Below are 71,735 nucleotides of genomic sequence, written 5' to 3'. Positions count from 1 at the left end.
GATTAATCTGACATAAGGTAAGGTCCGGTCACGTGAGACCTGTAACCAAACAGGTATCTCACAATTTTTGTGCTCCTCCAAATCACGCAAATGGTGCATGGCTTCAGATTTGATTAAGTTTTCTGTTCTCCACTTCATCTTAGGTACATAAATCTCTATACGATATTGAAATTAAAATTTATTTTTAAATCTATTTTTCATTTTATCATAAATCTATTTTAATTTTTTAATTTACCAATTTTTTCTTCTCTTGAAATTGTAAAATAGTAAAAAAATAATGGAACTCATCTCCTGTTGAAAAGAACACTAAACTTGTCGGGTAGATCCTTTAATTCCCCAAACAAAGAGGGGGGGGGGTGATGACGCTTCCGTATGAAATATAGATACTCACCCCCTATTGATGCCTATTCGAGTCCCCTTATTGGTCCATGTTAGTGTAAGCCTCTTAATGGCCATTCTTCCTAATTTTAGTTTCTCGAGTTTTCTATAGACTCGTGGATTTCCTCTTTCATCATGTGTTAAGGAAATTTGGGTCATTTTTTATGGCAAAAAGATTGCTATGCTTCCCTAGGACATATCCATTATACCTTCCTGACATAATAAATAATAGAGGAGGGGGCCATCTTGACACTCTCTTTCTTATCCTGATCATGTGGAACCATGTGGATCATATATGAATGATATTATTATCCAACCCCTCATTGGTGCAACATACAAATTCCTTCTTATATTGTTGTTCTAGGAAATTCCCACCCCCCTTCTCCTTTTTTTTTTTTTTTTTTTTTTTAAATTAGGGAAAAGTCTCAACCAACAATGGCCTATTAGCATGAAGTTTTCTATTGTTTTCCTCTCTAAAAAATGAATAAATAATGCATGTTATTGGTGCAGAAACCATTCCATGCCCATTTAATGGGGTTCAACTTGTCTGCAGTGAACGATAAGGTGCACTGAACATCCGACGGTTGAGATCATCCGGACACACAAACCAAGGGACTCCCAATCACTTAATACTCACTGCACCAGTGCAATGGCTGCAGACAATTTTCACATCATTTAGTGTCAGGGAAGAGAAATTAATATCATTAACTATCAAATATTAAATATTAAATATTAAATGCAGGGCACGCATCTGTCAAATGTTAAGACTTAAGAGCCCCTAAATAATTTTCACAAAAAAAAAAGCCCCCTAATTAATTATTAAATAAGAGGAGTGTCCAAGCAAAGCCTACTTTTTTTTTAAATTTATTTCAATAAGAAAATACTAACTATTAACACACCATACCAACCCATAGGTTCCATTTTGTTTCTAGACATTACAGTTGCTGGCTACCAGGCAAAACAGCTTGATCCACCTGTCATTATTTGGTAGCCCACCAGAAGGGACCACCATTTATATTCCAATTCTAAAAAGGTATCTAATGGTATTCCTAATTTTTAAATAACTAAAATAAAATAAAAAAATCTATTAAAAGTTAACAGTAGTAGTCTAGTACTGGTATGATCTAAGATATGAGAATCGGTTTAGGGATCGATTATTGATTAGGATTGATATTGATTTTTTTTATTTTTTTTATTCTTCATTCATACAGATTCAATGATATTCGTCTGTGGGTTGTTCAGATGGTTAAGGTGAATTAGGAATTATGTAGATAAGTGCGTGATCTCAAGTTCGATTTTTTAGCTGTGTATTTATGATTTAAGTGGAGACTGTAACGATGAATTACTGTTTTAATCTTTCCAAAGATTAGTCGAGGTGATCGTAAATTGACCCGAACACCTTAGTCAAAAAAAAAAAAATACAGATTAAACGATATGAAATCGATCAAGAATCAAAATTGAACAAGACAGATAATGATCTGATCTAGTCAACTCAAATCGATTCCTCAAACCATGAATACTGGTGGACTCTCTGGATTTTAGAGTCTGAAGTCTGATTCATGTCTTTCCAAGTGATTGAAAACCGGCTAATGACCCCAAGTGCCGAACCCACTACCCCAATAGGCGACCATTAAGTAGTGGTTCTTGTCCTGATTTTTTTTCTGTTACTTTGACTTGAGTCTTTTTCAAAATCTTGTGAGTCTCGGCTCACAATGAAGATCTCACTGAGCCTCTATTAAGATGGAACTGTATCTGAAGTGTCATGTAACTGAGTAAAACGTGTCTTACCATGTAAGGGAGGTTATATCATATATTAATGTTTTATAACACATTTTTGTGGTTTTATCATTCACTTGCTCATATAAAACCATGAGAATACATTAGATTACAATGTGTGTGTGTGTGAGAGAGAGAGAGAGAGAGAGAGAGAGAGAGGATTTCTAATGGAATCATGGTTTTGAGGTATCAATATCGTATCACTTGTATCAGGCGATACATATTGGTATAGTTAGTCAGCGATCTTGATACCATGTCGATACATTCTATCTCATAGTAGGGGTGGAAAGCCATGATGATTCCAAACAAGGACTGCAAAGCAACAAGACTAAAGCAGCAGGCAAAAGAGAGCACAAATCTGCATCCAATTTGACACCATTCCAAATGACATACGGAGAAAAATGCTAATCGAAATGGCATCATATGGATGAGCTTTTAGAAAACACCCTAGATTACAGGGGCAAATCGGGAAGACAGAAGCCAGCAAAGAAAACTAGAGGTTGCTTTGCCACCAACCTACCATATCTATGAACCACAATACACACAATTGGTAATAAGGAAAACCAAGGAAAAAGAGTTGCAAATTTTTTATTTTGACCAAAATACCCTTTTCAAAGGCTGGTTGTTTTTACTTTTATTTTTGCAAAAGGGTATTTGTGGTAAAATATTACATGGAAAAAGCCAAAAGATGATTTTTTTTTGGTAACAAAAATTAATAATATCTTAATAAACCAAAAGTTTTACATAAGGAAGGAGTCCCTTAAAACTCTCGGAATCAAAAGTAATAGATGCACTAAAACGGGACCCTCAACCAGGAAAAAAAAAAAAAAAAAAGGTAATTTGTTCTTTCCCTCTTTGTGTCTTCTTCTTCACGATTGCTTCATTACATTTTTTTTCTTTCTAATTAATCTATTTTTTTATATAATTTTTAGAACATATTATGAGGTATCAACATGTTGATTCAACTTAGTTTTGTTTCTAAGAAATGGGTTTTCGAACTGTCGCTTTTTTCTCTATTTTTTTAATCTATGGCTTCAACCTTACTCAACGCCATTTGAGCCCATCAATGATCAATCACGTTCTTTCTGAGTTTTTAAGTTTTCTTCTCTTTGCTTTTTACCAGAATGGGTTAAATTCTCGTGCCCTGTTTAAAATTAAAACCCTAATAATAATGCACTTAAAAGATTTCTCAGATACCTTTTTTGTTAATTTTTCTTTTCAATTTTGGAAATTTGATTGTTTTTATATTCTGAAAAATGGGTAGGATCTGATTTTCAATTTTCGACTTGGATTAAGTTTCTTAGTTTTTCTTCAAATATAAATTTTAAATTTTTTTTTCACAGTTTAGCTGAAGGGTTTCTGTGTTGTTAATCGTGGATCTAGGGTTCTAGTTTTTTATTTTTTTTATTTAGAATCTGGGTTCTGTTGGAGTCGTTGGTTTTTTTTTTTGGGGGGGGTGGGATGTGGGAATTTTCCTTATATATGACCTAATAAATTGGATTTTAAAAACGGATATAAAGCAGTGTTGAAAACGTGTTGAATATTCCAGTTCAGCGGTTAAATTTGACTTTGCTTGGTAGTAATAATCTGAGGAAGGCACCGGGGTAGATCTTAGATGGTGGGTTTTGGGTATTTAATGGTGCCCTTGATCTCTTTGTTTTCCTGTAGAAGAAACTGGGGTCTCTCTCTCTCTCATTAGAGATCTACTCCGTTTCCTTCGCCCTTTCTCTTCCATTCTCTTTGACTGTTATTACATCTTTAGAGATCTAACTTTTCAATCTTTCTCTTTTCTTCATTTCTCTTTTTTCGGATTCAAGGAAGGAGAGGAAGCGTTTTCAGTAGGTATGCTGATCTGAACTTAAGAATTTAAATTAACATTACAGTTCTTGAGTAGTTCTGCATTGCTGATATGGGTTGTGGCTTCTGCTATCTTTTTTATTTGTACTGTACAAGTTCCAGTTTTGGGAGAATTTTTCTGTTGGTGATTTTTTGGTGTTTTCGCTTTGCGTTGGTGGCTTTGTTTGGTCTCAATTATTGTTTTAGAGTTTCCCTTGTACTTGTTTTCCGTAGTCATTATATGATTTGAATTGGGGTTCTCTTGGAATGCTCAGATCGGTTTGTAGTACATTTTGTCGTAGATCTGAAAACTGCGACCAGTAATGGGAATTCTACATTTTTCATATGTGATCTATTAGGTTTCACAACTTGTAGCCCATTGAGGATTAAAACTATTTCTGCAGATTTGGTGCAAAAGCCATTATTTTTTTGCTTCTCCCTCTCTCCTGGCCCAATTTTCTTTTATGGATACTCTGCTTAAAATCAAATTCATTTTTTCGGTTGTTCTTGACAATTTTTTGGCAAATTATCTGTCGAATTTAACAATTTTCTCTTTTGGAGAAGGATTGTGTGTTTATTTACCAGTGTCAACAGCATTCCTGTTTAGGATCTATTACTGGTCTGATACTCTAACCAGAGAGTGACTATTTACCAACTTGATGGGCTCTAGTTCCTTTTTTTTTTTTTTTTTTAACTGTTACGGGGAGATCTGGAATGGTTTTTATTTCCAATGCTTTCTTTATTGTCAAGTATAAATTTTCAATCTTTCAGGTTACCCATAAGGAAAAATGGTGAAGATCTGCTGTATTGGAGCCGGGTATGTCGGTGGACCTACCATGGCTATGATTGCTCTCAAGTGTCCGGCAATTGAAGTGGCTGTTGTGGATATCTCTGTACCTCGCATCAATGCCTGGAACAGCGACCAGCTTCCCATCTACGAGCCAGGTCTTGATGAAGTAGTGAAGCAATGCAGAGGAAAGAACCTCTTCTTCAGCACTGACGTAGAGAAACATGTCTCAGAGGCTGATATAGTCTTTGTATCTGTCAACACCCCGACTAAAACTCGGGGCCTTGGAGCAGGCAAGGCTGCAGACTTGACTTACTGGGAGAGTGCAGCCCGCATGATCGCCGATGTATCGAAGTCGGACAAGATTGTTGTTGAGAAATCAACTGTTCCAGTGAAAACAGCAGAGGCAATTGAGAAGATTCTGACCCACAACAGCAAGGGCATCAACTTCCAAATTCTCTCAAACCCAGAGTTCCTCGCTGAGGGGACTGCAATCCAAGATCTTATCAAACCTGACAGGGTGCTTATCGGTGGCCGGGAAACTCCGGAGGGACAGAAGGCAATCCAAGCTTTGAAGGATGTGTATGCCCATTGGGTACCTGAAGACCGAATCATAGCCACCAACCTCTGGTCTGCAGAGCTGTCCAAGCTCGCTGCCAATGCTTTCTTGGCACAAAGGATTTCATCTGTCAATGCAATGTCAGCTCTTTGTGAGGCAACTGGAGCTGATGTTTCCCAGGTGTCTCATGCTGTTGGTAAGGATACAAGAATTGGGCCCAAGTTCCTCAATGCCAGTGTTGGTTTTGGTGGTTCTTGCTTCCAGAAGGATATCCTCAACCTGGTGTACATTTGTGAGTGCAATGGCCTCCCTGAGGTAGCGAATTACTGGAAACAGGTCATCAGCATGAATGATTACCAGAAGAACCGTTTTGTGAATCGGGTTGTTGCCTCCATGTTCAATACAGTCTCAGGTAAGAAGATTGCAGTGCTTGGGTTTGCATTCAAGAAGGACACTGGCGACACAAGGGAGACCCCTGCTATTGATGTTTGCAAGGGTCTTTTGGGTGATAAGGCCCGCTTGAGCATCTACGATCCCCAAGTGAACGAAGATCAGATCCAGAGGGATCTCTCGATGAACAAATTTGACTGGGATCACCCTCTTCACCTGCAGCCAATGAGCCCTACCTCTGTGAAGCAAGTTAGTGTGACTTGGGATGCCTACGAGGCAACAAAGGATGCCCACGGTATCTGTGTCTTGACAGAATGGGATGAGTTCAAGACACTCGATTACCAGAAGATCTATGATAACATGCAGAAGCCTGCCTTTGTGTTTGATGGGAGGAACGTTTTGAATGTGGCAAAGCTGAGGGAGATTGGTTTCATCGTCTACTCCATCGGTAAGCCTCTGGATCCATGGCTCAAGGACATGCCTGCTGTGGCATAGAAGGGATGCTTATGTGGGTTAGCCTGTGGTGGGAACATGTGGTCAAAGTTAGAAAGTTGATGTTGATTCTTTAAATTCTTTCCCTTTCTATTGCTTCAGTTGTGGGTTCGGATGTTTCTTTTGCCTAGTAGCCAGAGTTCCTATTCCTCCATCCTGGGGAGGTAAAAGACATGTTATGTTTTTTCCTTTACTGGGTATTCCATCTTATGATATTGTCTTAGTCTGTACTCTAGTGAATGCCTGGATCAATGTGTTTCTCTATTTTGTTTAATATAAATGGATTCAGGTAATTTATGAACCATTAGTATACTTAAAATTTTAAATCTCTTTGAAAAAGACTGAGTAGCTGTATATGTGCCATTTGTATGCTCCATGAGGTCTTTTACTTGTGAAATAATAATAATAACTAGAAAATAATGAATCAATGAATAAATGGTACTCCATGAGGTCACCTGGAAATCGTGTTTTCGGGCTAGTTGCTCTGCTTGTCCTTGTTTGGTTCTCCTGCCGACAATAGGAGGTGACTGAGAGGCATGCAACAAACGGGAGAGGTAGTTAGATAGCAAGATGTGTGTGGGTTCTGTGGGAGTAATCCTGTGGTTTAGTAGAATCCTACATTCTCTTCCCTATTTTGTGTCTCTCTGCTAACCTCAAACCCCTCTTAACCGTTTCTCGTACCGTTAAGTGTGGTGGTGTGTTAATCTATCTCAACTGTTGTGGTATTCTTGACATGGATTCAAATTTAGTGATATGATGAGTACTTGTTTGGATGTCTCTTGTGATTTGAGTGTGCTTTGATCATCATCTTGGTTGTATTGGTTGTATGCAGTAGAAGAGCCTTTTTTTTTTTTTTCTTCGGGGAGGGGTGTCAGGTTGATCTTCGGCAGCTATGAATTGGGGAAGTGGGATGGAAAGCTGTGAGCTGTGTTTGTTTGAGGAAAAGGAAATTTATTTTTACAAATAGCATAAGAGAAAGGGCTGGAGAACAGAAGCAAGGGGATTGAGGCCAGACTGGCAAGAAGAAAGAACAGAGCATGGGAGAGGAACAAAGCCATTTGGTTTGAGAGCCTTTGATTGATGGATTTCTATGATATCAGATTTAAGAGTTTCTTAGTGCTTCAGCAACCATCAGTTAGTGTTAGTGGTTGGGGCTCTCAGTGCAGATGAAAGATCAATTACAAATTAGTAACTTGCTACTTACAAATCCCTTCACCAGCCCTCAGACAATAACATAACTTACCACCAAAACTCCCAAATGATTCAAAGGAGTTGGGTATAGAGAATCCATCAATACTTTCATGTCATGTCTCTTTCTGACTGTTATATTTGACTCATTCTTCTGCCAAGACACAGTCTAAACCAAAATTTTGGGCTCTGTCACTATCATTGTTAAAATCTCACAATTAGAAAGGGCGGTTTGGCAGTTTCCCAACAACAATTGGGAAAAACCCAAATTGGGAGAAAGGAAAGAAATTTATCAAAAAGTCCAGTCATGAGTAAGGTTTATTAGTCTGTCAAAAATTCCATCTTGACTTGGATTCTAATCTGCCAAATGCAAGCTATTGGATGGAAGTACCATCACTACCACTCTCTGCTTGACTATAATATCCCAGACGCCCAAGTTGCATTGTTTGGCTGGAAAGAGTCAACCAAACTAATTTGTGTCTTTGTTTTCTCACAATTTCAGCATGGGAAGTCAGATAGGCGGCTATGTGTATGGCAGTTGGTGGTTTTGGACTGGCAGGTTTCATCAAACACTTATACCCAAATGGTGTTCAACCTGCCTTAGCTGCCCAACCCACCTCGCCATTTTTTCATAGTTGCTAGTGGGTACTGTAAAATTTTTTGTAATTCGGATTCTGTAATTACCTAAACGCTTACTGATTATGATTTTTAAGGGATAAAGAAGGCTCTGCCTGGCTGCATAGCCCCTGCATCCAGACACACGAGTATTCGAAATTACCATCCATCTCATTGGTTCTCGCACACAAATAGGAACGCACTCCTTCACAAGAAACTCTTCCCCATTTTCATTTTAGTTTAATTTTTCTCCTACCTTCCATTTCTTTCCCTTGCAACTAGATGGAGCATACATGATACAGGGCAGGGCATCATTTTGATTTGAGCATTTGCTTGCCATTGTGACAAGACTAGCCTGGGTTAGCCTGACCCCTTACTGAGGGTCCAAACGACCAAAGCAAACTTTGGACTTTGGTTGGGGCCTACTAACAATTGTGATAGTTAGGTTGCGTTTGGTATGCAATCTTGGAATGTATTCCAAGTTGATAGTGCATTCCAATAAATCATATCAAACTTACCCTTAATTTCAACAAGTCCGTCACATGATTCCAAACGCTTTCAAAATATGACTGTATAGTTAATTATCAACCACGGATTAGAATTGAAATTTTCAAGGGATGAGGTGCTCGACAGTCTGGATCCACAAAATGTTTAGAATGAAAAAATAAGATAACAAATATATGTTAAATAAGTAGCAGGTTCAAATATTAAAGATCATGGGTGAATAGAACTATGAAGTAAGAGTTACAAGTCGATATCTAGATCTACCCAGGTGAACTCATTCCATATGACTTCCCTCTCCCCTCAATCTTCCCTTCGGATTTATAGCGTGGGGGTGAGCCATATATCGTCTAGCTCACCACAGGAGCGTGACACCTGGATTTTATTGATCCTATGGTGGGAGTGGCTTAAACCTTAGGGAAAAATATACATCGGCAACACACCTTTTCATTCTTTCTCTAGAAGAGCCAAATCCCTCTTTTATTGCTCACTGTAGTATGAATTAAAACTGAAACCAATGCTGGAGGAGATACTGAATTTGATTAAGAAAAATTTATTCTTAAGCTTTAGATAGACAAAAAGTCTAATTCAAATCATGATCCAACAAAAACAGAGATAGAGAAGAACAGCTTTATTGGTAATACATGGATTAACACAAAATAAAAAATAAAAAAGACTTACAAACAGAGAAAGAGAAAAAAACACCCTCATTGGTTATAAAGAAAGACTTGGGGGACTCAATACAGTAAAAGAATAACCAGTAAATGAAAACTCCTCTTATTAGGTCTTGATCTATCTCTTGAGTTTGACCCACCAAATTGGGGGAAATCTTGTTCTCCATGCGTGGGGGTCCCATGGGCATCTGGATTTGCAGATATTAGAAGATTGATATCACTGCAGCCACCCTATTTTCCAATAACACAACTAAGATTCTGATTATCAAAAAGTTATATTCTAAGTAGAAGTCAAAATTCAAAGCGTCCAACACAAAATTACGAATGAACAGTTGCCAGAAAAATATTTTCTTTCCTATTTTCTGAACCCAATTGCATAATCAGCAGCGTTTTCAGAGAAAGAGTCGCCAGCATTGGCTATAGCAATGCCCCTGCGACTGCACTCGGCCAAATCGGTGTGGTTAAGATCGGCACTGGTAGTGACGATGCATCGAGGAGAATGAAGGCATCGAAGTTTATCGGCCGTGACAGGAGTATAGCCAGAACAGAGGGCTCCTCACCGACTGCGCATATGTGGTCAAGAAGAGGTCCAAAGCATCGAAGACTCCCAGGCTTTGAGAAATCTGAACTTCTTCAAGAATCGATCTTCAACAGAAGTGATTGAAAGAACGGGACAGCGTTTCAAAACCATCGTATCATGATTCATGAAATCTGAACTTTGCTCGTCTTTCTCTTTTATCTTTTTATTTTTGGTTTGGTAGGGGCAGGGTGTTAAAAGAGGGATTTGGCTCTTCTAGAGAAAGAATGGTAAAGTGTATCACCGATGTATATTTTTCCCTAAGGTTTAAGCCAGCCACACCATAACATCAATAAAATCCAGGTGTCATGCTCCTGTGGTAAGCTAGAAGATATATGACTCACCCCGCGCTATAGAAGAGCCATTCCATGAACCCATCAATGTCGGTCAGTGTGAGAATCACTGATAAGAACAATAACATTTCTGCTTGGGCTACTTACATGATTGATAATAATAATGTTATCTCATTCAATGCTAACTATATGATAATAGAAAACACCATTGAGGCAAATATTTGAGAGATGATCATAAGACTAAAGCACTCCATGAATGTGGATGGAGCCACGAGGAATTCTGGAGTTACTCTGCGGATCAATACCTCTACTGACTTCCCCTTTGTTTTTGGAAGTTCATAATTTTTTGTCTAACTTTGGTTTTTGTCTTAAAGCAACAAATAATGAAATTATACCCTTAAGACGCGTAGCTTTTTGGGTTCTCACTAAAGGACATCTTTCTGTAGCCTCAACATATTCACTCCTTACCTATCAATAGAGGTGTCAATTAGTGGCCTGACCCGAGTAAATCGATCGGGACCGACCGGCCCGGCCCGGACTGTTTATTAAACGTGTCGGGCTTGAGCCCGGCCCGTTTATAAATGGTCGGTCTCGATTTTGCTACTTGGACCGTCGAGCACCCGATCGAGACCGACCGAATAATGCCCGACCGAGACCGGCCTATTGTGCACCGACTTGACCCGACCCTTTAATGATTGTAAAATACCTATTTTACCCCCCAAATTAAAGAATAAAAACTAAAAAGTAAAGACATGTTCACATTTTAAATAATGGTTATATTTGGTATCATTTATTAATTTATTGTCATTTTTTTGGGCTTGCATGAGTGGGCCGGAATATAATAATACATTTCAAAGAGGGCCCGTTTAAAAACCGGTTAAAACCCGTTTAACATTAAACATCTCCGTAGCCCGGTTAAGGCCCGATTAAAGCCCGATTAAGGTAACCCGATTATAGACCGAGACCGACCGACCGAATATAAAGTGTACCATGCCCTCAATAACTAAGCCCGATTAGTTAAATGGACAGACACGGTGTAACCTTTGAAGGTCTTCAAGCCCGATTAAACCCGACCAAAACCGAACCGGCCCGACCGGTTGACACCCCTACCTATCAATGAATTTTCTTTCCTTGTGATGAAAAAAAAAAGAGAGTTACAGGTTGCTTATACAGAATAGGAGATGTGAAAGAGCCATGGTTGCGTCGGATTGCAAGGAAGCTATGGCCCTGGAACAAAAGGGGGTTCCTTCCATCGACAGTAGAGAGTAGAGACGATCCTTTCTCCAACTCCCGCATCACCCAACTCTTGCCCAACCCTACCTGTGTGTAGGACACGTGGAGAGCGGAGATCCAACGGGATTCCTTCCATCAAAAGAGTAGACACCCATCTCCATAGCAGAGTCAAGTATCAGAAAAGGGATGGGTTTCCTGTGGGAGAGTAGCACCCACAACGACCAATTACACGAATACAAATAAGCATCAACAGGGACATCATTTTTCGGGACAAACCAATCATTTCATACCCCTTGAGTTTGTGCATGCGGGCCACCGTGCCCCCACAGAAACCATTTTCCCATGAAAAAAAAAAAAAGCTACAGAGGTTTACTCAGAAACATGAACAGTTGATAAAAACAAGTACGAATGGAAAATCTCCTAGCCAGCAGTGTAGAATACTTTTGCGTTACAAGTTTGCTGCTGAAAACCATCTGTTTTCTGTTTGATCATATTTAAGGTAAACCTCCACTATCAATCAATTGCATAAATCCACAAACCAAAGCTAAACAGCACAAAAACTCGGTTGCGTTCTTACATTAATTCTTTGATCAATAATAAAAAGAGGTAATGAGGTTCCACTGACCAGAAACAATAATATTAAATTCAAACTAGAACTAAGTATTACCTTTCAAGAACTCAAATAAAATGGTACGGATTAAAATTGTCTTAAAAATATCTCCCACAGCCACATCCCTTGAAACAGCTAAATGAGAACCTCGAAAGACAAAAACTTCAAATTGCACTCAGGGAGCAACAACAATTATCCTCCCAGCAACTTGGTCAAGGTCACGTTGGCCACTGGATGTGATTCTCCTCCCACTGACACAAAAAATGGAAGAAAATATTTCAGTAATTTACATCATTTTACAACTGCTGAGAAAACCATTACGGTAAGGGAAGGGGGATATGCTTGGGGAAAATGAATGTGGTCAAAACTCCTAATACAGAATGACAATCTAAGAACTGACAAATTCATGGCATAGTTCTGAGCCAGATCATATTAAACATTATTCAAGATAGAATTCATAAAAGGGATCATGCTCGATCAAGATCAAATATATAAAAAGGGACCATGAGCTTGTTCAACTTCATGATTCACAAGATTGTAAAAACAAAACATTTAACATTGTTCCTAATATTCTTTATGAAGGTTTGACAATTAAAATGAAACAAGGTACTGCCATGATAAACATTATTCAAGATATATTCCATAAAAGGGGTCATGCTTGCTCGAGATAAAATATATAAATGGGACCATGAGCTTGTTCAACTTCATGATTTACAAGATTGTAACAACAAAACATTTAACATTGGTGAAGTATTCCTAATATTCTTTCTGAAGGTTTGACAATTATAATGAAACAAGGTACTGCCACGATAAAATCCAGACGTAAACAGAAGAAATTCCTTACCCCTTTGGGTCAATCTCGATGATATTCATATTTTCCAATTGCTGAAGGATATGGCGAGGAATCGAACCACTGCTCTTGCAGAAATGGGGTGGACGGCTACCATTCCTCTTACGGCCACCATAGATCTTCCGGAAGCCACCTACACCAATGCCCTGCCTCAAGTAAATCTTCCTTGCCATGGATGCTACAGTGAAGAAATAAAAGATTATTAGCTGTAAGGTAAAGTAGAATCTATCATGTCCAATTGGAAAATGCTTTCAGTGCATGTATCAGAAACAAATAGAACAGATGCAAACACACATAAATCTATGCCAATATACATAGAACAACGAAAATTAAAGAAACCAGCTACATACCAGCTCTTACATAGTACCAGTCAGGGTCATAAGGAGCAAGCTCCTTGAAAGTAGCGGTCTTCACAATATCAGTCCAGTGGGGAAGCTCCATCTGTTCAATCAAAAGGGAAAAAAGAACTGTGATGCATCATCCTTGGGGCAATATAAAAATATGATAAAGATCGGATTTTAAAAACAAGTGCCCGAAGCATAACTCTAACTGATAATGTCCAGTAAACACAGCCTTCTAGATCTAACCAATGAAAGAACAGGTTCACCCTACCATCTTCAATGTAAATCTTGACTGGTATAACTGAATGAAAATTGTGCAAACATCCTATATTAATCAAAAGAATTCAATCCAAAACTAAAAATTCTAAGCATCAAACGAGGAGGCAGAAATCGATCCCAATAGACAACAACGACTAAGAAATAAACCAATCTAAAACAAGAAACCAGAAAACTTACGATCTAAAAGAGGAAAACTCAGATATGGAGAACTGGAGATTAAAAAAAAAAAATGAATAGAATCGAAAAAATCCGAAAAGGACAATATCATACCTTGCCCGATCGTTTGAGATGTGCAGAATACGCTTTAACAAACTCATGAGGCGACACATCTTTCACGGTTCTGGCAGTCTCCATTGTTGCCCCAACACAGAGAAGGGCTCCGACGCTGTCTGGTAGCAGTGGAGCTAGGTTTTCTCAGCTTCTCGCCAGTAGGGTTTTCACTTGCAAGGCCGAAGTAGCCTTATATTGAGGGTAAAACCGTAAACGTGGTGTGTTTGAAAGACCAAAATGCCCTCTTATTTTTAGCGTGGAACGCTCGCACCGTGAAAAACCCTGCACACCTGCTGGATTGGAATCCAATCTAACGGTAAGAAATGTTCCCATTGGTATACCCATAGTTTTTGATGGACGGAGAAGATGTTTCCTGATCGATTATATTTGCAATAGAGATGGTCCCTAGAGCCGGCTAGGGGTGTCAATTACAGGCCCGACAGAGCCTGACACATTTATGGCTCGACCTAGATCAGTCCGATTAATAAACGTGTCAAGCTTAATATGATTATAAACAAGTAGTGCACGGTGCAGCCACCTAGCCCAATGGGTGCCCGACTTGAACCGATTCCTTTAAACCCGAACTTGTCCGACCCCTTTAATATTACTTATATTTTTTTATATTTTTGCATTTAGTTCTAAGATTGTAATTTGTACAGTTGAGATGGTGGTGATTGTTAGCTGAACATTCATATTTTTCAGGCATCATTTAATTAATTTGAGCTAGTTAAACTTGGCATGTGTAGGCATAGGTTAATTGATTTGAGTTCCGTGGGTTTAAAGACCAAGTACCATTGTAACTTAGTTGTTTTGCTCATCTTTGGTTTAATCTATTTTAACTATGGGATCTTTCTTTGCTATGCCCATATTTGCCTCATTAGTATTTCCTTTCAATCAATTTTTTTTTTCTTTTCAGATAACTCCTTTAAGCACATTTAAGAGACCAATTTTAAAGAAAGCTCATTTAAAGTTAAATAGGTCTATAACCTGGTTAAGACTCATTTATGGCAGCTCAATTAGAGCCTGAGACCGACCGACCCATTTATCAACCATAACATGTCTGTCCTAGCTAAGCCGTTTAGCTAAATGGGCATTCACATTGCAGCTCTAAATAATGGTTGAGCCCGACTAAGCCTGACAGAGACTAATCCGGATCGACCGCTTGACACCCCTAATGGTCCTTGTGGGTCCTACGCCTGTTTCTGGCATAGGGAACTCCAAATGGCAGGGTTATATTTCTTTTTTTCTTTTTTTTTTGAAGGTATTTTTTGTCCGAAGGCTCCCCTTGCGCCTCTAGGAGAGGCAAGGGTGGTCGTTTCACATCCCTATGTGGCGTAGGGGATACAAAATTTTGTCCCTTTTTTTTTTTTTTTTTTTTTTTGTAGAGGGGCTGGGTCTGTTGGGATCACTACCTGTTCGTGTGGCCACTGCATCAAACCAATCAGGGGAGACATATAGGCATCCAACTAGTGGGTAGGGTGGTGTGTTTCAGCATAAGGGCTTGCAAGTCGGTAGTGATTTTTTTCCTTCTCTTATGTTTTTTAGGGGAAAAATAAAATTGCCTGGTTGTGTGACCACTATACCAAACACAAGGGCACATGAAATTATCACTCTACCCCCTAAAAAAGAAACACATTTATGTTGATGCCCCTTTATGCTATCTCATTGGACTCCACACTGATGCAGGCTACGTGGCTAGATCAACAAATTAACCATGGCCACCAGTCTTCAAGTATGAGGCTATGACTGGGAAGCATTATTAACTGAGAATGTGAAGATGTTTCGATACACGTTTATTTAAAATGCATTCTCAAATTTAGAATACTCAGGGTGTCCAGGGGCATTGAATCCCCTAATATTCCATCTTATGAAATCCATAAACAATGTGATTAAGGCCCATTCCTTGATATAGTTCAAAATTCATCCATTTCTTGGGGTTTTTTTTTTTTTTTTTTGTTAAGCTTTGTGATAGGCATATAGGCTGGCCCATTCCTTGATATAGTTCAAAATTCATCCATTTCTTGGGGTTGTTTTTTGTTTTTGTTTTTGTTTTTTTTTTAAGCTTTGTGATAGGCATGTAGGCATCAGTCCAAGAAAGGTCGCTGATTTGACCCTCCTATCTTCCACCTTATAGAAATATAGTAGTAGCAGGTTAGTAATAAGTGTGACCAAGTAGCTCCTTTGTTGGCCCCTCATGGGTCCCATGTCTGCCTCAGTGTGACTCTTGCAGCAGAAAAAAAAAATCTATCCTTCCCAGTGTCAAAATGCTTGACATATGTAGACATGCTTATGAACCCATAACTGCCAAAATCAACCTCCAGCTACCTTATGAGTATTATCTCCCTCCCTATACTCAACTAAATGGGGTTTTGCTTAAATGAATTCTTTTTCAACTCTCTTCAAAGTCATACGTGTTATTAATCCTAAGCAATATATGTCTTTCTTCTTCACTCCTGTCAAAAGTTATTTTAAGCATGTCCCTCGTCATTTTAGCTCCTCCAATCTGAATCATATAATTTCTCTTTATTAGTGTCCTTTTTTTTTCTTTTTCAAATGTTTCTATTGCACATGTTCATAGATTAAGCAAATTTTGTCTTGTATTAGAGTTACTCCTAAATTAGTTCTAACATATTTTTATTTGATCTTTTTCAGTTTTACCACTCACCCATCTCAACATCTTCATTCAAACTATATTAAGTTTCTTTATGGTTGCCTTTTCACTACTCAACCTTCAACTCTATATATTATTGTTAGTCATATAACTGCCCTATAAAATTTCTTCTGAATTTTAATGGATACTTTGATCACACAATGCTCTAGAAACACATCTCCATTCCATCCTTCTTGCTTTGAGTATTGTGTAACACAGTCCTCTATTTCTCCTTCTTTACGGTTAAATTAATTAAAAAAAAAAAATTGTGTAAAATTATCACTATGAAATATCACCCTATCATCAATTTTCCCCCACCCCACATTCAATCCTATTTTTACTATAGCTATTCTCTGTATGCTCTGTTTTTATGTTACTAATCTAAAAACCTTTGAATTTAATCTCTCTTTTCTGAACTGTAAATCTGTAACTTCCCAAAACTCTACTACATAAATTGAGAAGATGCTGTTCCCTTATGTTTGTTCAAAGTTATGATAGGGGTATGCCAAGTATGGTTAGAAATTTCTATTCGTCACCTACTTGGCTAAAAACAGTCTGGACACCCATTTTTGTCATTTTTCTTTTAATTTTTTGGGAGGGTGGGGGAGCAGATACTCTTTTAGACAGTTCTCCAAGGAATTCATCAGTAATACTAAGCAAGCAGTACTGCAAATTGAAATAAGGATCTGGGTCCAGAATCAGAAGACATCATTGATGGGATCAAAATCACCGTGATACTTGAGCACATAATGTAAAATTCAATGATTAGTGAATAGCCGCATTTCATACATTTGATAAACTTTGTGTTACAGAGAAATCCCCCAATTGGGATGTTTACAGTATTGAGTTACCCCTCAACCCCCCCCCACCCCCTTTTTCTCCCCAGTCAATAGTACTTTAACAACCCGTAAATGATAAAAATGGTAAATCCCTAGTCCTCAAAAGAAAAAAAGAAAAGGTTAGTATACAAAAAGTATTTACATTCTTGGCCTCTTGGCAGCATTCCTAAGATCCTTGTCCTCTGAGATTCTATCGGTCAATCCCTCTCTGCACGTCCTTGTCCACGTGGCATTTTCTTTGATCCATCTGTATAAATAATTTTATTAAATAATTCATAAAGCACATTGAACTGGTAGAAGAATATTGAAAATGTGACTTATTTGCGTGTTCTTTCAGATGCATGGTATTGATGGAATGGTCCCTGATAACAACAATACCCCCACAGAACATAACCACAAGTTTCAGCCATCCGCTCTACATGCGTGTGTGTGTGTGTGTGTGTGTGTGTGTGTGTGTGTGAGAGAGAGAGAGAGAGAGAGAGAGAAAGAGAACATACAATCTTCCACATCCTTCAGCTGGTAATAATGAGGTGCGATTTCCACCAGCCACTCGGGTTTTAATTCAGTGACCTGCATCCAACCCCATATATAGTCATAATGTTCAGAAAAAGAAAAAGAAAAAGAAAAAGGAAACAAAAAAGTTAACTAGCAGGCATGATTAAACTTGATTTCCAGCAGAGGAAAAAAACCTGTCTCATGTATTCCTTTGTTGTAAGTACAAGCTCATGATAAACAACCCACCTAGGGAGCACCTGAAGAGACGAGGAAGCAAAATGAGAAGAAATGAGGGGAAAAAGTGACCACCAATAATTGTTAATCGCATTATGCACTTGGGAGTTCTTTTTTGAATAAAATCATCAGGACACCAATACAGAGGGCGGAACTTGGTTCAATGGCAATTGGCAAGGTTGCTCCATTGTGACTATAAGTGGTCACAGGTTCAAGTCAGGAAACAACCTCTCCACGAAGCGGGGGAAAGGCTATGTACATTATGACCCTCCCCAAACCCCACCGTGGCGGGAACCTCGAGCACAGGGTACGGCGGACTATGCGCATCAGGACACCAATACCTCAGCCTATATTTATTTGCTTTTTAGCCTTCTTATTTTAGAATACTGCTACCAGTAGGAAGCAAGAAATTTGAATTTTTTTTTCAATAGTTCTGGATATACGAAGCACTTGAGAAATTAAGACTCAGACAAGGTTCCTTCGAAAAGCAGATTAATTAACTTTTCTTATAATTTGAAAGTAACTTTTACTACATATTCATTAATATTTGATTGACAGATTGATCAATTGAAATTTTTCATTCAGTACATAGGCAGTTTAATGCAATTTGAAAATCCAGATTATGGATCTCAGACACACGTAGACCCCAATGATCAAAATTACGACCAGTTCTGAGATAAAGGAAGCAACTGCATTGTCAAGGAGAGAAATCAGATGGATGGAAGATGAGAGAAAAGTGATAAGAATGATCGGAGGAAGAAGAGAGAAGAAAAGAACAAATCAGGCATGGGAAACCAATCCCATATGCACTACTGCTCAACAGCACCAAAACTCTTAAAAAAATCATATTCTTAAATTAAATCATCTTTAATTGAGGGGGGAGTCACGTGTATTACATATACAAAGGCCTTCTAAAATTCCTAAATTGACTCATAAAAAGACTCCTAATCTAACTTTACTGAGCTTGTACACTCAATAAAGTAAATAAACTCAAAATAAAACTTTATCTAGTTATTAAGTACCCTAATCTAACTCAAACACTTACAACTACTCCCATGTACTAACTTTATCCCCACTTTATGGGGCTTATCAATTAGGCCAACTATAGTGACCTAAAAAATGAAAATATAAGAGGACCAGGCTATGATATAACTACACAAAGGTCAATTTCAGCCCAATGGACTACCAACTGCTCCTTAGGGACCTCCTAAACTTGCACATAGGCATCCATACAGGATTAATTCCTAATGCAACTGCATCAAATTTTGGTTTTTCAAAGAAAAATATTATGGACAATCAAACATGCTTTTAATTGTAGCTTACTAGCTTCCCACAATAAATCAGTCACTTCCCATAACACAGTTTTCACTGGATTATTATACATCCATGCTTTTCAGGCAACTTTTGCCCGAATGGTCTTCCCTCCTACCCTGAGTCCTATAAAGACTACCTCAACTTTGGACTCGCATTTTTAGGGTTTTGTTGCATTCATATCTGTCAGCCCCCACACTTTTCATCCGAACACCAACCTAAAATCTCATATCCCTTAGTTGCTATAATGGATCCTCAATCTCTAAGACATCATCAATAGAAGCCAAGGTTCAAAATTTTCAGATTTTTCCCTCTGCCGAAACTGAAATATTTCAATGAAATTTTGGCAACTTACGCATAAAAATGTCAATAGTCCTTTTTTTTTTTCCAGTTTTGCAAAATATATCAGTAATTTCAGCATGAAATTTCTAACCTTGAAAGAAGCTCAGAATTGGACATCACTTTTACTGCTCTTGAATTAGGGGGGGAAAAACACTAATAACTAAGCTGGTAAGGAAATTGTTATCATCCTTCTCCATCAGATAAATTGAAGCATCACTATATCAACAGGTAACTTCCAAATTGAAGATTCCAGTTTCTCTTCAAGAGTTTAGCTTAAAAGATAGAATCCTTTAGACATGAAGAAGTAGAAAAATTAGTAAAGATCATCTATAATAATTTGTCGGCAGAATATCTGCTAAGAAATGTGGCAGCGTATTGTTTCTCAAACTCCTTTGCCAAGGAAATACATCAAGGGAACCTTCTGCCCTGGTTGAATTAGAGGATTCTGTCATCTATGCCTGCCCTGCGCCAGGTGAGCATATGCTATTTGTTTGATACAATGCAGCAAGGCCTATCAGTTAACACGATAACTCAACTTCAGAGAGAATTTGGTCATTTACTAGAACTAAAAGAGTTGAAATTATTCAGTTTACCCACTGGGTTATGTATGATATTTGCTGATCCAATCCTTCTCATAACCATTAAAATCTATAGACAGTAGAATGTATAGAAATAACCACCCCACGCCTCTCATGAGAATAGCAACCAAACTCCAAAAGATTGTTTACCTGCGCAAGACCAGAACTTGGATGTATATGAACAGTCTGAGGATTTTTGACAGTGCGATAGGATCCATTCTTTTGCAACCTGGCCGAATGGTGGAAAAAGCCTGAGAAGAAAGTATGACCAACATTAATACTGAATAAAAATGGAATGAAGGCATCATGAGCTTGATGAAGAGCACTATAGACTAACCTGAAGTTATTGCCTTCTTTATGCCTTCTAAATCATTGGGATTTGATACCAGTTCAATCTCAACCCTCTCCAAAAGACCCTCCAACTGGTCCCTTATATCCCGAGCACGTTTCATACTCCTGACCTGGCATTGAATAAAGTATCTATAAGAATGCTTCGATTTAGGACTTGGCAATACAACGTTCAAAATTTGAGGAAAGGAATCCTTCTAGATGATGAAGCATATAAATTAGTCAATGGTTATTCCAACAGCTTGATCAAAAACCAAGTGATAAGTCATAAAGCTCATAGTTTGTCCGAGTGTTCCTCATGGACTTGAAAAATTGAGTAGTCAAATAACAGAACTATAGCATAGAGTCTAATGATGAAGTCATCTATCTGTTTAGAGCTTGAACTTTGGCTTTCTTATAAAAAAAAAACAAGTTATGTTTCTAAGTATACATCGGATCATCTAAATGAAAAAATACAAAGAAAAATTTTCAGAGTACAATGGATGCTACCTGAATATAGTTTTCATAGCACCACTGAGTTGCAAAATTAGTTTCTTTCCAAGAACTGTAAACCTGAAGAAAAATAATATGGGATAGGTTTAGTGAATCCATTTGAGATACAAACTTAAGAACAGAAGCAATCTCATCATTGAGTCTAAAGCAATATCAAATAAAGACAAACGGAGGACACTACCCAGTAAACATACTATTACTAACAGAACCACAGCTTCACTAGAGTATAATGCAATCTTAGCGGCATAGTATGAGCAATAATTGACTCATTTCTTGTATCGGTTGATCGGTTCTGTAAGTGCCTCAATCAGATAGAAATCTAGACTGGGCTATTTCGGAAACTCAGTAACACATTGTCAAAGCAAAATAATTTGAACAGTCTAGATCACTGAACCATTTGCACAATAGAGAACCTGTAGCACAAATGAAGAATCAATTAAATTACCTTAAGCAATGCAATATGGTCCCCAACATTCCCTGTATGAAAATTCATCCTTGCATTGTCAGCATGGACTTGCTTGTCCTTCGGACGGTAGAAGATTGAATTTCCAACTGAAAGCATAGCAGCAATTGATATCATCTCTTCCGAACACTCATACTTCTCTGAAGCAACAATCATTTTAGAAAGCATTGGATCAAGAGGAAACTCTGCCATTCTTCTGCCGACCTTTGTGAGCTCCCCTCGATTATTCAGTGCATTAAGTGCAAAAAGCAGCTCTAAGGCTTTTAGTAACGCTTCAGACGGAGGAGGGTCCATGAAATCAAAATTCAGCAAATCATGAATACCTAAGCTCTTAAGCGTAAGAACAACATTTGCAAGGTTAGTTCTTTGTATCTCTGGCACAGTATTATCTTCCAAATCATGATGATAATTGTAGGCAGTATACAAACGAAAGCACTTTCCTGGACCTGTTCGTCCAGATCGACCAGCCCTTTGCATTGCTGATGCTTTAGAAATGGGAGTGATTAGTAGTGATTCCAAACCGGTTCTTGGGTTATAAGACTTCATCTTACAAAATCCAGGATCAATGACGTATTTAATCCCGTCAATTGTCAATGAGGTTTCCGCTATGTTAGTTGCCAAGACAACCTTACGAGCATATTCAGGAGTGGGTTCAAAAATTTTAGCTTGCAACTCAGTAGGAAGGTTAGCATATATTGGGCAGATGATGAGTTCAGCAATCTTCGTTCCCAGGCCTCGGGTCCGGTGTCTCAGAATCTCTTCTGCTGTTTCAATTTCCTCCTGTCCTGTGAAGAACACCAGTATATCACCCGGTGGTTGAGTCACATGTATTTGAAGGACAGTGACAACAGCAGCATCCAGGTAGTCAGCTTCAGGCGCTTTCGTGTAGTGTATCTCGACGGGGAATCGTCTTCCAGGAATTTTAAATATCGGAGCTGAATCGAAGTAATCGCTGAATTTCTCAGCATCAAGAGTAGCACTAGAGATGAGCAACTTGAGATCACTTCGAAACCGGACAATGTCCTACAAAAACGTGACGTGCAAGTTAGATAATCAAAATCAGAAAAAATATCAAACTATCTGCCTGATATTCCCTAAGAACAGTTCACCAAGGGTATCCAGTACAAGGCCACAGCACACAGTCAGGGGTCGATATCTAACATTCAATGCATCCCACCTTTAGAAATGTTTAAAAATTAACTTGTCTATTTGTAGCTTTGTAGTATCTTCTATCATTGACATCCGAAAGTAAGTAATCATTTACATCCAAAAGTAAGTAACAGAAATAACAGTCAACATCCACAATACCTGACTCTGCTACACGAGATCACCTAGGTGGGGGAGCCATTGAACTTTGGGTCCCAAATGACAAACCCTGCTTGTGTGCCATGAGTGAAGGAATGACTCCGTATATTGGTCAATACCTAGGATATCTTCATAAAGTACAAGAAATAAACATAGTAATGCAAGTTGAAGGTGTTTTGGCTTGCCTTGACCAAACCAAATAAAATATCCGTTGAAATCGTCCTTTCATGAGCCTCATCTACCATCACCACACTGAGTAATTTGCAGAAGTAAACGTTAGCATGTTATAAATTCAAACAGCACAACTCAAATCAATTCATCTAAGTCTTTGATGGTATCAATTCATCGTTTAAGAAGGTCTCAGATTCCAACCCAACAGGCAGGAAGTAGATATGCACAACCAGGCAACCAGCAGAACCAAGTCTGTGATATCTCCCAAACTAGGTAAGGGAAGCAGATACAGCTGCACTTACCTGCTTGGACCAACATGACCGGCTCTGGAAGCCAAGGGCCAAGAAGAACCGGTCCAACCCAGGTTTTTGGTCCAACATGGGCTGGTAGTAGTTCAGTTTAATAATGTCTATTATTTTCACATGTTTGTTTTGGGATAGTATACGTAGGAGGTATAGAAGTAGGAGTCTGTTTTGGAGTCTAAGTAAGAGTCTTATTATTTCCCCTTATATACTTGCATACACTCATTGTTGAGAAGGTGAATCTATTTGAATAAAATATAGTTTGATTTGTGTTTGTGAACTGGTGCGTTTCCCCTTTCTCCCCCTGCTATTCTGATTTCCCCTCTCTTCCCTATGGCTACCTCCATCACTAAGTCTCCCTAGTGTTTTCAACTTCCCAAAGTCTGACTCCAATGCAATGGTTGGCCATGGAGATATAGTAAGCTCACTAAAATAGTAACTACGGTTTCACATTTAAAAACCAGGCTGTATCTTCATATCAACAATGCAGATCATCCTCAACAACCATACATAATACTCAACTTAATCCAATGGCCAGAGTGCATAAACCAACAACCTCATGAAAATAACTGTGGACAGAAATTGGTAACTACCAGCAACCATCAGACCACAGGTCAAAACAGTCCCATTTTAATATTGAAGGTTATGCATGGTTATCTCAGCATCAAGAGTAGCACTAGACAATATTTATTGTCAGGCTCCTATGCTCTGATACTCACTCTTTTATCACAAGCCACTTCTATCAACAGAAAAACTCCACTCTTCCAATAATTGGAGCATCAGAGCATAGAAGCCCAACAATCATTCAACAGCAAGTAGAAGAGCCTCTCACAATCTCACTCTACCTCGTTAGTCTCTCACCAGCACCACTAGCATCTCACTAGGATTACCTCTCTCACAAGGATCCTGCATCTCACAGAACAAAAAGCTGCAGAGAGCAATTCATGCAGCCAAGTTTTAGGCTGTAGTAGTGCCCTCCTTACTTATTTATTAACTTGATGAAATACAGCAACAATAGGACCTTTCTTGCATGTGAGGAGGTTCCTTGACAACTTAATATTGTCAAAATGGAAAGAACCACTAGGAAGTAACCAACCACTGCATAGTAAAGTAAAATCTAATAAAAATAGAAATATACAAAAACTTCTGAAGTCCTCGATGCAAGGACTAATTAAAAGACCTCTTTATGGGCCCAAACCTGGACCACAAAGGACCAAGCCCAACCACAAAGGCTGGCTTGATATAGGCTAGACTGGCTGGCCGCCTTCTCTTCGTCCTCCTTCTTCGATCTACGTCAGTCTTATCCTAACTATTTGGGGATCAAGCATCCAACATATTTATCATGGTTAAAACCTTAGCTTACCTGTAACTTGCCAGATCAGGTTCACTAAGGAATTCTCTCAGCAACATTCCATCTGTCATATACTTAAGAACTGTAGTCTCAGATGTACAATCTTCAAAGCGGATTGAGTACCCAACCTGAGAACCACAAAGATGATGGTTACTGAAACTTTAACTTGAAAGCGTAAACAAAAACCCTAAGAACCGAAAAATGTAATGACCACCTACAATAAATACTACATGTAAATTGCATGCTGTGATCAAACTACCATCAGTTTGGATCAACTAACAAAAACAGATAAAAGATCAGGGAAAGAAAGGGAGGCAACGGGATATACCTCATGACCAAGCTTAACTCCCATCTCCTCAGAAACTCGCTTAGCGACGCTCATGGCCGCAACACGTCGTGGCTGGGTACATCCTACCTACGTTAACGTAGAGGGAGAAATTGAAAACCAAGATAACCAGGCCAAAGACAAGAGAATAAGAACCATTTTCTATTCACACTACTCAAAATTACTAGTTCAGTAAACAAAAAGTGAGAACTAATACAAAATGGAGATTTTGAAAATAATAATATAAAGAACCAGTCCATTTAACAGTACATGGATGAAATTCATTCCTGCTATTCTATGAATATGGTAAACTCCTATAAACTACCAGAAAATTTATCTATAGTTCCATTTTCTTTTTCTTTAAAACTTAAAAGACCTAAGTATCAGAATATTTCAAATTATGGATCTGAGTTTCTGAGATTAGGGTATCACATCCCAAGTTTCAAACACTTCAGAGCTAATATTCCGTTCAAACATATCCTTCATAAGAGTTTGAGCCAGCATTCCTAAAAGAATCAAATTCATAAGATTGCCTGCTAGCCCACCAACCCCCCCCCCCCTTTTATCACCATTAAAAATCCAAACACAACAGCGTTAACCATGAACTATAAGATCAAGGAGTAGTAGGACCTTTAAGCAACAATGCCTCACATACCAAAAAAAAAACTCATCTGTTTTAGTCAATCAAGAGATGAACGTTTTTGCAACCAAAGTTGTTATACAAGAAGTTGTAACCTTTTTTTGAGTCGCATTTGTCTGACTTCCAAATGTTTAAGTCAGGGTAAAAAAGGGTTTTAAAAATAAAATAGAAAGAAATTAAACAAGGATTCAAATATGCAGCAGGAAAAGGCATCAAGTGCATAAAAATCTGGAGAGACTCCACTCAATTGGAATGATGGTTAAACATTGATAACATCAAGGAATGGCCATGGACAATGTTTACTTTGTTAACGGACATTCAGTTACTTTTCAAACATTTTTGGTAAGAAAGTCAGTAGAATGCATGTAAGTCTAGCTCATAGTATAGCTGGTTCCACTCAAACATCCAAAGGCTCAGATAGAAGACTAGAAATTATAAACAATATCTGTAACTCCTATAACAACAACTCAGCCTTTTCCCAATTAAATGAGGTAAGCTAATATCTGTAACTCCTGACCTCTTTTAATAAACTTTTTTCACCAAAAAAAAGTGACCTGCCATCAGCATCTCAAAACACAGAATCGGGTTCATCTCAAAACACGGAATCGGGGATCAAATTGGGATCGGTTACAGGCAATTCAACAATCTGTTTCCCGATTTTTGAAACCCAGCCTACCTTGTCATTCTCAAGAGCTAACATTGTATTGCAAGCTTTTTCGAGTAAACATGAAAAGCATTTCCATGTCATAAAGCTATATATATATGCCCTTACCTTCCCATGTTTTGTGTAGCCAGCTTCATGAAGATACTGGGGTATCTGAGTTGTCTTTCCAGATCCGGTCTCACCAACAATTACAAGAACCTAAGCATAACAAGGCAGAAGAGTCACAGTGTGAACTGTGTAAACATCATTCTTCATTCAAAAAGATGAAAGAGAAAAATAAACCAAAGGTTGAGATGGATAAATGGACCAAAAGCATTAACCGTAGTTTTATCTCATGCTCATAATGACATTTCAAGACATTAGATATCAATGAGAATGGAGAAAACCATAAGTTAAGTGCAGGAACTTCACAAACCTGATGTTCATTGACAGCCTGAAGTAGCTCTTCTCGATATGTATAGATAGGTAGAGTTTTTCTATCATCCTGAACAAGTGAATAGTTAAGGAAAAACATGGGCACGGCACCATTAAACCAAAAACAAGCAGACAATTCTAACAGTGCAAAATATATATATATATATATATATTGCAATTTGGCAACTAAAGAGAAATCAGAAAAATCTATGAGATGAGTCCACCACTAATCAGTAAATATGAAAAGTGTTTATAGCATGCAAAAGCATCAAATGGGGAACACCTAAGATTAAATTATGGAGTTTAGATCAGACTAAGCCAAACTAATTACGAGGGAAAATGTTATATTATTCAAGAAAAACAAGGGGAATGCCATCCGACCAAAATCTAGGACAAACTAGGAATGCACACCTGAAGCTTCTGTAACACTGATATCTCCATCTTCTGAAGCTGATCCTCAGGCAGCTCATCTTCAAACTGTCCACACACATTTTTTTATCTCACCATGGATCTTCATGAAAAAAGTGGGGGGGGGGGGGGGGGCGCGATGAATACTAAGTGCTTATGGCAGTCAGTTAACACACCTTGTCACCCTCTATCACAGTTGCTTTGATGAACTCAATCTGGTCCTCAAACACATACCTAAGAAAAGAGAGCAGTCCAGATATGATTAAGATATGTGTATTCATGCATCAATGAACAAAAACGGTACAAATAACTATATTTTTTTGTTTCCTTCATGCTGTAGATGACAAAGAACTTTAAACTGACTAGACACATTTACCATAGTAAATGGAAGTTCAGAAAATGACCAATCAGTAACAGGTCAGATATATTACAACACAAACATACAAAGTACGTACATCAACCATTAAAACTTACTGATAATCATCTGACTTTTGTTTTATATCTTTGGAACCATAATTCAAGGTTGCCTTTCCTGAAAGACAATGAAATCAAAACGATACAATGGCCATGACCCAGCTATTAAAAAAAAAAAAAAGCAAAAACAAAATAGAAAAAAACAAAACAAAACAAAAACAAAAACAAAAACAAAAACAGAAATAAAATAAAAGCTAGAAATGAGAAGTTACCAATCTGATGCTCCTCCCATGCCTCCTGCTCGGCAAATGGGTTCATCTTATCTCCTGAATTGAGGTCCCTATCACAGAAAATTGAGAAACAAAAGAGGGCAGTGTTAAACAAACAAAGGGTATCTTGCATAATATAAAGTTCTTAACCTCATTGTTCTGAAGAGGACTCTAGATGAACCAATGGAGTGCCTAGATAAGTGGGTTGATACAGTGTACTCCCAAGGCCAACTAACCTATAACGCTGCAGAGCTGCAGAAAACCTCTTCTCCTGATTTACACCCCCTTCTTGATCATAGGCTTCAGGCATCCGGTACTGCACTTCAAAAGTCATGTAAACGTACACCCAATTAATTCAAAAATTTGGTATAACCATGAGAACAGAATATATTAACTGACAAGAAAAACACAAACATAAAGGCAAAATAATCAATAAATACCATTTATATAATTTTGTATCCTTCCTCTCATTAAAGGACAATTCAATTTGATGCTTTTTTTTTCTTTTTAATTAGAAGGTTCAGATTTATTAAAAGTAGAGAAGCAGGGAGCTCACAACACAAAACAATTCCATGACACTCTTGAGGAACAATATACTAGGTTTACAAGTAAATATTCCTTTCTCATACACCACTTTAAGTTAGGGTTTGGTGCAAATTCTCGCTAAATTAACAAATGGAACCCCCAAATCAAAGATTAAGGCTGTGTTTGGTATGCATTCTCAAAATAGACTATGAGGTCTAAAACGCATTCTAAAGCATCAAAATAGAGAAGAATCGGGCTTCAGAACACATTGTTGACCCACAGCTTAAGTAGAAATAGATAAGCATGATTGACCACTCGTTCACTAGTTGAACCCCAAAAAGAACCACAATTTATGATTGTTATTTTTTCGTGTATCAGTTGGCCAGTGTCTCAATGGTAACATGTGCGATGGAGACTGGAATCACCCTCAGCAAAAAATAAATACTAGAACCATAACAAAAGCATGACCATTCACGAAATCCAAGCACAGACCAGGAATGACAACAGTAGACGTGAAAAATTGCAAAACTGTCAAATTTTGAAAGCAACTCACAAGATTGTCACGTAAGTAGGCCAGAAAAAGCCATAACCCAGTATGATAAATAGGAACTGTAAACTGGACTTGATCTTAACCTTTGGCTTTCTTTACTATGTAACCGCCCTCAAACTCAAAACCCTGTCTACACCAGCAGCCTGAACTTGTACCATCATCATACCAAGTCACTGCCCCTTAAGTATTAGTTTCCAATATTCTGAAAATGTTTGATTTCTTCACTTTGGTCTATAACTGAAGGTGTCAGCCATATCAAGCTGGTAAGTGTTGTAACCTGTTGTTGCAATATCCTGGGATCGAATCCTGCTTTTACTTTTTTTTTTTTTTTTTTTTTTTTTTTTTGGGAGGTTGTGGGGGAATGCTCAAACAACTAAAAAGAAAAAAAAATGTCTAGGTTTCCACACTTGAACCTGAGAGGCTAAGACAATAGCCAATGCTTTCTATTGTAGTTAGTCAATCAGTTCATTCGAGATCCCAAGCTGGAAATGCAGGAATAGGATGAAATTTAGGAAATGGGGTATATACAATTGTAAAGAATCGGGCCTTTTTTGTAGAGAGTTTGAGACGTGGACTGGTCACAATGGAGCACAAGCTGAGAGGCTGAGAGTACAGGCTGCTTTTTGCCATGAGTTAATCAAATTTCTGGCATTTCTTTGGAAAAAAAAAAAATCAGATTATGGAAACAATAAAAAAAGATGATGTGTCTGAAGGGGATAGAGAGTGAAGTGCAATCAAGAAATATGTGCATTAATTTGTGGTCCTATAGGTGTCATGGACCCCTATTGGATCCATTCTTGTCGTTGCTGGTAATGGAGTTGGGCAATAGTCACGATAGGGGGAGTGTCCCTTTAGTGAGAGACTTTTAGTTGCTTTTGGTTAGTAGGTGCAGATAGTTTCCTTTCCTGTTTTCGTTTCCTTATTTAATTGTAATTACAATTGATGTTAGCTACATTATAAATAAAGAATGAAAGACCATCAGTAGCACACACCAAATCTAATGCTGGTTCATCTCTTCTCTTCTTCTTCTCTTAACTTCTTATCGCTATTACTGGTTTTTAGGATTTAATATTATCCATAGTTGTCATGGCGACCCAAAGCGGTGGATGGGTGCTTAATTGATTTGGCGGTGAATCGTCTGCCATGGCGATCAAATCGTCCATCTGTTATTTTTAATAGCCCCTATTTTCTAAAGTTATTTTGTATGTTTTTATGACATAAAAAATCAATCAACATTAAGCAACATCAAGTCATAAAAAATCAAAATAATGACACTCACATCAAGTCATAAAAATCAACATTACTTATTGACATTTAGAGAAATGCTCTTATTCTATAATAAGTTTTATCGGTCAAATGATTTTATATTTATATGAGACTTTTTGTATTAAGTATAACACAAAACTAGCTTTCCAACAAATTTAAGATTACTTAAATCTGAGTTGTTATGACAAAGTTATGTTCCGGTCAAAATTATTTTAAAGTGCGCAAATGTTGTTAAATTGCCTGAATGGAAATAATTTTATGGACATTGAAACAAAAGATTGTTTTACCGGACTTTTGGTTTTTAGCAATGTTCTACCATGATAAAATTTATAAAATTTTCAGAATTGAGAAAAACCTTAGCATTCAAAAGTTGAAAATCGCCCTACAACCAAAAAACCAGTTTTTGTTCTTGGATCGGAGGTTGACTTTTTATCCTTTTGGAATTTGATTTTTAAACTATTTTTATTGGATTCAAATAAGGGATATTGGCTTATTTATGAATAATATCTTAAGTAAGCATAAATAAATGCAAAAAAATAAGGCCACATACAGTGCAATAAGGCGACAGTCACCTAGGCCCCAGGAAAACCGCATTGACGCCAAGGCGTGACAACTATGGTATTATCACAATGTGGTTGTAGAGATTGTCTCAAACTTATTTAAAAAAATAAATAAATAAAATTGTTGTAAACCCAAGGCACATTTAGATAGAAAACAAGAATAAAAAAGGAATACAATTGTACAAAAGGCCTAAAATACCTAGATGGCTAGATTTCCTCCTCACCCCTTTCCTTGACTAGTTCATCATTTCATCCACTATGGAATTATACTATCTACCATCCAATAATGAGATATACCAGAAGTGTCAAGGAATAGCATCATTATAAGGTGCCTATATCTTTGTGACACAGGGGAGCAAAGTCTGAATAATGCTTTAACGTAATTATCATTGCTCTCACAAGGCTATTCATAAAATAAAAGTGACGAGTTAATTTCGGATTTCATCCTCAAAGGGATTCTTTTTCCCTTTATTTTTTCCTTTTTTTCTTTTTTTTTTTAATATCATCAAAGGGAGAATTTCTTGAAAATAAACAAAAGGAAGAAGACTTACTATAACCCAAACACAAGCAGAACAAGATAAACAGAAGGAATACAATTGGTGTAGAATAATTTTTCCCCTCCAAGAGATTGGGAGCAGTTCCACGTTCCCTTCTCCTTGTAATGGTGAAAGTTATGTATATACCCTAACAAACATTGAATGAGAACTGATACCTTGATGGTTATGAACCCAAATCTTCCTGTCAGTGTTGGAAATTTGAGGCATCGTGAAAACCATGATATTATTATTTTTATTTTATTTATTAGTGTTTCTAGTCCAACCAACACTAGATCCAAATTCCTCCTAAAAAGGCTTAACTCTCTGGAAGTACATAATATTCTACTGAATGGCTATTTGAGAAAACACTAAACCATTAGAGGAATCTATAGTAAATCTACTCATATATGTGTGTCCTACGAGGCACCAACATTGGAGAATGTCCAATTGGAGTCTCTAGACGAGGGTATGAATGCAAGCACAGATTTGCACAGTTGTTTTTTGGACACTACACCATTAGAGGAATCTGCAGAAAATCCTTCTCATATAAGCATATTGTAGTCTCAGGCGCCAAAGTTAGAGAATGTCTTATTGGAGTTCTCTAAACCTTGTTATGGTTGCTGGCATGGATTAGCATGAGGTTCTTCCCCCTTCTTTTTAAATAGATAACAAAAGGATTTTATTGCAAAGAAACAAATAGCGTATAATATAAATCAAAGCGTACAACAATAATATCAAGACGTGTAAGCCAAAAACCCTACAAGGGATTAATCAGTGGGAAAAGAACCCAAACATGGAGATTCTACATATGGCTGTTTTTTTCTGTTTGATTGGTATGACTAATGGGGCCTTTGAAGACAAAGCAAGAAACAATCCTAGAATTGGTTCTGATATTAGTTCACTTCTTCTCAACTGGTCAATGACTTTTCAAGTCTCAACTCAGCCTTATCCCAACTAAACGGAGACGGCTGTACATGGATATTTTTTTCTCCAATCAACTCTACTCAAAACCAAACTTGTTACTATTACTAAGTTATGCAAGTGTTCCCTCCTCTCTTTTTTTTGGGGGGGTTGTGGGGTGGGGGGGTATAGAAATAAATATGCAAGTTGTTGAGTTTAGCGCCTAGCACTAAACTCTAAAACCGATAGGGGACGATAAGGGTATTTTGGGTCCCATCGGCCCCCATATTTCTGTGATGTGGCTTTTCTTGTAATTGGGCAATGGGAGTACCATTGTCTTTTACTTTCAGCGTTATTTTAATATAAGTAAAGGACTAAAACCTGCGATCAACCTATTCTGGACTGATCGCAGGTCTCTCCTTTCTTTTGGGAGTACCATCGATTGCACCTCTATCTCTCTTCTCTCCTCTCTTCTCTTCTTCTCTTCTTCTTCTCTTCTCTTCTCTTCTCTTCTTCTCTTTTCTTTGGTTTGGTTACAGATCTCTGGGATTGTAACATGGTATCAGAGCCTCTATAATCCAATCAAAGTCGTTTTTTAGATCCCTCTCTACTGATCTCAGTTTGGCGCTAAACCTTTTTGGTGCGCAGCAGCCTACTGCTGCATCTACTATGGATTAAATCACATGGAGTGATTTATTTGGTGTATGGATCGTGCTCTATTGGTACTATGCTGAAGATTTGAAGAACTTGAACCGCATCCATCTTCTTCTTTTTTTTATCGAACCCGGGTCTCTTGGGTGAAAGCCAGATATCCAGTCGTTGTGGCTCAGGTTGGTTTGCTGTTTTTCTTGGTATTTTTTGGTGAAGTATTTTTGGGTGAAAGCCAGATATCTGCGACTCTATTTATCTACTTATTTTTTGTTCTCATGGCTGAGACCAAGTCTACTACCCCTGTGACTACTACATCTGCCTCGGACAATGTCGATGTCCAAATTACTTCTATTAAGCTCAAGAGAAGCTTGAATTACCTACTTTGGGCTCAATCTGTGAAGGTTTACCTTATGGCCAAGAATAAACTTTAGTATACTACTTATGATCCTCCTCCAGCATCTGACAAGGGTTATAATGAATGGATGAAGGAGAATGTCTTGATTTTAATCTGGTTATGGAATAGTATGGAACTAGATGTTGTTTCCAATGTCATGTTTCACTCTACTGCAAAGGGAGTATGAAACGATTTGAATGAAACTTACTCTCAGGAGAAGAACATTACTCGTATCTATGATATTTATGAGAAACTATTCCAGTTTCGCTAGTCTGACAAAACTCTTCCAAAGTATTATAATGCTTTCAGGGGAATGGTTGAAGAACTCAATGTTTTCCAACCCTTGACCACTGACATTGACAAATTAAAAGCTCAGCGTAATGAGTTTTTTGTCTCCAAATTCCTGGCTGGTTTGAATAATGATTTCAAAGCAGTGAAGGGCCATCTACTCGCAGGCGATACTGTTCCTACTCTGAATGACACTTATTTGCGACTACAGCGTATTACTTCATCAACAAAACCTGATCAGTCTTCCAAAGACAATTCGGCCTTCCTTGCCAACCGTGGACGTGGTCGCGGTCGCGGTCGCGGTCGTGGGGGAGGATGTGGGTCAGCTGGTCGAGGTTCTAGTGGACAGCCGTCTGATCGTGCATCTTGCCAATGCACTTACTGTGGAAAGCCTAACTATACTGTTGAGACATGTTGGGCAAAGCATGGCAAGCCAGAGTGGGCCACCAGTTAGCCAATCATGCAGTGTCAGACGATGGTACTGACACAGGTGGTCTTCCATTGATACTAAACCGAGCCATTCACCAGGAGATTCATCTACCAGCCTATGCGATGACATCAATCAATTGCTCTGGCTCTTGCACACTCTCGAGGCATCCTCTAATACATCCAATGTTGGGTCTACATCCGCTGCCACCTTAGCTCATGCAGGTACCTCAGCCCTTCTTACCACTACCTCTACCCCTTGGATCATTGATTCAGGTGCGTCTGCCCATATAACTGGTAAGTCATCACTTTTTAAAACATTTTCTTCTAGTACCAGTTCTACATCTGTTATTCTTGCCAACGGTGCTATAGTACTATATCACCCACATCCTCACTGAATTTATCTTCTGTGCTACATGCTCCATAATTCCTATTAAGTCTTCTTTCTGTGAGCCAGTTAACTAGCTCATTAAATTGCTCAGCAACCTTCTATCCCTCTTACTATGTTTTTCAAGATCTTCACACGAAGAAGATGATTAGTGGAGGGTGTGAAAAAGATGGTTTATATTATCTCAATTGTGGTTCTCCTACTTCTTCTGCTGCTGCTGCTGCTGTTGGGGATGTGACTCCTTTTCAATGGCACTGTCATTTAGGACATTTATCTTTAGCTAGGTTAAAACTTTTATTTCCTAGTTTTAAGTCTGTAATTAGGTTAGAATGTGAGGCCTGTGAGTTGAGAAAACATCACCGTGTGTCCTTCCCATCTCACTCTATCTCGTAGCCCGTCTTTAGTTTCCTTAGTCCATTATGATGTATAGGGGTCCTTGCAGAGTTAGTAATAGATTTGGTTTTCGTTATTTTGTGACTTTTGTTTATGATCATTCTCATCTTACATGGCTTTTTATGTTAAAGGACAAATCTGAATTTTTATATGTGTTTCAGCAATTCTATAATGAAATAAAAACTCAGTTTGGCATTTTGATTAAGATTTTTCGTTCTGATAATGCTTTAGAATATGCTCAAAATGATATTTCTGATTTTTGTGCCAACCGTGGGATGATACATCAAACTAGTTACGCCTATACCCCACAGCAAAATGGGGTAGCAGAGCGCAAGAACCGGCATCTACTCGAGGTAGCCCGTGCTATTATGATTCATATGCATGTTCTTAAGCATTTTTTGTGTGATGGGGTTTTAACTGCATGTCACTTGATTAATCGCATGCCATCTTCAATGCTTTCAGATAGGTTCCCTTTTTCTATTATGTTCCCTACTTTGGCAAGTTTTCCTGTTCCTCCCCGAGTTTTTGGCTGTGTGTTTTGTCTATAATTTGCATGTGCAAGAAAATAAACTGTCTCCTAGGTCTACTAAGTGCATTTTTTTAGGTTATTCACATACTCAGAAAGGGTATAAGTGCTATGATCCCATTACTCACAGGAACTTTGTTAGTGCCGATGTGACCTTCTTTGAAGGCACATCATTCTTTTCTCCTCAGGTGTCCCAATCTGGTATGGAGTGGACTTCTCCATCTCCTCCACCCATTCCATCTCTCATACCCTTCCCTAATGTGCCCAGTGCCCAGTGCCAGTGACTCACCTCCTCTACAGGTTTATTAGCGCAAGAAGAAGATTGGACAGCCGAGTAGAAAAACTAATAATCCAGATGATTCACTTCCTCCACTGTCGCCTTTCTCTAGTGAAGCTCCTCCTCCTTCTCCGCCTGATGACTTACCAATTGCTCAAAGGAAAGGTACACGTTCTTGCACTCAAAAATCTATGGTTGTGTATCCTATTAATAACTTTGTTTCCGTGTCTCATCTTCCCTCTCTCATCCATGGTCTTGCCTTGTCACTTTCTACTAACTCTATTCCCCGCACCCATAATGATGCTCTAACTATTCCTGGATGGAAAGCTGCCATGGATGTAGAAATGGATGCTCTCTTGAGTCGTGGTACCTAAAGTCTGGTAGATTTACCTCCTGGTAAGGATTTGGTGAAGTGTCGTTGGGTGTACACTGTTAAGTATAACTCTGATAGCTTTGTTGAACGGTTAAAAGCCCGTCTGGTTGCCAAGGGATATACTCAAACATATGGAGTTGATTATTTTGAGACCTTCTCCCCAGTTGCTAGACTGAACTCTGTTCGTCTACTTATTTCTCTTGCTGTGAACTTTGAGTGGCGCTTGTTTCAGTTGGACATCAAGAATTCCTTCTTGTATGGTGATCTACAGAAAGAGGTGTATATGGAGCAACCTCTTGGTTATGTTGCTCAGGGGGAGAATAGAGGTCATGTGTGTCGCCTACACAAGGCTATCTATGGACTTAAACAGTCCCCTCGGGCATGGTTTGACAAGTCCAGTGCTACCATAGTTACTTGTGGATTTTCTCAGTGTTATTCTAATCATTTTGTCTTTGTTCGTCGCAGAGGTGATAAAATGGTTGTCTAGGTAGTTTATGTTGATATTATTCTTACTGGTAATGATGAGGCAAGATTTTTTGAAGTGAAAGCTTATCTACAGCAACACTTTCAGACCAAGAACTTGGGCCAACTTCACTATTTTCTTGGGATTAAGGTGATCCGATGTAAGAAAGGGATCAATCTGTCTCAAAGGAAATACGTGTTGGACCTTTTATCTGATACTGGTATGCTTGCATCCAAACCTGTTAATATCCCTATGGATCCTCACCAAAAGTTTGGTATTAATGATGGCGAACCTCTTCAGGATGTGCATCAGTACAAGAGTTTGATTGGCAAGCTGATTTATCTTATTGTAACATGTCCTGACATCTCCTATGTTGTTGAAGTCCTCAGTCAGTTCATGCAGTCTCCTCAGAAAGCACAATGGGATGTTGTTGTCCGTGCTCTTCGTTATCTAAAGAGTGCTCCTGAAAAAGGGTTGATTTATCATCCTAATCGGCATATGGAACTAGTTGGCTATTCTAATGTTGATTGGGCCGGCTCTACTAATGATCGGAGATCTACTACTGGTTATTGTACATTTGTTGGAGGTAATCTGGTTACATGGAATAGCAAAAAGCAGACTACCATTGCCCGATCTACTGCAAAAGCAGAATACAGAGCTATGGCTCACACCGCTACTGAGTTAATGTGGCTACAGTCTTTACTCTTGGAGTTGGGAATTCCATTGACCAAGCCTATGTAGATGTATTGTGACAACCAAGCTGCGGTGTACATTGCTAGTAATCCAGTCTTCCATTAGACGACCAAGCACATAGAGGTGGACTGTCACTTTGTTCGTGATGCTGTTCTGAAGAAGCTGATTGAGACTCCTTTTGTTCCTTCATTAGATCAGTTGGTTGATATGTTCACTAAGTCACTGTTTGCTCCTAGTTTTCGTAATGGTTGTACCAAGCTAAGCATGGGTGAGGTGTATGCTTCAGCTTGAGGGAGAGTGTTGAGTTTAGCGCCTAGCGCTAAACTCTAAAACTGATAGGGGCCGATAAGGGTATTTTGGGTCCCATCGGCCCCCATATTTTTGTGATGTGGCTTTTCTTGTAATTGGGCAATGGGGGTACTATTGCCTTTTACTTTCAGCATTATTTTAATATAAGTAAAGGACTAAAACCAGCAATCAACCTATTCTGGACTGATCGCAGGTCTCTCCTTTCTTTTGAGAGTACCATCGATCGCACCTCTCTCTCTTCTCTCTTCTCTTATTCTTCTCTTCTTTTCTCGTCTTTAGTTTGGTTATAGATCTCTGGGATTATAACACAAGTGATGGAGGTCCTCAGGGAAGAAAGGGACAATCAGAGTAGGAAGGGGAGGGAGGGGAATCACACACTTCACTAGTGCACAAACTCAACATCTTTGCTCAATAATCAATCACTCTCTAAATCTTCAATCGATCACAGCCAATATATAGGAAAATAGGAACATGAAATTAGAAACTTAACTGAAATGGAAACTAGCCTAAACTAGGAAACAACTATAAAAAGGAAACCAAAGCAAGGAAATAAATCCTACTCCGTTCAAGTCTGGAAAATAAAAGCATGAAATAAAATACTAAGTAAACTACTAATTTTATTTCCAACCCTTGTTGAACCAAAACCCTGGGCTGGACCGGTTCTTCTTGGCTCTTGGCTTCCAAAGCCGGTCATGCTGGTCCAACCAAGAAAGGGCAGCCGTATCTGCATCAACAAGTCTTTCCTCACCACTTCTCCTAAAGTCATTTTAGGCCTACCCCTGGCTCTTTTAGCTCCTTCAATCTAAATCTAATCACCCCTCGGTACTGGAGCACTCAAAAACCTCCATCGCACACATTCATCCCTCATAACACTTTCCCCTTCCTATGTGATTAGATGCACTTATTTTTCTTCCATCCCTCAATACATTTTCTCATTATGGACTTGAAAGTCATGACTTTACTACATCATCTTTGTATCAGACCAATCAAAACTTTTCCAATTCTAGTTCAGTTGATGTCCTTGTCTCTGTAAATTGAAAACGGAAACGGAAGAGTTCTAATCTCGACAATTGTTGCATTTATTCATAATCAGCCAGCATATAAAACTCTCAAGGATAAATATTACCATCAATACCATGAGATACAATCGCAAAAGCAGTATCATGAATAATGCCTATTTGAAAATTTGAATGATTGCAAAAAGCAAAGAATCATCCAGATGTTTAAAGGAATCAAGTCAAACTTCATAATAAACGAAATAGTAACGTAAGTTCATTACCTCAGTAAAACTATCCAGATCTTCAGACCGCTTCTTCACTAGCTCAAGAATTTCTTTCTTATAGCTGCATATTAAAAAGCCATCCAGGCTTATCAATAATCCAACTTAAATGTATAAGAAAATGGGCCAAGCCCTTGCAGCAACTTGACAGCGTAAGATGAACTATTTGCCTTTTAGAAAGGCTGGATGTCTGAACTTAGCTTCCAACATACATTAAGTCATACTCTCTATGATCAGCTTAAACCCTCTTAAAAAGAGCAGATACCCATGAGATAAACTAATTACCTTAGCTCACGATACTCTGCCTCTGTTAGTTTTACACCTTCAAAGAGATACTGCTCATCTTCTATTTCATCACTGAAATTGAGAATACATAGTAGGATATCATAAAAACAATGTGATCGATTTAATAATAAAATTTCAGGTCAAACACACATTAAAATAAGGTTGAATTCTCGGTAAACAGACAGCAACTAAGTTTCACGTACAAATATACAATGCAATTATGCAACTATGAAATGAAGTATTCATTCACCATACCTGATCTCCTCCAGCTTTTTTTGCTCTCTTTTCTTTAAGTATTCTTGTCTCGATACTTTTCTGCAGTTAAAATAATTAAATTTAAATCAATGGACTCGACACAAAGCTACCAAGGCAAAGTTAGTCAATGCAACAAAGGAGAACACCAAACCATGCAGGAAATCCAAAAAAAAAAAAAAATGTCAGCTTTCCACAACGTATTTTTTCTTTGCTCCCAAATTTTGAGTTTCAACCCTAAACTCTTCATCAACACAGACAACAAACTGAATCATTCTCAATTCAGCAGGGTCAAACTCATTGGGGGGAAAAAAAGGTCACTATCAAGTCTACTTAGTTTTCTAGATGCTGGTAGATCTTATATTGCTTCTAGACAAGGTTTGAAATTTTAGTTTTTTTAGGCCATTTCACCCCCTGCCAAAACCGAAATGTTTCAGCGAAATTTTGAACATTGCTCCATATGTTTCGGTAATTTCAAACATTGCTTTAACGTGCCGAATTATTTCGGTAAGTTCAATGCTTCTAATAGAAACAGTTTAAGATTAAGTCATGTATGTGTGCAATGGAAAACATAAAATCAATTTTCACACATGAACCAGAACCGGAAGAGTAGAAAAATGAAAAAACCTTAGAGTTGCAGTATCGTCATCCTCTAAGGCTTTAGATCTCCGAATTGCCTCCTCTGCAGATGTGAAACTATGCATCAGATAAGAGCATGGATCTGAAGGAAACATTTGATTCAACACCAGTTCATACCTTCCTCCTTCCTAGATAATTTTGGCGGCTCTGCCAACTGTGAATAAAAATTACAAAAGTCAATTACAAAGAAATTCTCAAATTGACAGGCCATTTTAAGAATGTTACTTAAAAGTCAACACAGACACACACAGAGACAGACAGAAACATGCACATATACAGAGAGACAGAGACAGAGGTTCCCGAAGGCAGGAATACAAGACCATGAAAACAGAAGAGTCAAAACAGAGGCTGGAAGAGGGTGTAGTATTGGGGAAAAAGAAGTTTTGAACCTTTGTCAGAAAATGGATGGAGTAGAATAACACTTCAGCTGAAAAAGAAAGAGGCATTTCCCTTTTAAACTCTCATCCACAGACAGTTTTTCCAGACAAGTCATGTAGAAAGGCATGTGAACAACCCTATACTCTGACAGGCTCCCACAACATGGCGGAAAAAAAAAATCTATGGCATGTCTAAACTGAGCATTTATGAGATCAAAGGCTTGTCTGACTAGGGGGTATAATTCAGTGCATATTGTGATATAAGTATGTCATGGATAGGGGCATAGGACAACTTGCAAATCAAGATGTTGCCCGTCTAATTAATGTTTTGAACTCCCACAACATCCCTCCAGCCCACAGAAAGAAAGGGGATCATCAGTTTTCCTGAAAGCAGAATGGTCTCCCAACACAAACCATCCCAGCAACCTCAAATTGCCAAAATGCTTTAAATTCTTTTTGTAAAACCAATAATGAATCTGGTCTCATACTAGAAACACAATTTGACAAGAAGATTATTTTGGTCATTTTGAATTGCCAACTGTTATTACAATGAAGAAAATCGGCATATGGACTATTGATTTTCACCATTGTGTCCACAACAACATCAAATTCCACAAATTACCTTCCGCGTCGCTGCTGCATCTCTTTCTCTTATGTTCCTCTCTAATTGTACCCGCTCTTCCTGATCACGTAGCCTGGCTTCCTCTGCCTGTATGAATAAAAAGAAGACCCAATCCAACATTGAGAATTGAAAAAAAGAATATTTCTTTTCCTAGTAGAATCTGTAAACTGACCTGATACTAACAAATGAAAATTACATTTTTGAATGGATAACCGGATGAGAATTTTATTAAAATGACTGAAAAATAATCACAAATCTGATACAAAGAGTCCTCCAATTGAGGAATAACAAAAAAAACAAAACATACAACAGAAACCTTTGTCAGAATCACTGATTTGGTAATGGAATAAAAGTAAGAAAGAATCCCATTACCATCGACACCCAGTTTGGCCAGGGGGTCTGCACATTACCAAACCTAGGCCTCCATAAGAACAAGTAGTTCATTTGGGAGACCAATGATCTGATGTTCCTTATGAAAGAACCTCCAACACACCTGAGCATTTGACCTCATCCAAACAAGATTTACATTTACCAAGCTAAGGAAATAAACAAGTATTCTACAATGAGAGCAGAAACAAAAGCAATGAGCCAAATGGCAAATGAAACCAAATTCAAGGATTTTATGAGCAATGCGCTTTTCTTTATCTCCTGTTAGAACTTCCTACCGAAGTGCCAAAGGTCAATGAAAATAAAAGAAAAGTCCCGACTGAGAATCAGATCTCTGAGCAATTGGAGTAAATCAAAGAGGTAAGCATTTAGTACTTTCATATTCCCATCGTCCACGGTCCACACAGGATTTTAATGGAGGATCTTTTAAGTTAGACAATCCAGCTTTTGAAATGCAGAATACCATTTTGTGGGAAGGGAAAATGATATTTACTAAGTACTTAAAATGAATTTTATGTACATTGTACCCAGGGTTTTCTCCTATTTATATTTCTTCATAATTACTACGAAATCGACCAAACTTTTCTGTTCCGGATAAAAAAAGGAAAGCGTAGCCACATGAACACATGTATAAATGTACAGCATGAGGCATATTGACATACAAAAGCAGCTAGGGGACAGCTACAAATCTCAACTCTTATTATTCCTGGTTAAACAATAACGTAAGTACATATTCAGGAAAATATTACAGGATTAGTACTAGCATATCATTCTAGCTGTCGTATCTCCGCCTTCTCATGGGAGAGGCATAAAGTAATAGAGTGAATATAAAGTCGTAGATTATTTAAAGCATCCAAACATGCTACCGTAACAGACTAATGCACTAAGTTTGCATATAATCTACGTATTTGAATAAACGTTTCAAATTTTGAGCGTTACCTATTTTATGGACAATAACTTTTAAAAGTCTACATTAGGATGAGATTATCATCAAGGTTCTCACGAAAGCAATCAGATCTGGACATTATTATTCGTAACCATCTATCCAAGGAAAAACGTCCTTCATCGGTTCATCCTACCTCCCCCTCCTTCCACCTTGCCAGTGGTGACCAGGTTAATGCCGCAGCTCAGAGTAGGGTTTCGGTTTCAGGTCTGATGGGGTTTAACAAGGTTTCAGGTTTCAGGTTTTAGGATTCAAGTTTAGGCTTCCGGTGATTTTGCCAGAGGGAACAGGGAGAAGACAACACAAGAAAGGCCGGGAGATTATGTGGCAACATTTAAAAGACAAAATCTTCAAGTTTGATCCAAGGAAAAGTGATTGCAGCTCTATATTTCGCTCAGTCCTTAATGAAAATATACCCATTTTTCAGGAGTTATACTATAAGTTTTGAAGAGGATGAATCATGCTACATGTAAAAGAGCATCACAGGCTCTAAAAATGGGATCTGTTAAAGAAACTCAAAACCTTACTGGATGGCACCAATTTCTTTAAGCAATTGGGGTTTAGTACCTCCAAATCCCAGAACATTGCCTCAATCAAAGCTCATTATGTTAGTGCAGATTGATATACACCTACTGCAGGTAAGCTGAATACCCAACCACTGAGCGCTGTCTTAAGTGACATCCCCCCCCCCTGTTTGTGTAGCCTGGTATCTCCAATATAAAGTGTCCTGAACTTTAAAGATCATTTATTATTGTCGCACGACACTTGATCAACTACTGGTTTGACTGTGGGAAGGAATTCTGAAAGTGCAGGTAAGTAGAGTCCAATAATCTGCTTGAACTATGTAGGTAGATTTGTAATGGTAAATTCTTACAAATACCCTCGGAGTTTTCAGAGAAAACCAACTGCTTTTTTTTATATATATTAGAAAACCAACTTCCACTAAGGTTTCTGGATCAGTTAATGATAAGTTTGTCACTTCTGAATCATCTGAATTCTAGGTTTTCTTCTAGACTATGCTCTAACAATTATAATTAGATAGTCGCCCGAATTATCCATATGTCCAATAACATTAGAATTGGTAATATCTACCACCATACACATGAAAAGCACCTAGAATGAAAAACAGGAGAACATCATTGAAATTTAATACCTCTAAATTGTCGTCAACTTCAGAGGTGCGCAGCCGGACACGTCTATCTTTTTCTTCTCTTCTGACCACCTGAAATTTGATATACAGTGAAAACCAAAGCAAGTCATTACAAGTAAAATTCAAAAATATCAGGTTGCACTTCAAAACAAAAATTGAATTTTAGCAGTAAGAATTTGACACTATGCCTCATCTTCATCATCTTGATACTCAGTTTTCTTCCGGAAACGCTTTTGATGGGAATCTGCTTTATTTGATTGAGAAGAGATTTTGTCACCACCACGATTATCATCATCATCTTCGTCGTCATCAGCATCCAAGATCGTGTAACTCTTCTGCTTCCTCACCAACATAGCTGCATCTTTTTCTTGTTTCTGGTAATTCTGGTCCACAAGTAAAAAGTGTACAACATCCAAAATACGAAAATTTAATAAACCCAACTATAAAGAGAGTGCATACATATTACATAGTATGGAATATTTTGCCAGATTTGTGAGGCCGAGTTATTTTCTAGATCCTTGCTTATCTTCAGGAATCCACACAAAAGTAGCAGATATTGGGATTTTCCAATCACTCTCTGGAATCAAGAAAAGAACCCAAGAATTTAAGAACCACCTCGTTGCCTGATTCTAGAATCGTGGTGATCCTAACGATAGATTCCAGAGTCAGGTTCGTAAAATCCACCCAAAAGGCAATGCTTAACCACCCATTTCTGATTACAGCCTAGAACTACCAGAAGAGTACCATCCAAACATGTCAAGAGAAAGAAATCTTCCATAAATGGATAATTTTATTATCAGAAAAAAGTGATGCAATCATGATCTGTTTGGACCAAAGGGACAATGTGGAACCAGCAGCATCAGAATAATAACCTTTCTTTGTTACCCCTAAAACATGGATGTCATAAGAACTTTATTTTTCAACTTACATTCAAACCGGATGCTTTATGCGGAACTCTAGAAAATATTTCTTCAGCAAACACTCGGGTCTCAGTTGATGAAGATAAACCAAATTCAACAAGCTTGCCCACAACATCAGCAGGTGAAGAAGCTTGCTTAGCTGTAAAATCATTAGCATGCCTGCAATTAGCATGACATTTGATATCTACCACGTGGACGTAGAACAGGGAATCAGAAGCAAATATGGAACTCACATAACCCAATGACATACTGGACAACGGTAGGCTGAGTATATCCCAAAAGAGTCATCAACTTGTCTGATACCCATGTTTTCAAATTACTTTCGTCTGGCATTTTCTTGGAGGTGGATTCTACTGAAGCAAGAGAGAATGAAACTATATTAGATAATAGAGGAAGTAGAGAATTCACCATATCTCCAGTCTAAGATATTCCAAATACATAAATTAAGTAACACACTGACAAATGTTAGGTTGTTATTGGAATTTCGTATATCATTGAAAATCTTCATCATAAAAATATAGAAGTTGACCATAAAACAGATAAACTGCCAAGAAAGGTGAAAATAGATACTTGCAGATATAATCTTGTTTGAATTCCCCCCAATAACAGGAAAACCTAATCTCGAAAAAGGAACAGGCTACATTTTGCAGTGATCCTTGTATTTTCTAAAACAACATGCCAAATTTCAGGATTTTGATTTGCAACAAGCATCTAATACAAAACCAAGATTATAGAACCAAAGGGCAACCTCTCGCACTGATCAATATAATGCTATAATTGATCCAACAAAATAAAATGCACATTGAGGGACATAAACATTTGCAGCTTCCCAACTAAAATCTCTTCACAATAACTTGTTGGTAATAGTTCATTCCATTTTCACTTCAGAATTCAGCTACACGGGATGCCACTGATTTTTTAGAAATAATAAAACCCTAAGTTTTTCCCTGTTCCATATTCCACACGCATATATACATGTGCATTTTGCTTCTTAGCAAGTAAGAGAAAGTGGGCAGGGAAAGATAGTAAATGTGAAAACTTCTCTTAAGACCTGCAAGAGCTATTTCTACATAAATGTTCACAGCCTCATAAATGGCTCCAGAATCAATAATGTGATTGATTAAGGGCTGAGGGTATTATTTCAATATACTAGATAAGCATATTTGTCTACAAAAGACCACAATGCAATAGTTTGCTTCTGTGAGTCAATGGACAACTTGGTCGCTTCCCTCTCAATAATAAAGCAATTAATTTGCATTCAAAGTAGTTTAAAGAAAAAAATACTGTGAATGAATATACAAAAAAACAGAACAAAAAAAAAATCAAAAGGAGGCCGGAGTGATGCAGATACGGCTGCCCTTACCTGGTTGGACCAGCATAACCGGCTTTGGAAGCCAAGAGCCAAGAAGAACCGGTCCAGCCCAGGGTTTTGGTCCAACAAGGGTTGGAAATAAAATTAGTAGTTTACTTAGTATTTTATTTCATGCTTTTACTTTCCAGACTTGAACGTAGGAGTAGGATTTATTTCCTTGCTTTGGTTTCCTTTTTTATGGTTGTTTCCTAGTTTAGGCTAGTTTCTAATTCTATGTCTTTACTTTCCTATGTATTGACTGTAACCGGTGGACAAAGAAGAGTGATTTGATTATTGAATGAAAATGTTGAGTTTGTGCACCAGTGAAGTCTGTGATTTCCCCTTTCTTCCCTAAGGTTCTCCATCACAAAGAAGTGAAAAATGAGCCACATCACATTTGAATAAGGCTCAATGGATTGAAACTGCAGACATATGCTTATTGATGTAGATAAGTCACTTTGTCTTATTTTATTACAAATAAGTCTTGGGTTATGTTATGTATGTGTTGGCCCTTTGATCCCATAGGTTTTCTTTGAAATGGACCACTTTAATAGGCCTAAAATATGGGTAGAAGGTAGGAAAACCGGATTTTGTTCATTAGTTTAATTAGTTGCTATTTAATTCAATAAAGGCCCATTAGGCTATTAGTTGGTTGTAAAGTCCTATATGGACTATTAGTTAGTTAATCATACTCCATGTTGGAGTCATAAAGTCAAGTCCTAGTCCTATTTTGAATTCCTAGTTGTAGTAGGAGTGTCTAGTCCTATATAAATAGAGGCGCATATGTACCATTATGGAACAGATTTGAATGAAAGAAAGTTTGCAACTAAATGCTTAGAACAGCTGAGATAGCTGTGGGTGAGAAGCCCAGGCTGAGATAGCCGCTTCCTTTATTCTCTTTCACCCTTCTTAACCCCCCATCTGTTTTATTCTTCTTTTTTTATTTAATTTGTTGTAACATTCAAGCGATATAATTCAGATTCTGATAAAAGTCTACAGAAATCAGAACCGATCAGCAATCCTAGTGGGAATAAAGAGAGATCGATCTCCTTTCTTTCTCTCTTCTATACTTTGTTCAGTCTGGTCTTCAATCAGGGTATTCCAGGCCTCATAAGGGTCCCACGATCCTTACCTAGTCACTGTCAGAAGCATTTAGCTGTTGTTCTTGAAGGTTCTTCTCAGTTTTCTCTCTCCTAGGTCAGAAAATCAAAAAAGCTTGTAACTTCACAACCAGCCATCAGAATCCTCTCAACTTTTGGGGTTTTTATACCCTCCCTAGGGACTCTCTACACCCAAGAGTGCAGCTCAATCAGACTCCTACAGACCTGGCCGCACCTCGCTCTGCCCAGCCATATTGCAGGAGTTTCTCTCTCCTATCGGGTTGGGTTTTGGGCTGGTTTTGCTCCTCTATGGGTATTATATCCTTGGGGGTTTATTTGATGGTCTTTTTTCTTTGTTTCCTTGTATATCCTTGGGTTTTGGGCTGGTTTCTTAATGCAGGAGTAGATTACAAAAAACTACTCCAACAGTTTATAACCCCAAACAATACAAATAGGACAAGGAAACAAAAAAAAAAGACCATCAAATAAACCCCCAAGGATACAATACCCAAACAGTAGTTATGAATTGAAGCATTCTCATAAGCGATAAGAGGATGAAGGTTTCGGGGAGGAAAAAAGTTTATCCGGGTCGGTTGTTACTCATGCCTTCACTTGTCAATAGTTTTGGCCCCAAAAAAAAAAGCGGAGAGCATAGGATTAGAGTCCATGGCAGATCAGCTTTCAGTATTTCTTAGAGGTTGCTTTCTCCAATTGGTCTGGTCTAACATGCATTCCTAATGGAAACCAACCATAGAATCGTACACAACAGTTAAAAGAGTAATAAGTTTGTCCTAATTTCTTCATACCTGAAAAGAATAAAAGAACTAGGTATCCCTGCAACTAAAACTCTGCAATTCGTGTGTGTTGAAACTGAAGGAGCTGCACTGGATTGTAGCTTTGGAAAGAATAAGAGGATAAATAAGAAAGGGGATGGGGGCAACAGAACCGGACCACCGGAGAGGAAAAAAAGGAAAAATAAAAATTACTTACTGGAATCAATGGTGCCGCCAGAATCAAGGCCACCGATGGAAGACTAGGGTCCTGCAGGAAGAAGACGGTGGCGTCATCAGCGGCGGTAGCCAGTTGGGTTTAAGAGGCGAAGCTGTGACTGAATTTGAACGATGAAAATAATGGACTCAATCTTTACCTTTCCTTTCAATACCTCTGTCCGAGAGCGTGGCCTATGTCAGCGTTCCCATTTGTCTATTTTGGAAAGGAGATAGAGAGATACAGGGAATGCTAGTGTTGGACTCCATCCTCTCCTATAGTTGCCTACCCTATTGATAATGGACCCGTTTGATTTAGAAACAGCAGAAACAGTTTGTTTCCATTTCTGTGCTAAGAAACAGTTTTTTGAGTTGAAAAAAGTGTTTGATAATCCTGTTTCCTGAAACACAATCATTAATTAGCATAGCAGAAAAAGGTCAAATATCTAGAAATCTTTTCTGGTGCTATCAAGGTTTGAAAAATTGGAACTGATGGTCTATTCCAATTACCCTCGATTTACAAGAGCAAATGGGATTTCTTCCCTTTCATCAGCAAAAGGGTAACTTTCACAAGCTATCGATGTTGAATGAGAAGCCTACCACACCCATCACCATCTCCATGAATCACTTCTTAAAGTGCACTAATGAACCATTGGGGAAAAAGAAAAAAAAAATACAGCATCTTTAACCAATTATATGCATTGCATTACAGTATTACATCATTATGCATTGCATTACAGCATTACAGCTATACTGGGCATTATAGCATTATCCAGCATTGCATTACAACATCTTTATTCAAAGGATCCAAACTTCAGCAAACATAGGCAACAATGAGGGGGCCACATCCATGGTTGGTGGTGTTGCCATAAGCCTCCACATGTACAATCATTCTTCTCATAGCAAAACCATCCAGGAGTAGTTGGAGTGGTATAATTTAATTAAAGGTTCCAATGCCCTCCTGCCCTGAAATTCCATGATAAAAATAAACCATTCAGGAGTAGTTGGAGTGGTAGAATTTAATTAAAGGTTCCAATGCCCTCATGCCCTGAAATTCCATGATGCCTCTCTCTCTCGATTCACAGAAGAAAAAAATGAACTTAAAGTTAAAGCAAAACCATTGTATTGGAATTGCAAGAAGGATTTCAGGCTTTCAGCTTATAGGCACCAATGTCATGTTTATCTTCTTCCTACACCCCCACTGTCATTCTTGGCCAAAACAGGAAAGAGGATAGCAGAGATTCTAAAAGCTCAACTGTGGCTGAGATCTCCATATTGAACCAACAGCTCAATTGTGGCTGAGATCTCTATTTGCAGAAGAATTTATAACATCCAAGTCTTAAAAAATAACTGAAGCTAATTAAAAAAAAAAAGAACTGAAGGAAAGAGGAACGTGCTTGGAGCTTCGATGACAAGTTAGCTTCGGATAGAGGATGGATGACACCTTGTTCAGAATCTGGGAGTGCCAATTGTGGGAGGAGACCTGAAATCGATTAGTTTTCACCAAAATAAAGAAAAATAATCCCTAAAATCTCTCCGGAATTTCTAGGAACACGTTCCAGGACAAAAATCCCTATAAACCCCTAATTTAGGGCTTCAAGTTTCGAGCACATACAGGAAAGGGACGAACAGAAATACCTTTCTAGTTTCAAGTGATATTGCAGCGAATTGGAGAGCACCGGCTCATTTTGAAGGGGACTTGAATGAAGGCGTTGAAGCTTTGGTCAGGGAGATGCTTCAAACACAGAAGGAGTTACAGCTTTGGCCAGATAGATGCTAGAGCGCAACAAAGGAGATCCACGAACAATAAGCAAGAAGAGATAAGAAGAAGAGTTGCAGCGAGATATGGCGAGTTCAGTTTGTACGAGAACCACGAGCAAGAAGAGAATTTTTTCCTTGGAGTCGTTTGGAGGTTTCCAAAATTTGGACACTTTTATCAGGCACAATTTCATTTTGGCCACTTCAAATTGTTTCAATGTTTCAATAAACATAAAAATATATAACACTTGTTTCTCCACTCCTGTTTCGAAACACAGAAATAGGCATAAGTTTCAAAAAACAGGTGAAACGAAACAGCAAAATCATACAGTTTTTGGGATGTTTTTCCGTTACTGAGCACAGAAAAACATGTTTCTGAAAACTAAAATCAAACGGGCCAGGCCCGTATGATAACGTTTCTGTTTTTATGTGTCTAGAAACAGCAGAAACAGTTTTTTCCATTTCTATGTCCATAAACAGTTTTTTAAAGTGTTTGATAAACCTGTTTCCAAAAACATTTCTAGCAGACCTTGGTTGTTTGATAACCGATTAGCTGGGTAAATGTAAAAGTTCATCCCCACCTACCATTTGAATTTGTTAATAACAAAGTATAGCGAGGTGTGTCTCCAGTCAACTGTGTAACAAACTACTCCCTTCTCTTATATAGGAGGCAATGGATTCATGGAGAAGGAATGCATTGCAAGCCAATATATACTATAGCAAGCCAATATATACTATAGCGAATTTAAACACACTTGACATTTTCTCCTTTCACTTGCTTCTTGTTCCATTCAGCACAACAATAGTAGTTTTACATCTTTGATACTTGATTCTTTACCTACCCACCCTGCAAGGGTTTTAAGCAGTCTGGTAAATGATTAGTATGTCTAGAATTCCCCAATGAGAAATTAGAACATGTCCTGATTTACCTTCTGGAATTTCAGCAAACGGATTTTGGCAATAGAAATCTGTTGGACTGATTAGCATGCTTCTCTTAACCATAGAACCTATGATAAGTGTCCAAATTGATTTCAGATTACCTTATATGAACAAGAGTGGGGTGTTCACTCAGTCCATCTTCTACTTTTATTCTAATCTTCCATCCTAAACTTCTGAACTACTCATTATATTCTCTTCTATATTCTTCCTCTGCACTATCTACCATCTCAAACCACTTTTTCTAGGTGAAGCACGTTTCTCCCATTGCAAGAAAAAAAAACCTAATATCTCGGTTCTTGCATAGCACCCCCAAACAGAACATTTTTGAGAGGCAAATGCTACCTCGGGGAATAAAGTTGGAATGGAACTGAAGCTACAGAAAAAAACCCTAATCCCCAAATTTTTGGGATTGGAGAGTAAAACGGTATGTAAAGTTCATAGCAGAGACGAATCGAGTATGAAATTTTACCTTGCAGAAAATTTTTTAAGCAAAAGGATAAACCAGCGTAGGAGTGGACCTTCCAGATATTTTCGCAGATGAGTTGTGGAAGGAGGAAACCCTTGAGGTTGTCTCTGCCAATAGGAGTTGCAGACCAAACGGACCTTGAAGTTGTATTTGCACGGAGGAGTTGCAGGCTCTGAAACCCTCGACAATTTCAATTCGTTCTGGTGAAGTTCTTTCAATGAGTTGAAGATGCGAGACGATGGAGCAAGGGAGCAGGGAGGAGATGAGCTTCGCCAACGATGAATCCCTTCGGAACAATGAGCACCCCAACCAGATGTGTGTATGAGAGCAGCAAAGAGGACCAAAGTATTCAGCGAGAACTGCAATTTTTCCCCTCCCACTTGTTTAAAAAAACGGGAAAAAGTAATAATTGGGCTGCGTTTGGTAGTAAAAAAAAAAAAAAAAAAAAAAAAGAGAAAATTGCATTGCCACCCCTGAACTTTGGTTCTTATTCAACGCCACCCCTGGACTTTTTGAAACGTCAAAATTACCCCCTAAAAATTCAAAAAATTCTAAATCAATCCCTGCCATTAGCCGACCATGTTAAATGAATGAAAATCGGTTAGTTTTTTTATAATATACCCAAAATACCCCCACCTATTGTGAGAGGACAATATTGCCCTCTCTTTTATTTGCATCTTCTAAACCCATCTCCCATCTCTCATCTCACTCCTCTCACTCACTCGGTCGGACAAGAAAAAAAAGACGACGACAGTACGGTAACCTGCAACTCGATCCATCCCTTCGGCGTCCGATTCTCTTCCCTTCTGCGTGCAATTCTCCCCCCTCCAGCGTGCAAAGCTCTCCCCCCTCCGGCGTCCGAACCTCTCTCCCAAGGTATGTAGGGTTCGGCTTCTTCTTCTTCTTGGGCATTTAGGGTTCTTCTTCCTTGGTTAATCTAGGGTTTATATCCTATGGAATACTGAAGATGGGGATTTTTCTTTAATTTTTCATCTAGGATTGATTAAGTAGTGTAATAGCATCTAGAAGATGCAATTTTCTCTTATATAAATGTATACATTTTATTTTTTTTAAACGTTCATCCGGCCATATTGTTCATTTCATTCTAAATGGCCTTGCACCAAACACCAAAAATCCTATTTCCTGAATATATTCAGCATAGTGTGGTCCATTTGCTGCATGGGAAAGCATAGATCATTTCACTGCATGGAAGAGGAAAGAGTTCCCAATCTTCTAAAGCCTGAGTGTTTGAGAACTTGATTGTCCATTATCAAGAGTCCATCCTTCCTTGAGATGCAAAGCCCTTTTATAAGATTATGTAAAAAATCTCTCCCTCTTTAAATAATTCACTTATCCTGATGAACCTTCACACTGCCTGTTTGAATGACATTAAAAATGAATCGTTCTCCTGGAAGTTGTCATTGTTCATGTTAGGCTTCAATCTTGGTAGTTCTTGATGCCCCTTTTGCAAACTTCTTGTTCCAAGCTAAAGAATCATCTTGACCCACAATCATTTAACAAAATCTTTATAGTAATTTGAAGGTGGATCTGCTACATGGAAGGTGTTTTAATATGCAGTCAGTATTTTCCTACCCCATTCTTTCTTCTTCCCTGTTTTTCAGAGGAAAACTTGCTTGACTGCCCACAATAGTATTTCTAGTCCAAATCTTGAGTGTTGAAGTGGACTTACAAAACCAAAACATTAATCACATCACAAGCCGAACCAGAAGAATAAGAATCAAGCCACCTAAGTTCATAGAGTGGAATGAAATGCATTAGGTGTTTTGTTTTTCAATTCTTTCAGTTTTTAGGCTATAAATAAAGAAGTAGGTATTCTGTTGGTTGCAAAATGTAAACAAACGAGCCCTCTTTCAATCAATCATAATCTGTATTTCTGATTCACATTGATAGATTTAAATCCAATATTGGTAGGTAGTTTTGAAAATCTTTTGGAAGTGAGAGGCACTGTAAATGGAATCCATATCATATCTATCTATCCCAAATGCTGTTTTTATTCACATATGAGGGTAGATTATGAAATATTTATCATTTTTGGAAAAAAATAAAAAATAAAAGAGAGTTATAAAATATCAGTTATTTATGTTAAGTGTGGATTGATGAGTTAACCAGATCATTTTGTTATGAGAAAATATATATGGGAAAATAGTTGATATTGGAAAAATCCTATGATTAGGTTCACTGTATTATGCATTGCTATGATTGGTCATTGATTTTGATTTGGAAATTTCATTTTTGGGTGTATAAATGCTTTGACTTGTGTATTATCTGAAATATTTGATGAAGAGTTTACCATTCTAATGAGTATTAAGTAATGTTACTGATTTTCTCTGTTTTCACATCTAATTTTTTTTTTAGCAATGAATGTTAAGTGTGCTATTGAATACCATTGGAGTGGGAATACTGTAGTTAAAATTGTTGATCCAGACTTATATGGCTACTTGGACATGGTGTATGACATTTACAATGAACTCATCACACATGTGCCTGTGGGTCATAATGTAGTTTTCCAATTGAAGTGTATACTACCAAACAATGAGATAAGGGAGGTAACAGATGATCCATCAGTGTATGAGTTGTTTGGCTTGCATAGTTGTGATATGATAAATATATATGTGGATGACATTGTTCATAGCAAGTCTGCAACCGATGAATTTACAGTTAACCGGTTCCCTAGCAGTCTGGTTAATGATAGAGATGGTGAACTTAATGATGAACATAGTGGACAATGTCAGCAGGCTCTACAACCATATGGTGCTGGTGCTGGTCCTGGTCAGAGCAAGGGAAAATTTGCTGTATGTAGGGCTACTACTGGTGCTAATAGTAGTGGAAGTGGAAGTGCTACTGCTTGTGCTACAGCTACTGCTAGGGGAGGTAAAGATACCAAGACCATTGCAAGGTGTGTGAGCATTGCTATTTCTAGTGGAAGAGCTAGTAGCAGAAGTGAAGCTACTGGTAAGAGACTTAGAGTGTCTGATGAGGTTGTCAGGGCTATTAGCAATAGCAATGCATGTTTGGATGACTCTATAGTTGGATATGATGAAGAGTGGAAAATTGGCAACGAAGATGAGTGGGATGATGAAAGTGAAAAAGAAGATGGTTAGAATGACAGTGAATCTACAGAGGATGATGGGTATGGGAAAAATGATGAGGATCCAATTTATGATGACCTATCTGGATATGAATCTGAAGAGTATTATGGTCAATTTGGTGAACAAAACTATGTGAGTGAAGGTGGCAAGGTGAAGATTGCTGAAGGTAATGTATATGGAAATATGCACAATTTCAGGGAAGCTTTGAGAGAGTATATACTACAAGAGGGGTTTGATATTATCAGGTTGAAAAATGAACAAACTAGAGTTACAATTATATGGAAAGCACCAAATTGTTCATGGAGATTACATGCTTCACCAATATCAGATGGTATCACTTACATGGTAAAGACATATAACCCATTTCATACATGTATTAAGGCAACCAAGAACAAGTCTACTACATCTAGATGGATAGCAATGAAACTTCTTCAACAGTTGAAGGTTCAACCAGAAATAAAAATAGAGATCATGGTTGATCACATGCAGAAAACATATGGTCTTCAGTTCCACTATACCAAGTTGTATAGGGCACATAGGATTGCCCTAGAGATTAATGAAGGAAGCCATTCCACATCATATGCAAAATTACCTGCTTATGCTAGGTTGGTACTTCAGAAGGATGTTGGGAGTATTTTTAAGCTCCAGTTTGAGAATAGGAGCCGTATGTCAGATAATCTGATTTTTAAAAGATTGTTTATCTGTTTTGATGCTTGCAATAAGGGTTTCTTAAGAGGATGCAGACCGTTCATTGGTCTTGATGGCTGCCACCTCAAGGGCCGGTATGGAGGGGTTCTGTTGAGTGCAATATCTATTGATGGGAACAATGGTATTTTTCCTATTGCATATGGTGTAGTTGAAGTTGAGTGTAAGGATAGCTGGATGTGGTTTCTGGATAATTTACAAGATGCTCTACTCGATGACAGTGATGATATGTCACTCACATTCATGTCAGACAGACAGAAGGTATACTTTTCTTTCTCTTTTTTTATTTTTTATATGTATTTTGAATTACTCATTTACATGTCCTAACATTTTCCATATGTGTTGTATAGGGATTGTCAGTTGTGATTTCCACAATCTTCTCTTATGCTCACCAAATAATCTACAGTAGGCATCTATATCAAAACCTGAAGGCAAAGCACCCTGGTATGCTATTGAGACTACATTTTTTGGCTGCCTCACAAGCTTCAACTGAACTTCAGTTTCAAAAGGAAATGAATAGCATCAAGGAGATTAAGGGAAATACATACTTGTATTTGAATGAAAACCCCTCGAGGATGTGGTTAAGGCATGCCTTTGATGTAGGAGCAAGGAGTGATCATGTCACGAACAATATGACTGAGTCATTTAATCATTGGATTGGAGACTTAAGGAGCAAACCCATTCTCACATTGGTTGATCACCTAAGGGTAAAAATAATGGGTAGGCTACATAGAATGTATAAGAAGGCAACCATGTGGGAGGGTAAAGTAACACTAAGGGTTATGGTGAAGTTTAACAAGGTTCAACAAGAAGCAAGGCATTGCAGGTGTCAACCGGCAGGTGAAGGTCAATTTGAGGTCTTAGATAGATTTAGAAACAGATTTGTGGTTAATTTGAACATTACAGATGTGATTGTAGAGTTTGGGAAAGCACTGGTATACCTTGTCTCCATGTTGCAGCTTCTATATCATACATAAGGGGAGAGTTGGTCAACTATTGTGATCCATTTTTCAATATTGGAAAATACTTGGATACATACAAAAGGATGATCCATCCACTTCCAGATTTGGCAGTGTTGAAGGATGATGCTCCTAATAAGAGAGTACTACCACCAAACCTGAAGAGGTTACCAGGTAGACCTCACAAAATCAGGAAAAGAGAAGCAGGAGAAGCACTTCCTTCAGATTTCAGGAAGAGATCATCATCAATTAGGTGTAACATCTACGAGAAGGAAGGACACAATAGGAGGACATGCCCAAGGGCTGGAGATGCTAAGCAGGATGGATGTACTAGTAAAAAGAAGAATATAAAGGTAAATGCAACTCACTTTATTTATTTAGTTGAAACTTGTTTAATAAATATCTCATGCTTATTTGTTGTTGTTGTGTAGAATAAACATAAAGGAGAGAGTGAAGATGAGATCAGCACATCTCAACGACTGACTAGATCACAGGTAGCTATGTCTAGCACAGTTGGGTGTTTACAAGACAAGGTATTGACCAAGCAAAAGACCATCCGAGCAAAGAGGACAGCAAGGGAGAGGGAGAAGAAATGAAGTACAAACAATCTGGATGTTTTAATTTAGAACAAGAAAACAATATTGTATTAAGTTACTTTTTATGACTTTAAGACAGTTGGGTGTTTCCTTATGGTATTGGATGTTTTTGATGGATTTGGTTTTTTTGTAAGAGCTATTTCTATTTCACACTAGACATGGTTGTATGGAATATGTTATGAACAGGAATTTGAACAGGTATTCATGGATATGTTTTGGATGTTTCTTTATGGTAGAGGTTGTGATGAAATATGCTGGTTTCAAGTGTGTAATGTTACAGGTATTTAATTAAGATATTGTCCATTTAATATTAGACATGGGATGTCAATTTGGCATGAGAAAAATTAATTGTCAATTTTGAATTAATTATTTACAGGTATTAAATGTCATTTTATAGCCAAAATGCTGACCGTTTGTTTTCGAAACTCATCACAATGCTGGCCCTCTCTCCATCAAAATGCTACCCATTCAATTTGAGGGTTATGATTAATCAATAACTTAGTAATAAGAACAGTGAGAATGAACAATTTCATTTAGTTCAGATTCTTACATACTTGACACAACTTCACTATTAAACATTGTAAAGTCATTTTTTAACACATAGCACTAAACACACTACCACAAGAACACCAATTACAATTTTCATCGTTCCATACGCTTTCTCTAAATACTTAATTATTTTCTTCAAGGCACGAATATCTTCTTTCATATGTTGACTTTGGATTCTCTCACCAACAACTGCTTCTAAATTAGTTGCAGGGGGTGGCAAAAGTATTGGTGTAGCTATAGGTTCACACCATGAGAAGAATCGACATCATCTTGGTGCTTCAGGGCAGTAGTAGTACAACATATTTGGGTGCGAACTGGACACTGAAATTCGCACCAATGCCCTTTTGGGTTCAGGACATTTGCATCTAACATTCACAAACCTTAACCCAATTTGACTACTGTCATTGACACTCGTGGTAGACATCGGTTATATGCAAATTAAATATGGTAAAAATGGATTACTATTACTTAGCATCCAAAGTATGAGAAATGCTCAAAATATAGACCCATAACTCAAACACAAGGAACACAAGTCATAGATCTAGAACAGATAAAACACTGAAACTTACAATGTAACTTCACCAGCCCTTTCAAAGCTCTACAAAGCAACAGAAACCACCATATTCATCAGCATGCAAGCTATTGGAAACAGAACAAATTAAGTGACAAAGCACCCATGAACCCTCAAGGAAATCAGGATTTCAAACAAAATAAGAAGCAAAATCAGATAAATTCAAGGATACTGACATAGTAAAGAGTCCAAATTAATTACTGAATTACAAAACAATCACCATTCTCATAACCAAAATGAAATTTAAGAACACAGAACGAAATACAATAATGGAGTAGCAGAAGAATTTAAATTCGCCTCTGTTGCGACAAATATTAATCAATCCGAACTGAAAAACACCCCAATCGTGGGATGATTCTCATGGACAGTGAAATCTCATCATCATCTTCTAGATGCTATTACACTACTTAATCAATCATAGATGAAAAATTAAAGAAAAATCCCCATCTCCAGTATTCCATAGGATATAAACCCTATATTAACCAAGGAAGAAGAACCCTAAATACCCAAGAAGAAGAAGAAGCCGAACCCTACATACCTTGGGAGAGAGGTTCGGACGCCGGAGGGGGGAGAATCGCACTTCGGAGGGAAGAGAATCAGACGCCGGAGGGATGGATCGAGTTGCAGGTTACCGTACTGTCGTTGTCTTCTTCTTCTTGTCCGACCGAGTGAGTGAGAGGAGTGAGATGAGAGATGGGTATAGAATATGCAAATAAAAGAGAGGGCAATATTGTCCTCTCACAATAGGTGGGGGCATTTTGGGTATATTATAAAAAAACTAACCGATTTTCATTCATTTAACACGGTCGGCTAACGGCAGGGACCGATTTGAAATTTTTTGAATTTTTAGGGGGTGGCTTTGACGTTTCGAAAAGTCCAATGGGTGGCGTTGAATAAGGACCAAAGTTCAGGGGGTGGCAATGCAATTTTCTTAAAAAAAAAATCTGACCTTTTTTATTTTTATATGAATAAGAAAACAAAATATTCTATTTCATACACGAAATGTCGTTTTCTTAACGAAATGACTACCAAACGCAGCCTTATTTCTTTCTAGATACATAAATCATAAGTGATAAATAGTCAAAACTTAATTTTTTTTTCTTTTTTTCTTTTTTGGTTAATTGATGAAATGGAATAGGTTTTTTGGTGTTTTTTGTTTTTTAGCATAAAAAAAAAAAACTAAAAATCACATTTTTAAAATGTTGTCAAACGGGCCCTTAGTTTATGTATCTCATCTTCCATCATCTCTTCATAGTTTTGTTGTCTGTATATATTAGTTCCATTCCCAAAACTCATATGGGAGGCCTTTTTTCAAATTAGGTGGAAATCTAATATGGATGTGGAGATCGAGGCTTTGATTTATCATAAAGCATGGACCTTGGTCGACCTCCTTCCAAATAAGGAAGTCAAGCAGTGCCGTCGAGTGTATACTATCAAAGTATAATCTCGATAGCTATGTTAAGTGGCTGAAGGCTCTATTGGCTGCAAAATGGTACACTCAAACATACAGAGTCAACTATTCCAAGTCATTTTTCCCCTACCGCTTGGTTGACCATGTTCAGACCATCTATATTGCAAATATTGATTGGTCGTTGTACATCTCGATATTAAAAATGTTTATTTTATGCGGTATATATGAAGTATTTTCATGAGTACGTTGCTCAGAGGGATAGCAATGGTAAGGCATGCAATGTTTATAAAGCAATTTATGATTGGTATGATAACATTAGTATTTGTTGTTACAAAGCGTCAATTTACGCAATGTTACTTTGATCATTTAGTTTGTATTCATCATCATGATTCTAGAGAGGTTGTGGTTGTTGTATATGTCAATGACATCAATATCTTTAGTATAATGAATATTTTGGCAATGATTGAGTTGAGTCTTAGCTACGGGATGATTTTCTAATGAAATCTGTAGGTGTTCTCATGTGTATTTTGAGGATTCAAGTTGTAATGAGTTGCAAAAACATTAGCCTTTTTCTCGATAGAAGATGAACATTAGCACACATGACTTTGGGAGAACTAATTTATCTTATTGTGATCATACTAGATATTTCTTTCGCAGCTGGAGTTATCAGTCAATCTATGAAAACATCCAAACAGACTAATTGAGTATTTTACTGTTTATTGGGTTGATTTTTAAGATGGTAGGAGGTCTACTATTGGCTATTGTACCTTTGTTAGGGGAAAACTTGTCACTTCGCAGAGTAAGAAACATGCCATGATTGTTTTGTCAAGTGTTCAATCCGAGTACAGATATATGACACACACTGTAACTAACTAATCGTGGGTGAAGTCTCTTTTATAGAACTTTGGGTTTCATATGAACAAGCTAGTTGACACGTTGGCAATAACTAATTAGCTATCTATATTGCAACCAATCAAGTATTTCATTAACGAATCAAACACATTTGATGAAGATTAAATGGTCATGTCATTTAGTGACACTCGAAGCTGTGTCAGGTGATACTCATATCAATTCGTTATTTGAATGCATCAGTTTTAACATAAAACGTTGTTGGTCCAAAATTTATAGAAACAATAATCAACCCTAAAACCAGTCACTGACATTAATTATTTTCTTCAAAGTTCGCTTTGATGATGGCGGAAAACTCTTTTACTTCTACCTCTTATGCATTTTGCAAAAGATCATTTAGACGATTCAATTGATATGAGTTGAATTTTAGGAAGAGCACCTATAACTATAGATTCCAGTGGAGTGCTAGCTATTGCAGGATATACTAAAAGGGTATGCTGCATATCTTTTAAGCTGAAGGAAGCACATATAAATGGCCTCCCTTTGTGTAAGAATTTGGATATTGACAATATTGATATACATTGTTGTTTTTCTTATTTGACAACTCGAGCTTTTCGGATAAGGGGTTATTGTTGTGGTGACTCCTTACGATATTGCTTTTTGCAATATTTATAGCCTTCCATTTACTATTGATTCTCGAACACTCTTTATATGACCAAAATCCACAAAAACAATAACAATTTTTTTTTTTTAAATATAAAAAAGAATGATTGACGCCTAGCTTGCCTAATTAAGAGACCCTCATAAAACTTCTATCGCAACTAAGTATTACAAAAAGAAGAAAAAGGCAAAGCAAGCTCATGATTCTTCACACATGATAAAGAAAATGTCGAAGATGATGACTCAACAACGTTGTAAGGAAAATAAAGGATTTTACTAATATATCTATAGTAAAAAAAAAGTGATTTTTATTATAAATTTGTAATTACTTCAATATACATTTAACTTGAAGATGTAGCATATTAAGAGTCATAGATATAGTAAACCTTTAATTTATTGGCAACAGAAAATCCCTAAAATATTCCCATTATTTCATACACCAAATTTTATACAGCTTGAAACTTTTTTCTTGTTTTGTTTCTAACAGTTAATTTACAAAATTATCAAAAGCCAATATTACCCCTATGCTTACCAATCAAGTAGCCAATGTTTGTTCAAAATTACTTTTATACCCGTATGCTTACCAGTCAGGTGGCCATTGTGGTGCATGTAGCTGGTCTGTTATAAGACCAACTCGAAACCAAACCGTTAAAAAAGGTTTTTGATTTCGATCCGGATTGATCCAGTTTCTTATTAATTTTTGTTACAAGTTTGTAATCAGTCCACAAATTCGGTCCTGTTCAGTTTCGGGTTTTCATGTATACATAAGAAAACCTTGGTTTATGTTGGGCTCATATTTTCTTATCGGGTTACCATCGTTCTTGTCTCGGTTTTTATTGGATTTTATATAATTTTTTGTTTAATCCGGTCCAATTTGATTTATATTTTTACCAGTTTCATAAACCCAAACCAAAAGCTAACCAATAAGGGGTTGTAACTGTTTAATCCAGATTGAACCGATGAGTTTCAGTTTCTCAAAGTGGGTTGGGCTGAACTTTGACACCTTTGGCTAGACCTATACGCAACAAAAAGAGAAAAGGGAAAAAGAAGCCTAAAAGGGAGTCCGTTGAATATTCACATAAGTGAAGTAGGAGGTTCAATTCACATACACTCACACATCGACACCTTTGGACGGAATGAGAAGTTATTGTTATCCTTCTTTTCAAATATTTAGAAAATTAATAAAAGAATAAAAAGGGGAAATAATCCCAACAAAAACGGAAGCTAATTGATCTCATCCCTCTTTTATAATTCCATTACGAGTCTCTCTCTCTCTCTCTCCCTTTTATTCTTTTTGTACGCAATTCGAAAATATCCCATGTGCTAACTAGCAAGAGTAAGAACAAAATAAAAAACCTATAACACATCAAACTCTGGATCTTTTTGACAAAACCCATGAGAGATATTTTGAAAATGCAAAAGAAGCAAGAAAAGAGAAGTGTCATATGATAAATCCATCACAAAAAGATTATGCAACATAGTTTTGAAGAAATCATGAGATGAGATCTACTAATGCTTGGGTGCTATAGTATGATATTACAATTTCGGTGTCTTCCCACCATCAAAATATCTTCATTAGTCGTTCTCACTTGACTTAATAAATTTGGGTTCTTCAGATATTGAAGGAGGCTTGTTGAGGAGACAACAGTTCTTGAGAATGCTACCATTCTTGAGCTTCGTTGCTTACCCCCCATGAGAGAGAAGAAGAAGGAATAAATTGAGTGAGAATAAAAAAAAAAAAAAAACCGTGAAATTACAAAACAAAACAAAATGAGATTAGTTAGCTTCCGTTTTTGTGGGGATGATTTTCCTCATTTTTTTTTTATTTTAATTATTATTATTATTATTATAATATTTGAAAAGAAGAATAATAGCAATTTCCTATTCCGTCACAATCTTAGCAGGTGTCAACATGGAGATCCACCGGACTCCCTAAAAGGCAGTGTGACCCTGCGTCTAGACACGGTGGAGGGCAAAATAACTGTTATTTATCTCATTAAAAGCGAAAAGTCTACCCATATTGATAGTTCTACTAGTGCTCTCATTGATCATCACGTTGGTGGAGGAGCCACGCTGCCATATGAGGGGTATCCTATGTAATTAATGAATAATACGAGCGGGTTTTAGCGATATAAGATTGGGTGTGAAAAGGATTCTCTTCCGGTGGTTGATAGCCGGCTTTGTATCCTCGTACCGGCGGCTTTTAAAACGCGATTCTCGTGGCTTTACCCTTATGAGTCTTTTTATTTGCCCTTTCAGATTTCTTTCAATTTCTTCCAAATTTATCTAATCTCGAGCTAGATTCTTACCGATTCCTTCTTTCGATCATCAAACAGATCACGTTTTCGCTCAAATCGTATTCTCCTCTCTCGATTGATTTCAATTTCAGTTCTTAGCTTTCCGTAATTCTGATTCTAGGGTTAGGGTTTCGAAAAATTCGGACCGCGAGCTCTTCGCCGCCGATCTGTCCATCCTTCCGCGGTCGATCGAACTTTCTCTGTCTTTGTCTTTTTCGTTTGTTAGTTTTGTCGTCCGATCGGCTTTAATTTTGTAGATTATTTCGATCTTTTTGAATTTATAGGGTTTCGGGTTCTCGAATTCTTGGACGGGGTTTTGATTATCAGATCTCAGGGGAAATAGGTATATACTTCGGTGAATTGTTGTCTTCTTTTTGGATCGGTTGTAATTTTGTGGATTTCTTTCGTGTTCTTTAGTATCTAGGGTTAGGGTTTCGGAGAAATCATTCCTTTCGTTTTCTCGCGAATCGGTCGAGGAGATCGTACCTTCCCTTCGAGAAATCACGCTCGCTTCTTGATCTTATTGTCCGTGAGGAGTTCGGATCTAGCGGGATATTCATTTCGTCGCCTTTTTTTTCACTTGTCCGAAGCTTTTAATCGGACTATATATTTTTTTTAAAGGTAAAATTCAGCTTTTGACCTTGGTTTCGCATATACAAATACTGTAATATTTGATCATGTTTCTTATCATTTCAGACTGCATTTCAGGGAATTCTTAGTTCCGTAGTCTCCATGTCTACATTTGCATGTCTTAAGACTCCTGAATTAGATTTTATATAGGTGTTAAGTTGATTGGTTGGTGGCCTTGTGCGTCACGGAGAAGGATTGAGAATTGGTACTCTATGGTTTTGTGTTTAGCTTCAGTTGATCATTATTATTCAGCATTGCATTGGTGATCAATCTTGTCCAGTATGCATTTGGTGGTTCTAGTTCTTAGAATGAGAAATGAGTGTCCTTAAACGATCATGGCTGTTGTATCCATTGGGGGACTGTTTTGTGTGACCTGTTGGTTTTTGTTTTTGGCATAAGATATTGACATATTGTTTCGAGGATGGAAGAAACTTTTAATTATTATTGTTTATCTTTTCTTAATTCATTTCGACTTTCAAAGCACTAGTATTGATTTATTCTGGGTTATTGAGGCCTGGTTCATATTTTCAAAACCTTCTTAGGCTGATAGTATTGTGAATTCATCCTGCCTTGGGTGACTGGTTCATCACTCTCTTGAAGTTAATTGGGAAGGTATCAAATTTTCTGGTTTGTGTTGTTGCAAGTGATATTTGAGCTTTTGATATCCGAGGTTTGTGTCTTCCACATTGGAGGTTGTAGCAGTGTCATCTTCTCAAAGAGGAAATTGTCTTTCCTCAAATTGCATTGTATGGATTGTCAACTCATCTTGAAGATGCATGAGTGGTATAATCTAATGAAAAAGTAGTTAAGTATCTATTTGACACCTGTCTTCATGTATTGCTGATATTGGTAGACATAGTTTTACTTCTGTTTGAAACTTAAGGAATAAGGTTCAGATGGGATCTTGATTATCAGAAAAGTTCATGACTTCTAAAGCTTAGTCATCTGTGAGGTTAAAGCTGCAATTCTTTATGATTTTGTCCTACCTTACCCACTGGTTGACTATAATTTAGAAGAAGAGTAGCCTGATTGATTACATTGTTTGGTTTAGCTGACTAAGTGTTTTCACGGTACAACTTATTGTGTATTTGCGTCTCTAGTAATAGGCTTTGTAAGGGAAATTTTGACCCAAGAATTGTATGACTCTGTGTATTTTCATGAAACTGCAATTGATAGGAACAGGTCCTTGTGAATATTGTGCTAATTTATGTTATTAACTGTCGGTGCATCTGCCATCTAGACGGTGTTTGGCACAATGAACATTATTTGTGCATTTTGCAGCATGCAGCACCTCTGATACCGGTTTGAATTTCTCTTTCTATATTCATAGTTGGCAGGTGCAGACATCAAAAAAGGAGATGAAATTAGAATTTGTGGGATAAGAATTGATATGACCAACTGATTGAAGGGGATCTTTTGGATTTCCTGTTAGAGGGGGGTTTAGTAGTCAAAATTCAAGCCTTAGCTTATCTTTGTGATGAGTGATTTTTACATGCTGTAGGAGTCTGAAGCACTAGAAATTAGCGTTGAAACAAATTATAAAATTGAGGACAGCTTAACATGGATGTCTTTGTTGATTTCTCATTTGGGTGCTTCGTACATTGCTGTGGATATCAAGATGTAAATATCATAATTGATCCACCCTATTCGAACCCACAAATGGTTTTTTGTGATGAGCAACCAAAAGGTGAGAAAAGAGACAGGAATTTGAAAACCATGGAGTTAGAACCTACAAAGCTCTTTATTTTGTACTCAGGAATGTTAGGTTCTGGCTTCTTGTTGGGAGGATAGAGGAACTTGCTCATAGTTCTGATGTGTTCTAGGGTAGATAAGTACAATGGGAAATGGATGAACAAAAGATAAGAGAATAAGCCACCCATCATTAAGAGTCGTGACCTGTCAAAGTGGTAACCAAGAAGAAGAAAAGAAAGTGATATTACTGAAAATGTAATGGGGTTCCTGTGCTGGATGATGGCTACATGTGGCAGAACATGGCCTTGACATATGGGCTTGAGTATAATGAATATATGGTGCAAAGTGTGTGACTGAATATGACTTTGTCGATGGCCAGACAATGGCTTGTTTTGGCTGGTTACAACTTAACAACAGGACTATTTAGGGGCCTGTTTGGGCTGTGGCCTTGTACTGCATCCAGTTCTAGTAAAGTGTTGTCTGTTCCATGGCATACGATCCAAAAGAAAATGTTTTTACAGTTGTCTATGGTTCCCTTTTGGGCCCTGTCTTCTTCTATATAGTTATGTAAAATGTTCTGCTGTTGTGCTATGCAATACTGAAATACAAGTCATGCTTTCTCTTAGGCATGATGGAGCCCTATGTTACGGCTTCTTTTGCGTTTACTGATCCCAAATTTGTCTGTCCTCCTTGTTTTGCAGTTAAACATGGTTTATAAACGACCATTTGGTGATGAAGAGTCCTATGAACTTGCTTTCAAGCACCCAAGGCGATTGGATTACAGTCGCCAACTGTTCTCATTTGTTGAAGCTGTTCCCTGTAATGACATCCCTCAGGATCCTCAAGCTTCAGGTAAGATGGTGCTTTTCTCCGCTGCTTGCCATCCATTTCCATTTCCATTTCCAGTGCCATATTTTTGGGTCCAGGTGTTGGGATTGTGCCACCATTCAGTTAATTCCATTCGTATTTCTCACTCCAAGGCTGACTGGACCCACTGGTCTCTTTAGTGCACTGACCAGATTATAATCTGGTAATCTACACGATTATGGTTGATTACTTTTTGATTTGTGCCTGAAGACTCATGATTGGCTAGACATTTTGAGGGTCCCGACTGCCTGGCATGGTGTGTTTTTATTATTTGCCTAGGAAATCTGCCTAGTTACTGACTTGATTCTTACATGAAGTTGGTGAAGGTGAAGGTGAAGGTGAAGCTGAAGCTGAAGCTGCATTCAGTAAAGCTCAAGGGTTTGAAAGGATTGTAAGCAGCACCACTACTGAAGAGTGTACTGGGGCTGATAAGGAGGTTGTCTCACCTGCTCCTCTCGGTATCTCTGGCTTGTCATGGGTAACCAGCAATACAAGCGAAGAAAATTCCAGGCCAGAGACTGCAGCTAGAGCATCTTTCTCCCCAGATTTCTCTGAACCTGACTATGCTGCAAGGGTGATGGGTCAGTCTGATGAGATTTATTCGTTGCTTTTGGGTTATCCACCTCGAAAACCAGTTCCTGTTGGACCTGATCATCAAGCGGATGTTCCTGCATGGGGCATTTGGGGTGTCAAGAAAGCTTCTAGTTACTTAGATGAGCCTGATCCAGTTTCCCTGAATCAGGCTTCAAGTTCAGACATATTGATGGATGATGACAATGGGGAGAAGATGATGGGGACTTGTATCATTCCAATGCATGACTCAGAGCCATCTTCTTACAGTGGTGATGAATTTGGAAGTGGCAGAGCGGACTGCACCTGTCTAGATGGTGGTTCCATCAGGTGTGTGAGACAGCATGTCAAGGAAGCAAGGGAAAGGCTTAAAGGAACTCTTGGTCAGGAGAGATTTGTGGGGTTGGGATTCTGTGAAATGGGAGAAGAGGTAGCACAGAGATGGAGTGAAGAGGAAGAACGGGTTTTCCTACAGGTTGTGTTCTCCAATCCTGTATCTTTGTGCAAGAACTTCTGGGACCATCTCTCAGTAGTCTTCCCTTCTCGGACGAGGAAGGACCTTGTCAGTTACTATTTCAATGTCTTTATGCTACGGAAGCGAGCTGAGCAGAACAGAACCATCCCACTGAACATTGACAGTGACAATGATGAGTGGCAGGAAAGTGATGATGGCGAGGAGTTTGGAACAACAGAGGATTGTGAAGACTCTGTAGTTGAGTCACTGGTTGATCAAGAGGATCCTGGGTATAAGCAAGAGGACCACGAAAAGTATTTCAATGATGATGATGAGGATGGAGAAGAGATGTATGATGATGATGATGATGATGATGATGATGATTTGGAGGGTGCTGAGGGTTCTGCTGGTGAAGAGGATGGGAATGTTTCAGAAGCATATATTGAGAAATTGCCTGATGGCTGCAGCTTCAATCCTGCAGTTAAGCTTGGAGTAACACATCCACATGATGGTGGGGAAGATAATGATGTCCAAGATGATTCTTGCACATCCTATGAGTGTCAACACAGTGGGGCTGATTCCAGTGGTCCAGTTGATGCAGGGGTTATAATGCAAGAGAGTCGACCTGAGAGCAGTGGTAACAAGGTCTTGCAAAGCACATACGATGGTTTAAGTAGTGGAGCCGAACATGGATATTGTTTGGAGCCATGTGATGCTAAAGTTTGGGACATTGGATATCTCACCGGTCCAAAAAATGATGCCGACTTCTTGCCGACATGCAGTATGATTGAAGAGGTGTTTGGGGAGGAAGCTTGGAATAACAACAAGGGCATCAGCTAGAGTTTAACTTTGAGAGTGTGCCTTATGCTTCCTTTGCATTGAAGGTGGCTTTTGGTGAAGCAGTAGGGGACATCTTGATACTATTGTGGTCTCTGTCAAAGGAGGAGAAAAATAAAAATCAGTAGGGTATTGTGGTCTGGTGGTGGGCTCGGCAGGAGAAATTATTTTTTTCTGTTGAGCAGCGTAGGTGGAGTCCAATTTTTGTTTTTTGTACATTTCATACTACTGTGGAAAATAGAAGCCCTGCCTTACTGTAAAATAGTGTTTTTATAAGGTGGGTGGTTGGTTGGTTGGTTGGTTGGTTTCCAAGAGTTCTGTTTAAGGTGCTTACCTTAGAATCTAAAGACCGTTTCTGGATTGCCCAACCTTTTACCACCCACCTTCAAAGGGCTAAAACACCCACACTTTGTAATCTCTTAGGAAGCGTATATATTGATTGACAAATTGATTTAGTTAGAGAGACCTGGGTTTTATAAGAAAATTTGTTCTTGTTACTATACTTTTTTTTAGCCTCATTTGGTGCATCTATCTGTTAATGATCTGATGTTTGGACTTCAGTGATTCCTTTTAAACAGGTACAAAATTGGTTGTATAGATTGAATTTTTTAATCAGTCTGTGATTAATGAGGTTTGCAAGTGAGGTATCAAGAAATGGCCGTGTGAATAAATTGTTTGGTATTCTTGAGCCGGATTGCATAAACCAATTTCTTAATATCCACTATTGCCTAAACTACTGACTTAGATTTTTTAACAAAATTGTTTGTTTGGTAATTTTATTGATCTTTTCAACTCAATTGCTTAGAAATCTACACATTTATAAGAAAAAATAGCCAGTATGTTCTACCTTTCTCAGAAATAATGTTAAAATGGCTTAAAAAGTAATATTTTCATAATTTTATTTAAAAAAAAAAAGAAGGGAGAATGGTGTTTTTCATGCCTTGTGTTGATTTTCCTATTAGCATCTCATCTTTTTTTACGCTAAAATTCTGACTATTAGATATTTAGGGCAGTATGATGATTCCCACACCCAAAAACATAATTTGATTTCTCTTAATTAATTAAGAGCAAAGTGAAAAGCATATTTAAAAGCTTTAGTTCTTTACCCTACTCTGAATATGTGGGTCCTGGGTCCCATTGGTGTGGTGTACAGATTCCTTCCTACACTAGCAGTGTAGAAAACCCTCTTCCATGGGAAATATTTCATAGTTGAAGTGTGTCTGTGTGCCCTCTACATATGCAAATGAAAGGCTCTGGTATTGAAGAAGGTAAGAAACAAGGTCATCTTTTACCAGAATCATAAGAAGAAAGGTACTTATCAATGGAAGTGAAAAGGCTTAATCTAGTATAAAGCACAGTGGGTACTGTTGCTTCACTCTGGCTTGTATACTCTCTATTAGTGTTACGATATGATACAAGTGCCTTGGAAGACTTAAACATGTTCATGCTCGTTCCTCACTTCAACATTGAGAGATCCTTTACTGTTATATATTATTCCACACAGAGGCTTGACCCAAAGTAAAATACTGTTGGCACTTAACACACAAGCCTCTTTTTTTTTTTTCTTGATAAGAACAAGCCTCTTTGATCTGTATTTTTTGTTAGTTAATTAAAGTTGATTGTCCCTATTAATCTAATAAGTGGGCCTTTTATATCCTGTCCTAGCAACTATTTTATTGGTTGAAACTTGATCTTTTGTTTAATAATCCAATGAGTTGTTAAGCTTCTTGTATCCTTATCACCCACCAATTTCAACTCCTGTCCGGTTTTCCGCATGTGACGGAAAATTAAACATATTTTTTCGAATTGCTTAATAATTAATCGACGAACATTTTCTTGTCATATTTTTGAGAAATTTTTTTTTTTTCGCTATGGTAGATCTTATTTTTAAATTTTTATATCAAGATCTGCATAGTTGTGAACCTAACTTGGTTGAATTAGTGTGATCTTGTAACAGCCGACAGTGTGTAGTTCAAAAGCTAGTTAGTTATATATCTTAGGGACTCAGCAAGAGAAATCTCTTGTTATGCAATCAGACCATCTCTAAAAGGTGGAATTATACTTTCCCCTTTCCAGACGAAATCAGGGAATCCTGACTAGGGGGTGCCTACAATTTTGCTCCTAGGGTAGTGCATTTGATTCTTAAACTCAAATGCTTTTGAGAGCCTTAGTTGAACAGAAGAAGCAAAGAAGCAAAGAAGCAAAGAAGCAAAAGAGTGATAGTGCTCTAGTTCTTGCCCAATACCACCTCATCTAATCCATAAACAAAGGTAGAAATTGGCCCACAAAACATAAAAAATCTGAATTTCATTGACTTATTTGAGTACTTCCCAAGCATTGCTGGAGAGAACTTGCTCAAAGACTCATGCTCCATTATTACTATACAAGGAACACATGGTTCTTTATGATTAGAGCATAGATAAAATTGGGTTGTGGACTCCTAGTTGCTTGCACATATAGTTTTTATATATATTTTACACCCAACCTTCCCTCCCAAGCAGTCCCAACTCCCAAGTGAGCATCAACACTTAAAAGTTTCTCTACATTGAATGTGGAGGGAATCTTCACATCCCACTCTCATTGTTACTACTGGATTGTATTTGGGAAGGATATTTTTTACTTTTGTCAATGTGGGTGCGAGTCGAGTCTAATTGCATGATCACATCACTAATGAAAAAGAGATTTCTCTACACCATAAATTAAGTCTCAAATCTTAATCACATATTAGCCCAACAAAATTTTCATTCATGATAAATGATCATCAAATGTATGAGCTGTATTTTTTTTGTGGGTTGAGAGAGAGAGAAAGATTCAATTGCTTAACCCAAGGGGGTAGCGCTATTGGTGAGCAACGAACTTGGTATAAGTCATAAACTCGGACGTCTTAAGTTTGACTCCCACTAGGCACACTTTGGGCCACTCACACGGGGGTGTTTAGTGCTCTTCACTGCTTTCAGTGAAAGTTGAATGATTCTCATTCAACCCCGATATGACCCGGTCCATGCGGTTGTGGGGTCAGTATGGGCTCGTAGGACTAGTCAAGCCGAAGGCCTAGATACTGGTCATTAGCAAAAAAAAAGAGATTCATTTGCTTTGGAAAATTCAACTCCCTGCTTAACTGAAATGGATAGTCTGCAAACATTATGGTGTTTACTTGTGAGTGTGGATCAAGTTTTCGAATGAAAACAATTTTCATAAGATCTGATCCACACAGAAAGAATCCACCACAGGGTTTTTCTATGGATAGATTCCATCTGAGCGGAGCAGTCCCGTATCAGAACCTGATCTGCTATCTATACTTGTGGCTACAATTGCTAATTTTTAAATTTATTTGGAAAGCTAGTGAGTGAGATATGTGATAGTGTTTGGTAGTCCAAGTAGTTGAGTAGGGATACCTAACCAGCAAGGTTTAAAGCAAGGAATTGATTAAAGCTTAATATTTACTTTACTAGTATTAGCTTTCTTATTATCTTTAATTCACTGATTAGGGTCAAGCAAGCCAGACCCCAACTGCCATACTGGTCCCAAGAGAGAGAGAAAAAAAAAAAAATAGCACCATATGTTGGTGACACGCCTGAGTTAAAGATGAACAGACTATTGCTTAAGGTAATGTATAAAGACACATGAATTGATTATGTATCACTAATCCAAACTATAACTCCAATATTTCTGCAAATTATCTCTAATCCCTTATGACGATAGGGTTTTGACATGCAAATGATCAAATTAAATTTCACATTATGCTTAATTGGATCCTTCTTAGACCTTGTATTGGCGGGAGCCTCGTGCACTGGATATGTCATTTTTTTAGCTCAATTAGAATATGTCAATTTGTAGAAAATCTTGAAATGACAATACTCAATTACTCCAGAAAAGAAGTTGGGATTTGGTCATGTAGCATGTGTATGCATAGTTAGTGAGGACCAGCTAAATTTAAGAAAAAAGTATATATAGTATAACAATGTTTCACTATTTGCCACCTGGCAGTACATAGGTTAGTTTATATAATAGAAGACTCACATACATATCAATGACAAAAAAATTAATCCAGAGGAAGCAAAAAAAGTAGTTCAAACTCTTATTCAAAGTTCTAGTAAAATTATCAAAATGCCATCATATGAGATGAATATAATAAAATACAAAATGGCATTTTTTATAATTTTTGTTACTTCTAGTACTCATTTTAAGTTTCAAATTATACCAATGACATGTTTACCTCGTCTTCTATCACATAAACTAACCTCTGTACTACCATGTGACAAATAATGAAGCATTAGACTTCATCAGACATAATGACGGGAAAAAAAAAAGGATTTTAAGGAATGGAAGAAGTGAGATCTTG

At 37.8% G+C, this 71,735-nt stretch overlaps 4 protein-coding genes across 10 annotated transcripts; 2 read left to right on the top strand and 2 right to left on the bottom strand.

Moving 5' to 3' along the window:
• Positions 1-3,756: 3,756 nt before the first annotated feature.
• On the top strand, positions 3,757-6,522 carry LOC122076844 (UDP-glucose 6-dehydrogenase 5). Its single transcript, XM_042642433.1, has 2 exons — positions 3,757-3,996; positions 4,762-6,522. Exon 2 carries the CDS (start codon positions 4,779-4,781, stop codon positions 6,219-6,221), a length of 1,443 nt encoding a protein of 480 aa, XP_042498367.1. The 5' UTR covers positions 3,757-3,996; positions 4,762-4,778; the 3' UTR covers positions 6,222-6,522.
• A 5,322-nt stretch (positions 6,523-11,844) lies between these two features.
• LOC122075797 (40S ribosomal protein S19-1-like) lies at positions 11,845-13,827 on the bottom strand. Its single transcript, XM_042640968.1, has 4 exons — positions 13,650-13,827; positions 13,110-13,200; positions 12,754-12,937; positions 11,845-12,160 (listed from the first exon to the last, which is right to left on the bottom strand). The coding sequence occupies exons 1-4, from the start codon at positions 13,731-13,733 to the stop codon at positions 12,085-12,087; spliced, it is 435 nt and encodes a 144-aa protein (XP_042496902.1). The 5' UTR covers positions 13,734-13,827; the 3' UTR covers positions 11,845-12,084.
• A 3,234-nt stretch (positions 13,828-17,061) lies between these two features.
• LOC122076544 (pre-mRNA-splicing factor ATP-dependent RNA helicase DEAH1) lies at positions 17,062-51,014 on the bottom strand. Of its 6 annotated transcripts, none has more exons than XM_042641893.1 (31): positions 50,640-51,014; positions 47,635-47,764; positions 47,478-47,528; positions 47,294-47,382; positions 44,270-44,389; positions 44,045-44,175; positions 43,305-43,499; positions 43,120-43,188; positions 40,637-40,723; positions 39,755-39,791; positions 39,626-39,680; positions 39,002-39,061; positions 38,747-38,818; positions 38,462-38,525; positions 27,901-27,980; positions 27,668-27,735; positions 27,456-27,513; positions 27,158-27,215; positions 26,985-27,050; positions 26,575-26,643; positions 26,268-26,357; positions 24,859-24,945; positions 24,543-24,658; positions 22,892-22,958; positions 21,384-22,424; positions 20,936-20,998; positions 20,436-20,559; positions 20,249-20,349; positions 17,828-17,890; positions 17,636-17,708; positions 17,062-17,385 (listed from the first exon to the last, which is right to left on the bottom strand). In XM_042641893.1, exons 5-31 carry the CDS (start codon positions 44,367-44,369, stop codon positions 17,336-17,338), a joined length of 3,144 nt encoding a protein of 1,047 aa, XP_042497827.1. In that variant the 5' UTR covers positions 44,370-44,389; positions 47,294-47,382; positions 47,478-47,528; positions 47,635-47,764; positions 50,640-51,014; the 3' UTR covers positions 17,062-17,335. The 6 variants fall into 6 exon arrangements, with proteins under 6 accessions (XP_042497827.1, XP_042497828.1, XP_042497829.1 ...); XM_042641894.1 differs by having other exon boundaries at positions 47,294-47,371; XM_042641895.1 differs by having other exon boundaries at positions 47,294-47,366.
• An 11,173-nt stretch (positions 51,015-62,187) lies between these two features.
• On the top strand, positions 62,188-67,893 carry LOC122076928. Of its 2 annotated transcripts, none has more exons than XM_042642586.1 (3): positions 62,188-62,964; positions 65,367-65,517; positions 65,859-67,893. In XM_042642586.1, exons 2-3 carry the CDS (start codon positions 65,373-65,375, stop codon positions 67,394-67,396), a joined length of 1,683 nt encoding a protein of 560 aa, XP_042498520.1. In that variant the 5' UTR covers positions 62,188-62,964; positions 65,367-65,372; the 3' UTR covers positions 67,397-67,893. The 2 variants fall into 2 exon arrangements, with proteins under 2 accessions (XP_042498520.1, XP_042498519.1); XM_042642585.1 differs by having other exon boundaries at positions 62,189-62,964; positions 65,850-67,893.
• Positions 67,894-71,735: the final 3,842 nt, after the last annotated feature.

This window comes from Macadamia integrifolia, chromosome 4, assembly GCF_013358625.1.
Source record: "Macadamia integrifolia cultivar HAES 741 chromosome 4, SCU_Mint_v3, whole genome shotgun sequence".
NCBI lineage: Eukaryota > Viridiplantae > Streptophyta > Magnoliopsida > Proteales > Proteaceae > Macadamia > Macadamia integrifolia.
This window is presented reverse-complemented; position numbering and strand designations above follow the sequence as displayed.

What these genes read in the sequence shown, in the direction of transcription:
- LOC122075797 (XM_042640968.1), bottom strand. Translation starts at nt 13,733, where the DNA reads ATGGAGACTGCCAGAACCGTGAAAGATGTGTCGCCTCATGAGTTTGTT. An exon ending in ATCTCAAACGATCGGGCAAG is followed by an intron (nt 13,201 to 13,649) that starts GTATGATATTGT and finishes TTGATTGAACAG; the next exon opens with ATGGAGCTTCCCCACTGGAC. An exon ending in ATCGAGATTGACCCAAAGGG is followed by an intron (nt 12,161 to 12,753) that starts GTAAGGAATTTC and finishes TTTTTGTGTCAG; the next exon opens with TGGGAGGAGAATCACATCCA.
- LOC122076544 (XM_042641893.1), bottom strand. Translation starts at nt 44,369, where the DNA reads ATGCCAGACGAAAGTAATTTGAAAACATGGGTATCAGACAAGTTGATG. An exon ending in AAAGAAGGCAATAACTTCAG is followed by an intron (nt 20,350 to 20,435) that starts GTTAGTCTATAG and finishes CTTTCTTCTCAG; the next exon opens with GCTTTTTCCACCATTCGGCC. An exon ending in CAAGTTCTGGTCTTGCGCAG is followed by an intron (nt 17,891 to 20,248) that starts GTAAACAATCTT and finishes TCGTCTCTTCAG; the next exon opens with GTGCTCCCTAGGTGGGTTGT.
- LOC122076844 (XM_042642433.1), top strand. Translation starts at nt 4,779, where the DNA reads ATGGTGAAGATCTGCTGTATTGGAGCCGGGTATGTCGGTGGACCTACC.
- LOC122076928 (XM_042642585.1), top strand. Translation starts at nt 65,373, where the DNA reads ATGGTTTATAAACGACCATTTGGTGATGAAGAGTCCTATGAACTTGCT. An exon ending in TCAGGATCCTCAAGCTTCAG is followed by an intron (nt 65,518 to 65,849) that starts GTAAGATGGTGC and finishes TCTTACATGAAG; the next exon opens with TTGGTGAAGGTGAAGGTGAA.